General features: G+C 44.5%; 1 protein-coding gene across 1 annotated transcript; it reads right to left on the bottom strand.

The window, feature by feature from the left end:
• Window positions 1-19,466: 19,466 nt before the first annotated feature.
• On the bottom strand, window positions 19,467-51,613 carry LOC110504503 (sodium- and chloride-dependent GABA transporter 1). Its single transcript, XM_036950959.1, has 15 exons — window positions 51,168-51,613; window positions 49,614-50,010; window positions 49,187-49,318; window positions 48,780-48,880; window positions 48,265-48,374; window positions 47,945-48,077; window positions 47,474-47,608; window positions 45,800-45,903; window positions 44,602-44,726; window positions 41,972-42,084; window positions 39,997-40,128; window positions 28,292-28,394; window positions 27,968-28,068; window positions 25,766-25,933; window positions 19,467-22,642 (listed from the first exon to the last, which is right to left on the bottom strand). The coding sequence occupies exons 2-15, from the start codon at window positions 49,837-49,839 to the stop codon at window positions 22,538-22,540; spliced, it is 1,788 nt and encodes a 595-aa protein (XP_036806854.1). The 5' UTR covers window positions 49,840-50,010; window positions 51,168-51,613; the 3' UTR covers window positions 19,467-22,537.
• Between the last annotated feature and the right edge of the window lie 20,476 nt (window positions 51,614-72,089).

The following is a 72,089-nucleotide window of genomic DNA, read 5'->3' as shown; positions in this document are numbered from 1 at the left end:
TATCTGTAGTCAGACCAGGACACGGAGGAGAGCTGTCTGTATCTATAGTCAGACCAGGACATGGAGGAGAGCTGTCTGTATCTGTAGTCAGACCAGGACATGGAGGAGAGCTGTCTGTATCTATAGTCAGACCAGGACATGGAGAGGAGCTGTCTGTATCTGTAGTCAGACCAGGATACTGTCTGTATCTATAGTCAGACCAGGATATGGAGGAGAGCTGTCTGTATCTGTAGTCAGACCAGGATATGGAGGAGAGCTGTCTGTATCTGTAGTCAGACCAGGACACGGAGGAGAGCTGTCTGTATCTATAGTCAGACCAGGACATGGAGGAGAGCTGTCTGTATCTGTAGTCAGACCAGGACATGGAGGAGTGCTGTCTGTAGTCAGACCAGGACACAGAGGAGAGCTGTCTGTATCTATAGTCAGACCAGGACATGGAGGAGAGCTGTCTGTATCTATAGTCAGACCAGGACATGGAGAGGAGCTGTCTGTATCTGTAGTCAGACCAGGACATGGAGGAGAGTGGTCTGTATCTATAGTCAGACCAGGACATGGAGAGGAGCTGTCTGTATCTATAGTCAGACCAGGACATGGAGGAGAGCTGTCTGCATTTGTAGTCAGACCAGGACATGGAGGAGAGCTGTCTGTAGTCAGACCAGGACAAGGAGGAGAGCTGTCTGTATCTATAGTCAGACCAGGACATGGAGAGGAGCTGTCTGTATCTGTAGTCAGACCAAGACATGGAGGAGAGCTGTCTGTATCTATAGTCAGACCAGGACATGGAGGAGAGCTGTCTGTATCTGTAGTCAGACCAGGACATGGAGGAGAGCTGTCTGTATCTATAGTCAGACCAGGACATGAAGGAGAGCTGACTGTATCTATAGTCAGACCAGGACATGGAGGAGAGCTGTCTGTATCTATAGTCAGACCAGGACATGGAGGAGATCTGTCTGTATCTATAGTCAGACCAGGACATGGAGGAGAGCTGTCTGTATCTGTAGTCAGACCAGGTTACTGTCTGTATCTATAGTCAGACCAGGTTACTGTCTGTATCTATAGTCAGACCAGGTTACTGCCTGTATCTATAGTCAGACCAGGTTACTGCCTGTATCTATAGTCAGACCAGGACACTGTCTGTATCTGTATTGAGGACACAACATCCAAGTGGGGGAGGTTAAGAAAAACCCCTGTTAATGACTGACTGTTCTGTGTTTAAGGCCTTTATTACACTGAGTGAGTCACGGCTATTTCTGTTAAGCCTCTGTCACTAAGGTTCATTCTCTAACGTTCATGTCAGACCAAAGAATTGAACAAGTAATATTCTGTCCTCACAATATTTAATTGCCTTGAAATTGAATCATGCCGAAACAGGCAAAAGTAGAGCAACTTGGTAGAGAAATACATTGTTTGACACATTAACCCATTCATGTCACGATCGTCGTATGAAGAGGACCAATGTTCAGCGTGGTATGAACACATTATTTTACTGAACGACGGAAAAACACGACGTAAACTGAACAAGCTAACAACACAAACGACAGTGACTGCTAATGAAACATAGTGCTAACATGCAACTAGACATAGACAATCACCCACAACCCACAATGACAAAACAGGCTACCTAAATATGGTTCCCAATCAGAGACAACGACTAACACCTGCCTCTGATTGAGAACCATATCAGGCCCAAACACAGAAACAGACAAACTAGACATCCAACATAACTAGACATCCACCCAGTCCTGACCAACACTAAAACAAGAAAAACACAAAAGAACTATGGTCAGAACGTGACAATTCAGATATGTAGCCTGCAGTACAAAGCACTGCAGCAATTTCACAGTGTAAGACCTTTGGGGGAACAAATATTTAGACTGAAACAATGTAAGACCTTGGGGGAACAAATATTTAGACTGAAACAGTGTAAGACCTTGGGGGAACAAGTGTTTATATTGAAACAGGTCTTAAAACTGCAGCCAGGCTAGTGAGGGCACTCTGCCTTTTGAAACTAGTTTTTAAAACACCTTCCCTGGCTTCCAAGTCCTTCAAATAGTAAATCAACCACAGCCAGCCAGAGAAAGAGAGAGTGAGAGCCAGAGAGAGAGAAAGAGAGCAAGGTAACGAGAGAGAGGGAGAGAGATAAACCACTTCTACAATATTTTTTTCTCTATAACAAAGAACAAACAGAGTAAACATAAACATGATCAAATACGAATCTTATAATCAACTATTAAAGGCTTCCAGAACCCACTGGATTCTCCAATTTCACTGAGTTAACTACAGGACCAAATACAAACCCTCCAACCCAAAAAGGCCTGTGGCGTTGATGTTATCGTCAATGAAATAATAAAATATACAGACCACAAATTGCAATTGGCTATACATAAACTCTTTAACATCATCCTTAGCTCTGGCATCTTTCCCAATATTTGTAACCAAGTACTGATCACCCCAATCCACAAAAGTGGAGACAAATTTGACCCCAATAACTAACGTGGAATATGCGTCAACAATATCCTTGGGAAAATCCTCTGCATTATCATTAACAGCAGACTCGTACATTTCCTCAATGAAAACAATGTACTGAGCAAATGTCAAATTGGCTTTTTACCAAATTACCGTACAACAGAACATGTATTCACCCTGCACACCCTAATAGACAACCAAACAAACCAAAACAAAGGCAAAGTCTTCTCATGCTTTGTTGATTTCAAAAAAGCCTTCGACTCAATTTGGCATGAGGGTCTGCTATACAAACTGATGGAAAGTGGTGTTGGGGGTAAAACATACAACATTATAAAATCCATGTACACAAACAACAAGTGTGCGGTTAAAATTGGCAAAAAACACACACATTTCTTCACACAGGATCGTGGGGTGAGACAGGGATGCAGCTTAAGCCCTACCCTCTTCAACATATATATCAACGAATTGGCGCGGGCACTAGAAAAGTCTGCAGCACCCGGCCTCACCCTACTAGAATACGAAGTCAAATGTCTGCTGTTTGCTGAAGATCTGGTGCTTCTGTCACCAACCAAGGAGGGCCTACAGCAGCACCTAGATCTTATGCACAGATTCTGTCAGAGTGTTCCAAAAAAGGTCCAGTCACCAGGACCACAAATACAAATTCCATCTAGACACTGTTGCCCTAGAGCACACAAAAAAATGTACATACCTTGGCCTAAACATCAGCGCCACAGGTAACTTCCACAAAGCTGTGAACGATCTGAGAGACAAGGCAAGAAGGGCCTTCTATGCCATCAAAAGGAACATAAATTTCAACATACCAATTAGGATCTGGCTAAAAATACTTGAATCAGTCATAGAGCCCATTGCCCTTTACGGCTGTGAGGTCTGGGGTCCGCTCACCAACCAAGACTTCACAAAATGGGACAAACACCAAATTGAGACTCTGCATGCAGAATTCTGCAAAAATATCCTCCGTGTACAACGTAGAACACCAAATAATGCATGCAGAGCAGAATTAGGCCGATACCCACTAATTATCAAAATCCAGAAAAGAGCCATTAAATTCTATAACCACCTAAAACCTTCCATAACAAAGCCATCACCTACAGAGAGATGGACCTGGAGAAGAGTCCCCTAAGCAAGCTGGTCCTGGGGCTCTGTTCACAAACACAAACACACCCTACAGAGCCCCAGGACAGCAGCAGGACAGCAGCACAATTAGACCCAACCAAATCATGAGAAAACAAAAAGATAATTACTTGACACATTGGAAAGAATTAACAAAAAAACTGAGCAAACTAGAATGCTATTTGGCCCTACAAAGAGAGTACACAGCGGCAGAATACCTGACCACTGTGACTGACCCAAAATTAAGGAAAGCTTTGACTATGTACAGACTCAGTGAGCAGAGCCTTGCTATTGAGAAAGGCCGCCGTAGACAGACCTGGCTCTCAAGAGAAGACAGGCTATGTGCAAACTGCCCACAAAATGAGGTGGAAACTGAGCTGCACTTCCTAACCTCCTGTCCAACGTATGGCCATATTAGAGATACATATTTCCCTCAGATTATACAGATCCACAAAGAATTAGAAAACATATCCGATCTTGATAAACTCCTATATCTACTGGGTGAAATTCCACAGTGTGCCATCACAGCAGCAAGATTTGTGACCTGTTGCCACGAGAAAAGGGCAACAAGTGAAGAACAAACACCATTGTAAATACAACCCATATTTATGCTTATTTATTTTATCTTGTGTCCTTTAACCATTTGTACATTGTTAAAACACTGTATATATATAATATGACATTTGTAATGTCTTTATTGTTTTGAAACTTCTGTATGTGTGATGTTTACTGTTAATTTTGATTATTTATTTCACTTTATATATTCACTTTATGTATTATCTACCTCACTTGCTTTGACAATGTTAACACATGTTTCCCATGCCAATAAAGCCCTTGAATTGAATTGAAATTGAATTGAGAGAGCCAGAGAGAGAGAGAGAGACAGAGAGAGCGAGAGAGAGAGAGAGAGAGAGAGAGAGCCAGAGAGAGAGAGAGCCAGAGAGAGAGCCAGAGAGAGAGAGAGAGAGAGAGAGCCAGGAAGAGAGAGAGAGAGAGCGAGAGAGAGAGAGAGAGAGAGCCAGAGAGAGAGAGAGAGAGACAGAGAGAGAGAGAGCCAGAGAGAGAGAGAGAGGGAGAGCCAGAGAGAGAGAGAGAGATCCAGAGAGAGAGTGTTGTGAGTAGAGCCAGCAAGGAAAGTTTGTCTTTAATTCATCCTGTGTAATTAACATTCTAAGCAGCTGTATCCCAACACTCAGCCATGAGTCACTGTTTTCTCTTATTTTCTGGAAACACTGAGGGTTTACCATGAGAAAGGGGACAGGGGGACGTACAGAGGCATCAGACGGCTGAATACGGCACACTTCTTAAACTCGCAGAAAAAAAGTTATATCTATACCCTAAAATGGTTATTTAGCTGTGGGAGAATTCTTTGAAGAACCCTCTTGGGTTCCAGGTAGATCCATTTTGGTTCCATGTAGAAACCTATTCACAGAGGGGGAGTTCTATCTCTCTCTCTCTTTCTCTCTCTCTCTCTCTCTCTCTCTCTCTCTCTCTCTCTCTCTCTCTCTCTCTCCCCCCCTTCTCTCTCTCTCTCTCTCTCTCTCTCTCTCCTCATTCATTCCTCATCTGTTTCTCTCATCTGTCTCTCTCCCTCGCTCCTCCTCCTCTCTCCACATTCTCCCACAAACCTCCCTCTTGTCTTGGCAGGAATTTATTTTACAGTATCTGTGATTGTGTGGTCTTATGTCATTTCCAATGTAGAGCCACTGTAAGTCTTATGTCATTTCCAATGTAGAGCCACTTTTCTGATGTCATTGTAAAACCAGTAACACTGAAAGTCACGGTACTACTGCCACGGGTTATGGTGAGGCACTGTAGCTGACAGCTCAACCAACCTTTTCATGGCAACATTGGAATGCATATTAATACTGCCTCGAAAAATCTTATTTTTCTTTTTAAAGTCTCCTGATGTTTTATTATGTGTTTCTGATTTTGTTTTTAAATTGGCAATGAATGACACTGGCTGTCTGTCGGAGAGATTCTTCTGGTCTGTGTCTTGGATCTGCTCTGCTTAATGTGACAAGCCATTCTAGATCTGGATCTGCTCTGCTTAACCCTTGTGTGGTGTTTGGGTCTGTGGGACCCATTTTCAATGTTTACTAAAAGAAAAATGATACAGTGAATTATTATGTTTGACCTGAGACTCAATGGCCTCATTTTCTGTGAAGAACATGTAAAATATCACATTTTCATTGAGTGCAAACTGTGAATCCCCCTACACGTTTATACTACATATGTGGTGTCCGGGTCCACTGGACCCGAGGGTAATACAAGTGTGGAAAAGTTTGTGTGTCGGTGAAAACAAGTAAAAATGAAACAAAAATGTTTGCTGCGTTACTTCACTCTGTCTTCCTCCTACCTGGTCCTGCTGTTTCAACACAGCACCAAGAACCTGCCTGTCTCCCTGCCTAGCTGTCTGTCTCCCTGCCTGCCTGTCTGTCTCCATGCCTGTCTGTCTCCCTGCCTGCCTGTCTGTCTCCCTGCCTGTCTCCTTGCATGTCTCCCTGCCTGTCTGCCTGTCTCCCTGCCTGCCTGTCTGTCTCCCTGCCTGTCTTCCTGTCTCCCTGCCTGTCTGCCTCTCCCAGCCTGTCTGCCTGCCTGTCTGTCTCCCTGCCTGTCTGTCTCCCTGCCTGCCTGTCTGTCTCCCTGCCTGTCTGCTTGTCTCCCTGCCTGTCTGCCTGTCTCCCTGTCTGTCTGCATGTCTCCCTGCCTGTCAGCCTGTCTCCCTGCCTGTCTGCATGTCTCCCTGCCTGTCTGCCTGTCTGCATGCCTCCCTGCCTGTCTGCCTGTCTCCCTGCCTGTCTGCCTGTCTGCATGTCTCCCTGCCTGTCTCCCTGTCAGCCTGTCTCCCTGCCTGTCTGCATGTCTCCCTGCCTGTCTGCCTGTCTGCATGTCTCCCTGCCTGTCTGCCTGTCTGTCTGTCTCCCTGCCTGTCTGCCTGTCTGTCTGTCTCCCTGCCTGTCTGCATGTCTCCCTGCCTGTCTGCCTGTATGCCTGTCTGCCTGTCTCCCTGCCTGTCTGCCTGTCTGCATGTCTCCCTGCCTGTCTGCCTGTCAGCCTGTCTCCCTGCCTGTCTGCATGTCTCCCTGCCTGTCTGCCTGTCTGCATGTCTCCCTGCCTGTCTGCCTGTCTGTCTGTCTCCCTGCCTGTCTGCCTGTCTTCCGCTTCATTCGCACTATTTACACTCTGTGATGTGTGAAACTACATAATGTCTTGTGGTTAATCTGCACAATGTTATTACAATACAGTATTTAGATACATTGTAACAAAAATCTGTATTTTCCCACACTCTGCCCCAGCCAGGTGGAAATTGGGGGAGGGACGCAACAAATAAATAGCTTTGCATGTGGGGCTCCTACCACAATCAATCAGTGTGGCAAAAATAATCTCTGCTCAGAGGGCCATATAAAAAGTAAATTGCGGAGAGTCTTTCACTTTGGAAGATGAAACATCTTCAGAATAGAACGATCATGTCTCTGTTCATTTGGAGCTTGACAGTGACTTGGAAGAAGAAGATGGGATTTACTATCAGCAACCAGCCCCAGGACCAGCCCATCAGCAACCAGCCCCAGGACCAGCCCATCAGCAACCAGCCCCAGGACCAGCCAGTCAGCAACCATCCCCAAGACCAGCCCATCAGCAGCAAGCTCAGTCTTGCTGTGATTCCCTGACACCCATAGGTTGATGGGAGTGGTGTTATGGGTAACCTGACCTGTAGAGCACCCATCCAGCGCTCTAACATCCATGAGAATGGAAGGGCTGAGTGGGTATCTTCAGCTCGAAAGCCAGTGTGGCGTCCTAAAAGCTCTCATTAGCCCCAGAGTCAATGAGGACCCGGAGAGGTTTGGACTGGTTTCCCCACAGCAGAATGACATGAAAAGAGGTGCGAGTCAGGGAAGCAGAAAAGTTCTCCATATGGCCCATCAAAGTACTCGCTCCTACCGGTGAGCCTGGTCTTTTACTGGGCAAGAGGACACAAAATGACCAAACTTCCTGCAATACAGACCGCTCCTTGCGTTGATCCTGTGCTGCCGTTCCGCTGGCGACAGCCCAGCTCTGTCTAGTCTGTCTAGAAACGTTCCTCTGTCTAGTTGCTCGGGAACCGTTCCTCTGTCTAGTTGCTCGGGAACCAGTGCCTTGGCCGTCTTCGGTGACTCTTGAGGAATGTAGGGAAACCATGGGTGCTCTCGGCCAGGGGACCGTCCGGGGACTTCCGGGATGACTCGGAGGCAAGATGGAATCCCTGGACGTGCGAGCGAAATCAAATTTCCTCTCCATCCGTTGTTCCCGCAATCTCCCATCAATGCGGATGGTCAAAGCGATGAGGGAGTCAAGATCCGTGGGTAACTCCTGAGCAGCAAGCTCATCCTTAACCTCCTCTGAGACGCCGTGCAGGGACATGTCGAACAGTTCTTCCTGGTTCCACACACTCTACGATGCCAACGTGCGGTATTCCACCGCATAGTCGGCCACTCTGCGGGCGTCCTGCCATAGCTGGATTAGCTTCCGGGCATTATCTCTCCCGGAGAACGGGGCATCAAAAACACTTTCTCACTTTCTCAACTCTACCATGAACCCCTCCCGACTCACGCACATGGCCGGCTGTTGTTCCCATATGGCGGTAGCCCAGGTGAGAGCCATCCTAGTATGATGAGGTATGTTATCTTGGAGCTATCCGAGGGGAAGGAGGAGGGCTGAGGCTCGAAAATGTGGGCACACTGAGCTAAAAAGTCCCGACGGGTGCTCGGCTCTCCATTACGCCGTTCCGGGGGAGGTAAATGGGGCTCCCGGGAAGGTCGAGTGGCCGGTGGGGTGGTGCTGCTAACCTCCGAGTTATTGACGGGAGGTAGGGTTAACACCATGGAAGGCGGCCCGCCAGACGACCCGTGGAATTGCTCCAGCGGCATGTCCAACGCCCGGTCTTGGTGCCCAGAGAGCGTGTTGTGCCAGGCAGCCATGGCCAAGAGGAGAGCAGAGGAAAGATAGCAGTGTGCTCGCTAGCTAGCCCAGTAGCCTGGAGCAGACTACCTCTGTTAGACTGAGAGGATGTCTCTCTGCCCCCTGATAGAACCTGAGAGGATGTCTCTCTGCCTCCTGATGTATCCTGAGAGGATGTCTCTCTGCCTCCTGATGGATCCTGAGAGGATCTCTCTCTGCCTCCTGATGGAACCTGAGAGGATCTCTCTCTGCCTCCTGATGGATCCTGAGAGGATGTCTCTCTGCCTCCTGATGGAACCTGAGAGGATGTCTCTCTGCCTCCTGATGGAACCTGAGTGGATCTCTCTCTGCATCCTGATGGAACCTGGGAGGATCTCTCTCTGCCTCCTGATGGATCCTGAGAGGATGTTTCTCTGCCTCCTGATGGATCCTGAGAGGATGTCTCCCTGCCTCCTGATGGATCCTGAGAGGATGTCTCTCTGCCTCCTGATGGAACCTGAGAGGATGTCTCTCTGCCTCCTGATGGATCCTGAGAGGATCTCTCTCTGCCTCCTGATGGATCCTGAGAGGATGTCTCTCTGCCTCCTGATGGATCCTGAGAGGATGTCTCTCTGCCTCCTGATGGATCCTGAGAGGATCTCTCTCTGCCTCCTGATGGAACCTGAGAGGATCTCTCTCTGCCTCCTGATGGAACCTGAGAGGATCTCTCTCTGCCTCCTGATGGATCCTAAGAGGATGTCTCTCTGCCTCCTGATGGATCCTGAGAGGATCTCTCTCTGCCTCCTGATGGAACCTGAGAGGATCTCTCTCTGCCTCCTGATGGATCCTGAGAGGATCTCTCTCTGCCTCCTGTCATGATGTTAGCATTCATGTCCAAAGGATTAGCATTTAAATTGTTATAATTATCAACTGTGTGTCTTATCTCAGTCGATTCCCACTTCCCTTTTGTTCCACAAGCCGCCATGACGGTTTAGCGTCTAGGGAAACTCCGCTATCATTTACTTGTAACTATCTACTGTTTGTTATGCATTTGTGAATTACTTAGTTAGTAAATAAATGATTTTAAGACAATTGATGTATGCATGACTCATAGTGAAGACTGGGTTCGTGCAGATGACCAAAAATGTACAACGTTTGGAATGAGACTAACGTCAGGTAAAGAATGCGTCCTTAATCAGAAGACTAAGGGATCTGTAACGGCTGTTGGTGGAAGAAGGTGAGGACCAAGGTGCAGCGTGGTATGAGTTCATATTATTTATTCGAAACTGAACAATCAAATGCAAAACAACAAAGAGAACAACCAAAACAGTTCTGTCTGGAGCAGACACAAAAACAGAAAGCAACTACCCACCCCACACAGATGGCTACCTAGGTATGGTTCTCAATCAGAGACAACGATAGACAGCTGCCTCTGATTGAGAACCACACCCGGCCAAACAACAAAGAAATCCAAAACATAGAAAATGAACATAGAATTCCCACCCTAGTCACAACCTGGCCTAACCAAAATAGAGAATAAAAGCCTCTCTATGGCCAGGGCGTGACAGGATCAGATATTAAAATATCTGAAAGTTATATTATGAAAATTCTAATGTTGCAATCTGAATATTTTCCTTGGTGCCCCGAACTTCCTAGTTAATTACAGTTACATGATTAATCAGTTTAATTGCGTAATAATAATTACAGAGTTACTAGATAAAGATTAATCTTCAGTTTAATAATGCCAAAGAAATGACACTCCTGAAGGATCCTGAGAGGATCTCTCTCTGCCTCCTGAAGGATCCTGAGAGGATCTCTCTCTGCCTCCTGAAGGATCCTGAGAGGATCTCTCTCTGCCTCCTGAAGGATTCTGAGAGTCTCTCTCTCTGCCTCCTGAAGGATTCTGAGAGTCTCTCTCTCTGCCTCCTGAAGGATCCTGAGAGGATCTCTCTCTGCCTCCTGAAGGATCCTGAGAGGATCTCTCTCTGCCTCCTGAAGGATTCTGAGAGTCTCTCTCTCTGCCTCCTGAAGGATCCTGAGAGGATCTCTCTCTGCCTCCTGAAGGATCCTGAGAGGATCTCTCTCTGCCTCCTGAAGGATCCTGAGAGGATCTCTCTCTGCCTCCTGAAGGATCCTGAGAGGATGTCTCTCTGCTTGTGTCACCCACCACACCACTGCTCTGCATGGCTTGGACCCAATCACAGCCTCATTTCTATGCTCTATATCCGTTCATAGCACAGAGAGATTGCAGACTGGTAGAGCGTTAATAAGTGCCATGAAGTATTTGGCATTTGAGATGTGTGCGTTCTAGTGACCGAGAGTCATGCAATAGTGCAACCAAGGTTTCCTGTAACGTGACTTTTCCATGTACCAGATCATTTTGTGATTTTTCTTTTTGTTTTGACAAATTGTCATCTGATCTACAGACTTTGATTACACAGTGATATTTATCACACTATTCTAGCTATAGCAAGAGAAGTACCATAGATCACAGCGTGAGGAGAGCTAATACAAGCAGGACGAAGTGAGGACACAACGCTGTGATGACAGAGAACATTCTGGAAGGAGATTGCACCCATCGGCTAACACAACACCACTAGGAAGGAATCACTGATTCTTTCAACATTATAATCACTAAGCAATGGACACAGCGTTCACATACATATTTATCAGCTCCTAACCATTTACATAATTTACATAATTTACCTCCTGCACTAACCTGTTATGTTAAATAATATACCTCCTGCACTAACCTGTTACAGTACATAATCTACCTCCTGCACTAACCTGTTATGTTAAATAATCTACGTCCGGCACTAACCTGTTACAGTACATAACATACCTCCTGTACTAACCTGTTACAGTACCTAACATACCTCCTGTACTAACCTGTTACAGTACATAATATACCTCCTGTACTAACCTGTTACAGTACATAACACACCTCCTGCACTAACCTGATACAGTACATAATATACCTCCTGCACTAACCTGATACAGTACATAATATACCTCCTGCACTAACCTGTTACAGTACATAACATACCTCCTGCACTAAGCTGTTACAGTACCTAACATACCTCCTGCACTAAGCTGTTACAGTACATAACATACCTCTGGCACTAACCTGTTACAGTACATAACATACCTCTGGCACTAACCTGTTACAGTACATAACATACCTCCTGCACTAAGCTGTTACATTACATAACATACCTCCAGCACTAACCTGTTATGTTAAATAATCTACCTCCGGCACTAACCTGTTACAGTACATAACATACCTCCTGCACTAACTTGTTATGTTAAATAATCTACCTCCTGCACTAACCTGTTATGTTAAATAATCTACGTCCGGCACTAACCTGTTACAGTACATAACATACCTCCTGTACTAACCTGTTACAGTACATAACATACCTCCTGCACTAACCTGATACAGTACATAAGATATCTCCTGCACTAACCTGTTACAATACATAACATACCTCCTGCACTAACCTGATACAGTGCATAACAGAGAAATATTCAGGAATATAATTGGAGGATCTGGAAGCAAATTAATGTAAAATTCTAGCATTTAATTACATTTTCATGTCAAAATTACTTGCGTTCTTTTCCAATTTCACCCCTGGTGCACTAGAATGACTGACTAACAAACCTCATCTCTCTAAATACATGGCTCTGGCTTCGACTAGAATGACTGGCTAACTGAAACCTCATCTCTCTAAATACATGGCTCTGGCTTCGACTAGAATGACTGACTAACAAACCTCATCTCTCTAAATACATGGCTCTGGCTTCGACTAGAATGACTGGCTAACTGAAACCTCATCTCTCTAAATACATGGCTCTGGCTTCGACTAGAATGACTGACTAACAAACCTCATCTCTCTAAATACATGGCTCTGGCTTCGACTAGAATGACTGGCTAACTGAAACCTCATCTCTCTAAATACATGGCTCTGGCTTCGACTAGAATGACTGACTAACAAACCTCGTCTCTCTAAATACATGGCTCTGGCTTCGACTAGAATGACTGACGGGTGTAAGGAAGGAAAGTCTTCGTTCACCACTCTCATCACGGTAGTTTCAGTAGATCCTTTGGTAATTTTTCACGGCTGCTCCTGAGGAGTTGGACACAACGTTTAACCTTTGTGTGGTATTCGGGTCTGTGGGACCCATTCTCAATGTTTACTAAAATAAAAATGAGGCAATGAATTATGTTTTCAAGCTGAGACTCATTGGCCTCATTTTCTGTGAAGAATGATGTAAAAGAACACATTTTCATTGAGTGCAAACTGTGAATCCCCCTACATGTTTATACTACATATGTGGTGTCCGGGTCCACTGCACCCCCTTCACATTTATAGGGTTAATAAAAGTGTGGAAAGCTGTGTGTGTCTGTCAGCCTGTCAGCCTGTCTCCTGCCTGTCTGTCTGTCTCCCTGCCTGCCTGTCTGTCTCCCTCCCTGCCAGTCAGCATGTCTCCCTGCCTGTCTGTCTGTCTCCCTGCCTGTCTGTCTCCCTCCCTGCCAGTCAGCATGTCTCCCTGCCTGTCAGCCTGTCTCCCTGCCTGTCTGTCTGCCTCCCTGCCTGCCTGTCTGTCTCCCTCCCTGCCTGTCTGTCTGTCTCCCTGTCTGTCTGCCCGTCTCCCTGTCTGTCTGTCTGTCTGTCTGTCTCCCTGCCTGTCTCCATGTCTGTCTGTCTGTCTGTCTGTCTGTCTGTCTGTCTCCCTGCCTGCCTGTCTGTCTCCCTGTCTGTCTGTCTGTCTCCCTGTCTGTCTGTCTGTCTTTCTAACTGTCTGTCTGTCTCCCTGCCTGTCTGCCTGTCTCCCTGTCTGTCTGTCTGTCTCCCTGTCTGTCTGTCTGTCTGTCTGTCTGTCTCCCTGTCTGTCTGTCTGTCTGTCTCCCTGCCTGTCTGTCTGTCTCCCTGTCTGTCTCCCTGCCTGCCTGTCTGTCTCCCTGTCTGTCTGTCTGTCTCCCTGTCTGTCTGTCTCCCTGCCTGCCTGTCTGTCAGCCTGTCTCCCTGTCTTTCTCCCTGTCTGTCTGTCTCCCTGCCTGTCTGCCTGTCTCCCTGCCTGTCTCCCTGCCTGTCTGTCTGTCTCCCTGCCTGTCTGTCTGTCTCCCTGCCTGTCTGTCTGTCTCCCTGCCTGTCTGTCTGTCTCCCTGCCTGTCTGTCTCCCTGCCTGCCTGTCTGTCTCCCTGCCTGCCTACCTGTCTCCCTGCCTGTCTGTCTTTCTGTCTCCCTGTCTCCCTGCCTGTCTGTCTGTCTCCCTGCCTGTCTGCTTGTCTCCCTGCCTGTCAGCCTGTCTCCCTGCCTGTCTCCCTGCCTGTCTCCCTGCATGTCTGCCTGTCTCCCGGTCTGTCTGTCTGTCTCCCTGTCTGTATGTCTGTCTCCCTGTCTGTCTGTCTCCCTGTCTGTCTGTCTGTCTCCCTACCTGCCTGTCTGTCTCCCTGCCTGTCTGTCTGTCTCCCTACCTGTCTGTCTGTCTCCCTGTCTGTCTGCTTGTCTCCCTGCGTGTCAGCCTGTCTCCCTGCCTGTTTCCCTGCCTGTCTGCCTGTCTCCCTGTCTGTCTGTCTGTCTCCCTGTCTGTCTGTCTGTCTCCCTGCCTGTCTGTCTGTCTGTCTGTCTGTCTGTCTGTCTGTCTGTCTGTCTGTCTGTCTCCCTGTCTGTCTGTCTGTCTCCCTGCCTGTCTGTCAGCCTGTCACCCTGTCTGTCTGTCTCCCTGCCTGTCTGTCTGTCTCCCTGCCTGTCTGTCTCCCTGCCTGCCTGTCTGTCTCCCTGCCTACCTGCCTGTCTCCCTGCCTGTCTGTCTGTCTGTCTCCCTGCCTGTCTGTCTGTCTCCCTGCCTGTCTGCTTGTCTCCCTGCCTGTCTCCCTGCCTGTCTCCCTGCCGGTCTCCCTGCCTGTCTGCCTGTCTCCCTGCCTGTCAGCCTGTCTCCCTGCCTGTCTCCCTGCCTGTCGCCCTGCCTTGCTGCCTGTCTCCCTGTCTTTCTGTCTGTCTCCCTGTCTGTCTGTCTGTCTCCCTGCCTGTCTGTCTGTCTCCCTGTCTGTCTGTCTCCCTGCCTGCCTGTCTGTCTCCCTGCCTGTCTGTCTGTCTCCCTGCCTGTCTGTCTGTCTTCCTGTTTGTCTCCCTGCCTGTCAGCCTGTCTCCCTGCCTGTCTCCCTGCCTGTCTCCCTGCAGGTATGCCTGTCTCCCTGTCTGTCTGTCTGCCTCCCTGTCTGTCTGTCTGTCTCCCTGTCTCCCTGCCTGTCTGTCTGTCTCCCTGTCTGTCTGTCTCCCTGTCTGTCTGTCTGTCTCCCTGCCTGCCTGTCTGTCTCCCTGCCTGTCTGTCTGTCTCCCTGCCTGTTTGCCTGTCTCCCTGCCTGTCTGCCTGTCTGCCTGTCTCCCTGCCTGTCAGCCTGTCTCATGCTTTTCTCACACTATTTGCCCTTCGTAGTGTGTGAAACTACACAATGTCTTGTGGGAACCTGCACAATGTTATTGAAATACTGTATTTACTTTTTTTAAAAATTGTATGTATCGAAATATTGTATCAATATAATGTATTGGACTCTACCCCAGCCTGGTGCAAATTGGAGGAGGGACACAACAAATAAATAGCTTTGCATGTGGGGCTCCTACCACAATCAATCAGTATGGCAAAAATGATCTCTTCTCAGAGGCCCTTAGGAATATAATTTGCAGAGAGAAGCTAGTGTGGAAGGAGAGTCTTCAGAGAGAGAAGCTAGCGTGGAAGGAGAATCTTCCACTTTGGAAGATGAAGAATTTTCTGAATATGAGGATCATGTTTCTGTCAATTTGGAGCCTGACAGTGAGTTGGAAGAAGAGGATGAGATTAACCCTCAGCCAGCCCCATGACCAGCCCATCAGCAGCCAGCCCCAGGACCAGCCCATCAGCAACCAGCCCATCAGCAACCAGCCCCAAGACCAGCCCGTCAGCAGCCAGCCCCAGGACCAGCCCATCAGCAACCAGCCCCAGGACCAGCCCGTCAGCAACAAGCCCCAGGACCAGCCCCAGGACCAGCCCGTCAGCAACCAACTCATCAGCAGCCTTCCAGTAGGAGAAACATGGATGTAAAAAATAATGTGAAAATGAATGGTCTTCTTTCCCAAGGAATGACCCACCCAACATGGCTGCCAATGTGATAAGGATGCAACCAGGGCCGACACGGATGGCGGTTACTCATGTGTAGGACATAAAGTCTTCCTTTGGTGTTGAACCCAGATTGGAACAGAGGGAAGCTCCAGAGCAGACGGCTCTTTCTCGAGGAGCTGCTCAAGGCATTGGTAAGACCTCAAATCCAGAGGAGGCAACATATCCCAAGGACCCCTGCTTCTGCAGCCATTGTGAGGAGGATTCAGGAGGAGGATGCTGGTGCCCCATCCGCCTGACTCACAGAACCTACAACTCAAATACCGGAAGTGTGAGGGATGTTGTTGCGTGTGTGTGTCTGACTCTCCTACCTTGGCCTAATGCAATTATATATGTGAGTGAGGGAGTGAATTGTTAACACAATTCCTGAACTAAGTGTTTCCATCATTCTAGATTGCAGCCTGTAGTAACAAGAAGAAGAGCTGTGATGTGTGTGGACCCAAGAAGGACAGGAAGACACAGTACACAAGCAGCAAGTGCAAGAAATACATTTGCAACACACACACACACAGTAAAACTCTGTCCCTCATGTGGTTTGTAGACCGGCCTTAATTTGTGTTCAATGGGGCTCATTTGTCATTTCCATAAAATACTGTATGTAAAATGTGTCCAATTTGTTCAGTTCAAAGCAATAAACATCAATAGCAATAAACCTTGTTTCATTTATATTTGTTCAAGATTAACATAATTTCTTCCACCCACGTCTTGATTATCATAGATTTTTGTTTACAGAAATCACATTTTTCTATAAAAAGTAAAACAAATAGCACTGTTATTGATGAATGTGATCTAGCAGGTAAATGGAAATTATAAAGAAAGGTCTATATTGCTTGTAATTGATATGAAAGTATTACGTTTTTTTTTTTTTTTACATAAATTGTTATGGTTGTATTGTTTAAAAAAACAATAATGTTGTGGGTCCATCAGACCCGTGAACATTGGGTGAATAACAACAACATTGAACATCACACAGGGATGAAATAATCAGACATGAGAACAAGTCTTCACAGTGTGTGTCCATGTCCCCTTGTTAAATGAAGCGATCCTTTAAAATGATTTAAGAGACGATTTTTTCAAAGGAAAGGTACTACAATGTGAACACCCAATCACACCACTATATATCAGAAGTATAATCTGTATTAAAGGATTCACAGTGTAGAAGAATGCCGTTTGTCCATGCACTGTAAAGCAGTGTATTTATTCTGCAACGGATGTACTATACTGTCCTCGAGTCTCGGAGTAATGTTATAATCATTTTATTGATATATATATATATATATAATCAATCTCTGTAATACAATATATAATACAATTTTAATTAGATACATTTACTAAAATAGTTAATCTAAAAACAAAAAGATAATATCCCCCCCCCCCCCAATATAGACATGATGAAAAGCACACGTTATAATCTATAGTTTCTTTATTTGCTTCTGCAGATAACATATATGGCAATCATGCTTGTTTTTCATATAACACCATCTAAAGACATTTATTATATATTTTATTTTTTACATAGAATATTTTACATTAGGCCCATGAAACTGGTAGAAATATACAAAAAACAAGATTCTTTTGACTAGACAAGTGTATATATTGTTTAATTATTATACTACTATCATTATTGCAATTGTATTATTTTACATATCAGAAATATACTGTATGTGCTTTAGTTTCTGAGAGAATCATATTATTGCAGAAAACAGATTTTTTTTTCTCTTCAACATGTAGAGACGTATCAGATCAGATCGTACGGACAATTCACAGAGGCCACAGTTACACGTGTAACACAGAGTTTTACAACATCATTTTAAGACAGAAAACTGCAGTATGGTAACTTTATACAAAATGAATGGAACCCTTATTCATTGCACATTTTAGTTGTATAATCTTTGCAGAGACCAAAATGCCTCGTTGAAACCAGATCCGTGTCATTTGTAGCTGCCATGGAAATAAACTAGTATGATATCTCATAGAAATACATCTTTGATCATTTTGTGGAATTAATATATAATCAAACTAAATATATTTATACATATATTGTATATATATTAATCTATTTCTATATATATTGCCAAACAACTTGATAATTCATATGTTTCGTCTTTCAATTACAAAAAAAAAACAAGGTATATTTTCAGTAATAATATTGGCCTGTTGTTGGTTTCTGGTCAGGTTAGGTTGTAGTCCATCTATAAGGTTTCTCTCTCAGATCATGACATTGGAAACCTGTACAGTCATAACAACAGACTATGGCTATTACCAGAGCCATATATTTAAACAGTTAGAATTTTCAATAATTGTTCTAATTCTACACATTAATTTAGATGGCATTGTTTAAATATTACCCATGTAATGTCAAAGGAGAGTTAACATGGCTGTTATAGAATGTTGTAGTGTCATGTTAATGGGGTTCTAACATGGCTGTTATAGAATGTTGTAGTGTCATGTTAATGGGGTTCTAACATGGCTGTAATAGAATGTTGTAGTGTCATGTTAATGGGGTTCTAACATGGCTGTTATAGAATGTTGTAGTGTCATGTTAATGGGGTTCTAACATGGCTGTTATAGAATGTTGTAGTGTCATGTTAATGGGGTTCTAACATGGCTGTTATAGAATGTTGTAGTGTCATGTTAATGAGGTTCTAACATGACTGTTATAGAATGTTGTAGTGTCATGTTAATGAGGTTCTAACATGACTGTTATAGAATGTTGTAGTGTCATCTTAATGGGGTTCTAACATGGCTGTTATAGAATGTTGTAGTGTCATGTTAATGAGGTTCTAACATGACTGTTATAGAATGTTGTAGTGTCATGTTAATGGGGTTCTAACATGGCTGCTATAGAATGTTGTAGTGTCATGTTAATGGGGTTCTAACATGGCTGTTATAGAATGTTGTAGTGTCATGTTAATGAGGTTCTAACATGGCTGTTATAGAATGTTGTAGTGTCATGTTAATGAGGTTCTAACATGGCTGTTATAGAATGTTGTAGTGTCATGTTAATGAGGTTCTAACATGGCTGTTATAGAATGTTGTAGTGTCATGTTAATGAGGTTCTAACATGGCTGTTATAGAATGTTGTAGTGTCATGTTAATGGGGTTCTAACATGGCTGTAATAGAATGTTGTAGTGTCATGTTAATGGGGTTCTAACATGACTGTTATAGAATGTTGTAGTGTCATGTTAATGGGGTTCTAACATGGCTGTAATAGAATGTTGTAGTGTCATGTTAATGGGGTTCTAACATGGCTGTTATAGAATGTTGTAGTGTCATGTTAATGAGGTTCTAACATGGCTGTTATAGAATGTTGTAGTGTCATGTTAATGAGGTTCTAACATGGCTGTAATAGAATGTTGTAGTGTCATGTTAATGGGGTTCTAACATGGCTGTTATAGAATGTTGTAGTGTCATGTTAATGGGGTTCTAACATGACTGTTGTAGAATGTTGTAGTGTTATGTTAATGAGGTTCTAACATGGCTGTTATAGAATGTTGTAGTGTCATGTTAATGAGGTTCTAACATGGCTGTTATAGAATGTTGTAGTGTCATGTTAATGAGGTTCTAACATGGCTGTTATAGAATGTTGTAGTGTCATGTTAATGGGGTTCTAACATGGCTGTAATAGAATGTTGTAGTGTCATGTTAATGGGGTTCTAACATGGCTGTAATAGAATGTTGTAGTGTCATGTTAATGGGGTTATAACATGACTGTTGTAGAATGTTGTAGTGTCATGTTAATGAGGTTCTAACATGACTGTTATAGAATGTTGTAGTGTCATCTTAATGGGGTTCTAACATGGCTGCTATAGAATGTTGTAGTGTCATGTTAATGAGGTTCTAACATGGCTGTAATAGAATGTTGTAGTGTCATGTTAATGGGGTTATAACATGACTGTTGTAGAATGTTGTAGTGTTATGTTAATGCATCATATTGCAGAAACCTCATCTCTCTAAATACATGGCTCTGGCTTCGACTAGAATGACTGACTAACTGACTGGTGTAAGGAAGGAAAGTCTTCGTTCACAACTCTCATCACGGTAGTTTCAGTAGATCATTTGGTCGCTTTTCACGGCTGTTCCTGAGGAGTTGGACACTAAATGTGGTAAACATGATTGCAGTAAAACAGTATATCTGGGTTATTAGGAGTTGTTAGACAATCACTGCTCAAATGCTGCTTCTGTAGTATTAATTATTTTTGTACCCTGTTCTCTGCAGCGACGGCACGTGAGGGATGCTTCTCATTTCGGTTTGTAAATCTAGACTGTCACATGTCGTGTAGTGTTTTGCGCTAATCCCTCCTCACCAGCGTATGCTTTTGGTCCGTCTCACTCTCACATACAAAAAAACATCCTACAGAGGATTCTAAAAACAAGTTATAGGACACATACAAAAAGTTATTGTTCTTTAGAAAACAAAGATACAATTACAACAGTCTCGTATGTAACGGTAATCTGCGTTGTATTGTAACAGGTACTTCAGTCATGTCATGCCAGATGGTTTGAGATCCATACCGGCCTTGTGCTTTTCAAAGGTTAATATACATGTATGTGATAATATTATATAAAAGAAATGGACATTTGCCTTTCAGGTTGCACTTTCCCATAATGGTCATCACTTATGATTGGTCAATATTCAATTCCACTATAATTTAACTTTAATTTGTCGACTTTAATACATTGTTTTTTTTTTTCTGTATTTCTTTCATACGGATTTTAATGTGTATCTTTCCTTTTCACAATCAGAGCAACGTATGAGGACACCGAGGTCCGAACCTCAATAATGATTTCAAATTGGATATTTATTTGTTTACATTTTGTTTATTTTTTAAAACTCTTTTTTTGGGGTCTCAAATTACTTTTGAGAATTAGAATAGTTGAATACACGAGGTGAAATGCTGAAACCCGGTTGTGCATCAGCAGTTTCTCTCTTGTTATGTGTCAGTAAACCATGCCTCCATCCAAGGTTGTTATGCAAGTAATGTCTTACCATGTAAAAAAAATATAATAAATCAGGTGTGGTGAAAACAGGAAGTTTCAGTCCAATGCCGATAGATCATCTCTTCGTTCGACATGGTGGGATGTTTTTTTGTGTCTGTAAAATGTGTTTTGTGAGAAATGGTGGGTGGAAATCACTTTGACGCTCAAATATTTATATAATAACCATCCTATTGAAGTAAATTTGGAGTCACGCGATGGATGATATGGTGTGTGGTCCTCCCCACTACGACTCGGGAAAGCATGCCGTTTGTTAGGCTGAATATCAAATAAAGGATGATGAACTTCACTGGGTGGTGAAAGATGATCTTGATGCTCCCTTTCTAATAAATATCTGGGGTCTTATTCTGGTGACGTGATGATCGATGCTCGACTGCTGTTCGACAAAATAAAAATATTCTCGCTATAATCCATAATAAATCTCGTTATGTAGATTAGCCTACCCCACACTGCATCTGTCAGCCGTTGGTATTTGTATTTAACTCAACCATTTTTTTTTTTTTGTTGTGACAAAACTGTTTGGTAGAGTTGAAAATGCAATGGAAACGTTAGTTGTTTGTTTAAAATTCGGTACATGAAAACTGGAACGCAAAAGTGTATTTTTATGTGCACTATTCTATAATCATAATATCCATAACAAGTCTATTAGGTGGAAACAGCGGTGTGTTTGTGCATATTTTATTTGTGTGTGACAGTCACTCAATGAGCCCAATTCAGTTAAACCTTTTTAGATTGGTTAATTAGTCTATTTAGTCATCTAAACGTGTAGTAATCATGGCTGAATTACCGACAGGGCATGCAGGGCACATTCCCAGGGGGCCTTGACCTCCAGGGGCCTTGACCTCCAGGGGGCCTTGACCTCCAGGGGGCCTTGACCTCCGGGGGCCTTGACCTCCAGGGGGCTTTGACCTCCAGGGGGCCTTGACCTCCAGGGGCCTTGACCAGGGGGCCCCAATTGATTTTATTTGCTCACTCGCTCAGATATCATATCAACATGGCTTAAATGTGTAGAATTGCAGGTCATTAATTAGCTATAAAAATGCACAAAAAAACTATATTTGTTGACTTTTGTTAATGAAATAGTTTTTTCTGCTGTCAGATACCTCTGTACGTATTCCATTATATTTTTTAAATCCTGGTGCTGAGTTAATGTGAGTTAATGTGTCGCGGCTAATTGTAAACGGCTAACAGGCTATGTGTTTGTAGATCCACTGAGGTGAATGAAGCTACAATAACCAATGTGATAACGACTGAAGTCATTCCTAATAGCACCCCACCCCCCCCCCACCCCACCCTCCCCTTCCAGACGCACTAAAACCCAGACCCTGGCTACGGCTCGGTTTACAATAACTTCATTTTTTATAGATGAATTAAGTCAATATTAGCACGTTAGTGTTGAATCACATTGGGCCTCCAAATTTAAATTATAATTCAAATTATAGTAACTTTCTAGGTAAACAATCTTAGAAAGACTAACATGTTTGCATATGAAACACAAAACTATCACAATAACAGCTGTTTGACTTTCTTATTTCTGTTGACAAAACAAATGAAAAAAATAAATGAAAAATAAATGAAAAGTAAAATGTAATCAGGTTGGTCACGTTTCCCCTGGAGGTAGGTGATTAGATATCAGACATGGAAGGTCTTAACTGCGTCCCAAATGATGCCCTATTCCCTATATAGTGCACTACTTTTAACCAGGGCCTATATTAGGTAGTAGTCCATATGGGCCCTGGTCAAAAGTAGTGCACTATATATAGAATAGGATTCCATTTGGGAATGCATCCCTTGGTTGTGCTTCACCTTGATTACGTTGTTTTCTGCAAAGAGTTGGCCTCGGAGACAGGCTGAATAGAACAGGGTTTAGATGTAAGCCTCCTCAGTGGCTGCTGCCGGTGTCTGCTCAGGGCCGTTCTCCTGGCGTTCTCCTCTCACCATCATCGGGGGTTGGATCATTATCCGCAGACGCTGCAATGTGCGACAGAACGACACGTTCAAAATACGTCAGACATCTTTAGGCCGTAAGTTACAACATTAACATGCTATATGCAGATGCCGTGAGGAAATGATATGTTACACATCTTCATGCTTTCACATTGCTGGTATTACATTGTATCACGCACTAGATAGCTAGCTGGCATCCGTGTCTGCAAGATCAAGCCTTTCCGCCGGGTGCTTGGCACACACAAACCAAGGAATTGATTGCTACAATTTAAGCAATCGAGATTGCACTGACTGACACAAAGGGCGGACAGCTGCTCCTCTCGTTGCCAGTGACAACCGCAGCGCTCCATCCTTGACAACACCAGAACCAGCAATTACTGTTCCTTTCACTGCAAGCTGCAGCTCAACAGACGTAGCGGCATGGGACCGACCAGCTTCACATTCCTTTCTGTGACCTTCTCAACAGACGAAGCGTCATGTGACCGACCAGCTTCACATTCCTTTCTGTGACCTTCTCAACAGACGTAGCGGCATGGGACCGACCAGCTTCACATTCCTTTCTGTGACCTTCTCAACAGACGTATCGCCATGGGACCGACCAGCCTCACACTCCTTTCTCTGACCTTCTCAACTGAACGTCTATGTGTATACATGTATCTTAATTTGATCACTCTGTTGTCACAGATAATTTTTAAATGAGCTTGGTGATTTACATAAAGTGACTGAAAATCTGCAGTGGTCTTTCCCTCATTTGATCTCATATCTAAATTACAGCCTACTGTAGCCTATTGAAACTCATTCACGTTAGCCATGATCACTTTCAACTTGTCTCTCTCTCTCTCTCTCTCTCTCTCTCTCTCTCTCTCTCTCTCTCTCTCTCTCTCTCTCTCTCTCTCTCTCTCTCTCTCTCTCTCTCTCTCTCTCTCTCTCTCTCTCTCTCTCTCTCTCTCTCTCTCTCTCTCTCTCTCTCTCTCTCTCTCTCTCTGTGTCTGTCTGTCTGTCTGTCTGTCTGTCTGTCTCTCTCTGTCTCTGTCTCTGTCTCTCTCTCTGTCTCTCTCTCTGTCTCTCTCTCTGTCTCTCTCTGTCTCTCTCTCTCTGTCTCTGTCTCTGTCTCTGTCTCTGTCTCTCTCTCTCCCTCTCTCTCTCAAGACTAATGTTTTGCAACAAAATACATTATCACCGACATTTGCTGTCCTCAAACTTTTCTTTTAGAATATCTGTGAGAACCAACGATTATTTATACGGATTAATATAAAAACAGTAATCGCCAAGAGCAATATTCCAAACTAATTTTGGATTAAGTGCCATACCATCTATTTAAAATTGTACAAAACCCCACAGCCTGTGACAAACTCTCTGCTGCAGGCAGATCTCTTTCTGAGACGCACGCTATGGTTCTCGGGAAGAGTTGGGAGTTGTTGGACATAAAATGGTCGCCTTTAAGGTCGACTCTGTGTACACAGTATGCGAGGAGAGCACTTGCAATGCCAGGATAGTTGGTTCGATTCCCTGGACCACCCATAGGAAAATCATTTAGGCACGCATGACTGTAAGTCACTGGATAAAAGTGTCTACTAAATGGGACAGACATATACAGTCCTTCAGGAAGAATTTGACACCCATTTTAACACATTTTGTTGTGTCACAGCCTGAATTTAAAAATGGATTCAATTTAGATTTTGTTTCACTGGCCTACACACAATAGTCCAAAATGTCAAAGCGGAATAATTTTTTTTGACATATTTACAAATTAATAAAATATGAAAAAGCTGAAAATGTCTTGAGTCAATAAGTATTCAGTCACATAATAAGTTACATGGACTCACTCTGTGTGTTTAACATGCTTTTTGAATGTCAACATCATCTCTGTACTCCACACATACAATTATCTGTGAGGTGCCTCAGTCGAGCAGTCAATTTCAAACACAGATTCAACCACAAAGGCCAGTGAGGTTTTCCAATGAGTCACAAAGAAGGTTGGTAGATGGGTCAAATAAAATGCAGACATTGAATTTCCCTTTGAGCATGGTGAAGTTATTAACTACACTTTAGATGGTGTATCAATATAACCAGTCACTACAAAGATACAGGCGTCCTTCCTAACTCAGTTGCCGTAGAGGAAGAAAACCGCTCAGGAATTTCACCATGAGGCCAATGGTGACTTTAAAACAGTTACAGAGTTTAATGGCTGTGATAGGAGAAAACTGAGGATGGATCAACAACATTGTAGTTACTCCACAATACTAACCTAAATGACAGAGTTTAATGGCTGTGATAGGAGAAAACTGAGGATGGATCAACAACATTGTAGTTACTCCACAATACTAACCTAAATGACAGAGTGAAAAGAAGGAAGCCTGTACAGAATAAAAATATACATCCTGTTTGCAACAAGGCACTAAAGAAATTCACTTTATGTCCTGAATACAAAGTGTTATATTTGGAGCAGCACATTCCTGGCTGCATCACGTTATGGGTATGCTTGTCATCGGCGAGGACTAGGGAGATTTGGAAGAATATAAAGAAACGGAGCTAAGCACAGGGCAAAATCCTAGTGGAAAACCTAGTTCAGTCTGCTTTCCTACAGACGCCGGGAGACAAATTCACCTTTCAGCAGGACAATAACCTAAAACACAAGGCCAAATATACACTTTAGTTGCTTAACAAGACAAAATTGAATGTTCCAGAGTGGCCTAGTTACAGTTTTGACTTAAACCGGCTTGAAAATATATGGCGAGACTTGAAAATGGCTGTCTAGCAATGATCAATAATCGACTTGACAGAGCTTGAAGAATCTAAAAGAATAATGTGCAAATACTGTACAATCCAGGTGCGCAAAGCTCTTTAGAGACTTACCCAGAAAGACTCACAGCTGTAATCACTGCCAAAGGTGTTTCTAAAAAAGTGCTGACTCAAGGGTGTGAAAACTTATGTATTCAAAAGTGTTGATTTTTCAGAAATGTTTCTTCCACTTTGACATTCCAGAGTATTTTGTGTAGATCGTTGACCCCCCAAATAATACAACTTAATACATTTTAATCCCAACCTTGAAACACAACAAAATGTGTAAAAAGTCAAGCGGTGTGAGTACTTTCTGAAGGCAATGTGATTGTCAGCAGCTGAGGAAGACAGAAGGTGATGCGTTACCTCTTTGTAATCTCCCTTGAGGTTGAGGAACATATAGACCATGTATCCAGGTATCAGGAGCATGGAGGACAGCGCCATGCACCAGCCTACTCCCTGGCCCCAGGCCGGGAACACGTAGTTGTTCATGGTGAGAGGAACCATCTGGACAGCACTGAACAGGAACACTCCCTGGAACACAGAAGAACAACCTGGTCACAACACAATCAACCACAATGGAGAAAAAAAGCCTTAGGGCTTAATTGTGTTTTCATCCTGGATAATGTTTTTAAATGTACGTAATGTTGTATCTGGCTAGAACGGACTACTACTTTCCATTGTCTAATACAATTAATCAATCAAAGTCACCTTGTTACATCACAAACACAACACCAAGGATGAAGGAATATGGAGGGTTATTAATGCCAAAAATATGTTGTATAATTTGGTTTTACAGCCGTCCATACAAAAACACCATAGAGTTAATTTGACAACTCTATACATTGTGGTAGACAATTGAATGCTTTACATTGATTTGTAAATTAACTTTATGTCCTGAATACAAAGTGTTATGTTTGAGGCAAATCCAACACAACACATTACTGGCTGCATCATGTTATGGGTATGCTTGTCATTAGGAATAGGGAGTGTCTGTACTCCTGTTCATCCATGACTGCGTGGCCATGCACGCTTCTAACTCAGTCATCAAGTTTGCAGACACAACAGTAGTAGGCTTGATTACCAACAATGACGAGACGGCCTACAGGGAGGAGGTCAGGGCCCTGGAAGAGTGGTGCCGGGAAAATAACCTCTCACTCAACATCAACAAACCAAAAAGAGCTGATCATGGACTTCAGGAAACAGCGGAGGGAGCACCCCCATATCCACATTGACAGGACCGCAGTGGAAAAGGTGGAAAGCTTCAAGTTCCTCAGCGTATAAATCACTGACAAACTCAGAAGGCTAAGGAATTTGGTTTGGCACCTAAAACCTTCACAAAACTTAAACAGACGCACAATTGAGAGCATCCTGTCGGGCTATATCACAGCCTGTTACGGCAACTGCATCAACCGCAACCACATGGCTCTCGAACGTGATGCGTTGGGCAAACTACCTGCCTTCCAGGACACCTACAGCACCCACCTTCAAAGGAAGGCGAAAAAGATCATCAAGGACAACAGCCACCCGAGCCACTACCCGTTCACCCCGCTATCAGCCAGAAGGCGAGGTCAGTACTGGTGTATCAAAACTGGGACCGAGAGACTGAAAAAGCTTCTATCTCAAGGCCATCAGACTGTTAAATAGTCATCACTAGCACATTAGAGGCTGCTGCCCTATATACATAGACTTGAAATCACTGGCCACTTTATTAACTAGTCACTTTAATAATGTTTACATACCTTGCATTACCTATCTCATATGTAAATACTGTATTCTATTCTACTGTATCTTAGCCTATGCATTACTCATCTCATATGTAAATACTGTATTCTATTCTACTGTATCTTAGCCTATGCATTACTCATCTCATATGTATATACTGTATTCTATTCTACTGTATCTTAGCCTATGCATTACTCATCTCATATGTATATACTGTATCCTATTCTACTGTATCTTAGCCTATGTATTACCTATCTCATATGTATATACTGTATTCTATTCTACTGTATCTTAGCCTATGCATTACTCATCTCATATGTAAATACTGTATTCTATTCTACTGTATCTTAGCCTATGCATTACTCATCTCATATGTATATACTGTATTCTATTCTACTGTATCTTAGCCTATGTATTACTCACCTCATATGTATATACTGTATTCTATTCTACTGTATCTTAGCCTATGCATTACCTATCTCATATGTACATACTGTATCCTATTCTACTGTATCTTAGCCTATGCCACTCCGACATTGCTTGTCCATATATGTATATATTATTAATTCCATTCATTTACTTAGATTTGTGTGTATTGTTGTGGAATTGTTATATTACTTGTTAGATATTACTGCACTGTTGTCTCTAGAAACACAAGCATTTCACTACACCTCGCAATAACATCTGCTAAACACGTGTTTGTGACCAATAACATTTGATTTGATTTGATGTTTAAATGCTCTAGTTTGAGAATGTTGAAAGACAGAGAAAGGGGAAGAGATATATGTATAGAGAGAGAAGAAGAGAGAGAGAGAAAGAGAGAGAAGAAGAGAGAGCACTTACAGCCACGATGAGAGGAGTGAACACGACCCAACACAGCTTCCACCACAGGCAGGGCCTAAAGCCAATCATCTCCTCAATGTTGGCAAGGAACTTATCAGCACCTGCAACATATGCAAGACATGAAGCAAGTAGGTCAAAGGTGCTGTGTTGGAAGACAAGTACCTGCACTCATTGGAAGCAGATTTTGGAATTTGGATTTTGACAACACCAACACCCAAACCTTTTACATAGACTATTACATTGAGAAGGCCCCAACCTCTTTGTACATCAGTCAGGTTAGCGACGTCACCGTAGCTCTAACAGGAAGTGAGGTAACCGACTCACCGTAGAACCAGGATATGGAGACACACTCGAAGAAGACCAGGAAGAGCAGGCACATTCCGCTGGCTGAATAGTAGTCAAACAGCTTGAACACGTACAGCCCACCCTATTGGACGAGAAGAGAACAAAGAAAGACTGTTGGATACGGGTTCCCAAGTGTAGAGAGAACGAGACCAGCAAGACGGGGAGCCATGGGGGGGGGGGGGATATAGAGGATAGGAGATAGAACGACTGAGATGTGATGTAGCCTATTAAACTGGTGACGTGGAATAATGTGAGGGATGAGAGCACTAGTGGTGGAAGCTGGTGGAGGGTCACTGACCCTAGCTGCCTGCCTGTCTCCCTGGGAATCTTCAGGGCTCTGGAGCCCAGCGCTAGGGAAGGGTGGAGGGAGATGAAACGCTAGACTGGTACTGCAGAGCTGAGGTGAACAACTGATTAGGCCGATTGTTTCAATCCAAGAGGGATGCAGACATTAATCTCCAGTGACAGATGTGATAATGCTGTGAAGAGCGGTGTAGTAGGGTAGAGAGTGGTGGGTAGTGTTTCATACAAGCAGAGGACTGGAGGGGGGGGGGGGGGTGACTGGAAGCATTCAGTGATCCTGTCAGTGGCCACGCTACGTCGGTACAGGTTTCAGGAGGAGAGTTATTGACCTCAGAGTTTGGGATGTGGAGCTTGAGAAGACATCATCGTTTTCCCTGGTTTGATTCTGTGAAAGAGTCCAGGGCAGGTGAGGAGGGGGGAGGAGGGGGAGGGGGGGGGGGGGGGGGAGGGGGGGGGGGGGAGGGGGGAGGAGGGGGGGGGGGGTCGAGGAGATGAAGCCGTTAGGGTGAAATAACATCAACTGATCAGATACAGGGATGTCAACACAGCCTGTAAAGAAATTATATTGGAGAAAAATAACATGGAATGTTAAGGGACTTAAAGGTTTGATATTAACTTCTTTAGGTATAGTGGGCAGCATTATCACTTTTGGATAAATAGTGTGCCCAAATTCAACTTCCTGCTACTCATGCTAAGAATATAAGATATGCATATTATTAGTAGATTTGGATAGAAAACACTCTGAAGTTTCTAAAACTGTTTGCATCATGTCTGTGAGTATAACAGAACTTATGTAGCAGGCAAAACCCTGAGGACTAACCGTTCAGAATTGTTTTGTTTTTTAGGTCTCTGTCTGTTCACTGAGTTCTCATTGGCAAACGATACAGCTTCCACTGGATGTCCCCAGTCTTTGGAATTTGGTTGAGGTTATTCATTTGTGCAATGAAGAATTAGGGCCAACTAGGAACTGCGTAACACTGTTGAGAGTTGCGCAAGATTTGAAAAGTAGCGCTGGTTTGTTGTGTTCCTGTATTGAACACAGATAGACCCGTCTTCAATTTGATCGATTATTAACGTTTAAAAATACCTAAAGTTATAAATACCTATACCTAAATCTATTTTGGCAAAGTTTATAGGCAACTTCAGAAATATTTTGTAGTGACGTTGCGCATTTTGGAAGCTGTTTTTTTCCAGATCAAACGCATCAAATAAATGTACATTTGGATATCTATGGACGGAATTAATCGAACAAAAGGACCAATTGTGATGTTTATGGGACATATTGGAGTGCCAACAAAAGAAGCTCGTCAAAAGTAAGGCATGTTTTCTATTTTATTTATGCGTTTTGTGTAGCGCCTGCAGGGTTGAAATATGCTACCCTCTTTGTTTACTGTTGTGCTATCATCAGATAATAGCTTCTAATATTTTCGCCGAAAAGCCTTTTGAAAATCTGACATGTGGGCTGGATTCACAACGAGTGTAGCTTTAATAGAGTATCTTACATGTGTGATTTAATGAAAGTTAGATTTTTAATTCATTTTATTTGAATTTGCCACGCTGCATTTTCCCTGGTTTTTGGCCAAGTGGGGCAAGTGTCCCCTATACCATAAGAAGTTTTAAGAGACTTAAAAGTTTGATATTAAGGGACTTAAAGATTTGACGTTAAGGGACTTAAAGGTTCAATGTTTTTTATCTAATTGTCACCAGTCATAAAAGTCTACACCTAGTCGTAACAGACAAAAGATGAAGATAGTGTATGTAAGTATGTATCGGTAGACTGTAACAAAGTAGATCTAATTAACTACTACACAACTACACTGTCATTACATCACAATACAAGTGAACCCAGTTACCTCAGGTGAACAAACCTTGACAGAGCACTTTTTTGCTTATTTCCCTATATTTTGGGGATCCCGAGAGGCGCAGCGGTCTAAGGCACTGCATCTCAGTGTAAGAGGCACAATTACAGACCCTGGTTCAATTCCAGGCTGTATCACAACCCTCCATGATTGGGAATCCCGTAGGGCTGTGCGCAATTGCCCTAGAATCGTCCGGGTTAGGGATTGGCCGGGGGTTAGGTCGTCATTGTTTTTAACTAATTTGCCTAGTTAAATACATACAAATACACCACGTAGACCAACGCTAGCTGTCAATATTTGTCATGTGATGTCATTTTCTGGTTTAAATCTAGTTTTCAGCTGAAGTAATGTCAGACAACTAGATAAGACGTATTGTTCATGGCGATGCAAGGATGCAGTGCTGCCAACTCTCACGCACTGGACCCTCTTCACACGCACTGGACCCCCTTCACACGCACTGGACCATCTTCACACGCACTGGACCCTCTTCACACGCACTGGACCCTCTTCACACGCACTGGACCCTCTTCACACGCACTGGACCCTCTTCACACGCACTGGACCCTCTTCACACGCACTGGACCCTCTTCACACGCACTACTTCCGGCGCCGACAGAGATGGCCGCCTCGCTTCGCGTTCCTAGGAAACTATGCAGTTTTTTGTTTTTTTACGTGTTATTTCTAACATTAGTACCCCAGCTCATCTTAGGTTTCATTACATACAGTCGAGAAGAACTACTGAATATAAGATCAGCATCAACTCACCATCAGTACTACCAAGAATATGTTTTTCGCGACGCGGATCCTGTGTTCTGCCTTACAAACAGGACAACTGAGTGGATTCCATGCAGCGACCCAAAAAAAAAACAACTCCGAAAAAGAGGGAAACGAGGCGGTCTTCTGGTCAGACTCCGGAGACGGGCACATCGTGCACCACTCCCTAGCATTCTTCTTGCCAATGTCCAGTCTCTTGACAACAAGGTTGATGAAATCCGAGCAAGGGTAGCATTCCAGAGGGACATCAGAGACTGTAACGTTCTTTGCTTCACGGAAACGTGGCTCACTGGAGAGACTCTATCCGAAGCGGTGCAGCCAACGGGTTTCTCCACACATCGCGCAGACAGAAACAAACAACTTTCTGGTAAGAAGAGGGGCGGCGGCGTATGCCTTATGACTAACGTGACATGGTGTGATGAAAGAAACATACAGGAACTCAAATCCTTCTGTTCACCTGATTTAGAATTCCTCACAATCAAATGTAGACCGCATTATCTACCAAGAGAATTCTCTTCGATTATAATCACAGCCGTATACATCCCCCCCAAGCAGACACATCAATGGCTCTGAACGAACTTTATTTAACTCTTTGCAAACTGGAAAACATTCATCCGGAGGCTGCATTCATTGTAGCTGGGGATTTTAACAAGGCTAATCTGAAAACAAGACTCCCTAAATTTTATCAGCATATCGATTGCGCAACCAGGGGTGGAAAGACCTTGGATCATTGTTACTCTAACTTCCGCGACGCATATAAGGCCCTGCCCCGCCCCCCTTTCGGAAAAGCTGACCACGACTCCATTTTGTTGATCCCTGCCTACAGACAGAAACTAAAACAAGAGGCTCCCACGCTGAGGTCTGTCCAACGCTGGTCCGACCAAGCTGACTCCACACTCCAAGACTGCTTCCACCACGTGGACTGGGACATGTTTCGTATTGCGTCAGACAACAACATTGACGAATACGCTGATTTGGTGTGTGAGTTCATTAGAACGTGCGTTGAAGATGTCGTTCCCATAGCAACGATTAAAACATTCCCTAACCAGAAACCGTGGATTGATGGCAGCATTCGCGTGAAACTGAAAGCGCGAACCACTGCTTTTAATCAGGGGAAGGTGTCTGGTAACATGACCGAATACAAACAGTGCAGCTATTCCCTCCGCAAGGCTATCAAACAAGCTAAGCGTCAGTACAGAGACAAAGTAGAATCTCAATTCCACGGCTCAGACACAAGAGGCATGTGGCAGGGTCTACAGTCAATCACAGACTACAGGAAGAAATCCAGCCCAGTCACGGACCAGGATGTCCTGCTCCCAGGCAGACTAAACAACTTTTTTGCCCGCTTTGAGGACAATACAGTGCCACTGACACGGCCGGCAACGAAAACATGCGGTCTCTCCTTCACTGCAGCCGAGGTGAGTAAGACATTTAAACGTGTTAACCCTCGCAAGGCTGCAGGCCCAGACGGCATCCCCAGCCGCGCCCTCAGAGCATGCGCAGACCAGCTGGCCGGTGTGTTTACGGACATATTCAATCAATCCCTATACCAGTCTGCTGTTCCCACATGCTTCAAGAGGGCCACCATTGTTCCTGTTCCCAAGAAAGCTAAGGTAACTGAGCTAAACGACTACCGCCCCGTAGCACTCACTTCCGTCATCATGAAGTGCTTTGAGAGACTAGTCAAGGACCATATCACCTCCACCCTACCTGACACCCTAGACCCACTCCAATTTGCTTACCGCCCAAATAGGTCCACAGACGATGCAATCTCAACCACACTGCACACTGCCCTAACCCATCTGGACAAGAGGAATACCTATGTGAGAATGCTGTTCATTGACTACAGCTCGGCATTCAACACCATAGTACCCTCCAAGCTCGTCATCAAGCTCGAGACCCTGGGTCTCGACCCCGCCCTGTGCAACTGGGTACTGGACTTCCTGACGGGCCGCCCCCAGGTGGTGAGGGTAGGCAACAACATCTCCTCCCCGCTGATCCTCAACACTGGGGCCCCCAAGGGTGCGTTCTGAGCCCTCTCCTGTACTCCCTGTTCACCCACGACTGCGTGGCCACTCAATCATCAAGTTTGCGGACGACACAACAGTGGTAGGCTTGATTACCAACAACGACGAGACGGCCTACAGGGAGGAGGTGAGGGCCCTCGGAGTGTGGTGTCAGGAAAATAACCTCACACTCAACGTCAACAAAACTAAGGAGATGATTGTGGACTTCAGGAAACAGCAGAGGGAACACCCCCCTATCCACATCGATGGAACAGTAGTGGAGAGGGTAGCAAGTTTTAAGTTCCTCGGCATACACATCACAGACAAACTGAATTGGTCCACTCACACAGACAGCATTGTGAAGAAGGCGCAGCAGCGCCTCTTCAACCTCAGGAGGCTGAAGAAATTTGGCTTGTCACCAAAAGCACTCACAAACTTCTACAGATGCACAATCGAGAGCATCCTGGCGGGCTGTATCACCGCCTGGTACGGCAACTGCTCCGCCCTCAACCGTAAGGCTCTCCAGAGGGTGGTGAGGTCTGCACAACGCATCACCGGGGTCAAACTACCTGCCCTCCAGGACACCTACACCACCCGATGTCACAGGAAGGCCATAAAGATCATCAAGGACATCAACCACCCGAGCCACTGCCTGTTCACCCCGCTATCATCCAGAAGGCGAGGTCAGTACAGGTGCATCAAAGCTGGGACCGAGAGACTGAAAAACAGCTTCTATCTCAAGGCCATCAGACTGTTAAACAGCCACCACTAACATTGAGTGGCTGCTGCCAACACACTGACACTGACTCAACTCCAGCCACTTTAATAATGGGAATTGATGGGAAATGATGTAAATATATCACTAGCCACTTTAAACTATGCCACTTTGTTTACATACTCATCTCATTTGTACATACTGTACTCGATACCATCTACTGTATCTTGCCTATGCTGCTCTGTACCATCACTCATCATATATCCTTATGTACATATTCTTTATCCCCTTACACTGTGTACAAGACAGTAGTTTTGGAATTGTTAGATAGATTACTTGTTGGTTATTACTGCATTGTTGGAACTAGAAGCACAAGCATTTCGCTACACTCGCATTAACATCTGCTAACCATGTGTATGTGACAAATAAAATTTGATTTGATTTGATTTGATTTGGACCCTCTTCACACGCACTGGACCTTCTTCACACGCACTGGACCCTCTTCACACGCACTGGACCCTCTTCATATGCACTGGACCCTCTTGACACGCACTGGACCCTCTTCACACGCACTGGACCCCCTTCACACGCACTGAACCATCTTCACACGCACTGGACCCTCTTAACACGCACTGGACCCTCTTCACACGCACTGGACCCTCTTCACACGCACTGGACCCTCTTCACACGCACTGGACCCTCTTCACACGCACTGGACCCCCTTCACACGCACTGGACCCTCTTCACACGCACTGGACCCTCTTCACACGCACTGGACCTACTTCACACGCACTGGACCCTCTTCACACGCACTGGACCCTCTTCACACGCACTGGACCCTCTTCACACGCACTGGACCCTCTTCACACGCAATGGACCCTCTTCACACGGACTGGACCCTCTTAACGCGACACACCTCTTATTTATCATTGAAAAAACTTCTGCTTTTATTTCCTAATTAATCTGGAGAATAGTCAGAGTTTACTTTTCAACTCAAATTTGCTGTTCTACATCACGAGTATTGTAACAGGTCCAGCCACACCTGGGAGATCCATCACCTCACTGACACCTCACCGCCACCTCACTACCACCTCACTACCACCTCACTGTCACCTCACCGCCACCTCATTACCACCTCACTGACACCTCACCGCCACCTCACCGCCACCCCACCACCACCTCACCGCCACCTCACTGCCCTTCTCACTGCCACCTCACTGACACCTCACTGCCACCTCACCGCCACCTCACCTCACCGCCAAATCACTGACACCTCACCGCCACCTCACCTCACCGCCACCTCACCGCCACCTCACCGACACCTCACTGCCACCTCACCGCCACCTCACCGCCACCTCACCGCCACCTCACCAACACCTCACCGCCACATACCGCCACCTCGCCTCACCGCCACCTCAGCTCACCGCCACCTCACCTCACCGCCACCCTACCACCACCTCACCGCCACCTCACCTCACCGCCACCTCACCGCCACCTTACCTCACCTCCACCTCACCGCCACCTCACCTCACTGCCACCTAACCACCACCTCACCGCCACCTCACTGCCATCTCACTACCACCTCACTACCACCTCACTGCCACCTCACTACCACCTCACTGCCACCTCACTGCCACCTCACTGCCACCTCACTACCACCTCACTACCACCTCACTGCCATCTCACTACCATCTCACTGCCACCTCACTGCCACCTCACTACCACCTCACTGCCACCTCACTACCACCTCACTGCCACCTCACTACCACCTCACTACCACCTCACTGCCACCTCACTGCCACCTCCCCGCCACCTCACTACCACCTCACTGTCACCTCACCGCCACCTCACTACCACCTCACTGACACCTCACCGCCACCTCACCGCCACCCCACCGCCACCTCACCGCCACCTCACTGACATCTCACTGACACTTCACCGCCACCTCACCTCACCGCCACCTCACCGCCAACTCACTGACACCTCACCGCTACCTCACCTCACCGCCATCTCACCGCCACCGCACCGACACCTCCTTGCCACCGCACCGACACCTCACTGTCACCTCACCGACACCTCATCACCACCTACCGCCACCTCACCTCACCGCCACCTCACCTCACCGCCACCTCAGCTCACCGCCACCTCAGCTCACCGCCACCTCACCACCCCCTCACCGCCATCTCACTGCCACCCTACCGCCACCTCACCGCCACCTCACCGCCATCTCACTGCCACCCTACCGCCACCTCACCGCCACCTCACCGCCACCTCACCTCACCGCCATCTCACCTCACCTCACCGCCAACTCACCTCACCGCCACCTCCCCTCACCGCCACCTCACCGCCACCTCCCCGCCATCTCATTACCACCACACCGCCGTCTCACTGCCACCTCACCGCCACCTCACTGACACCTCACCGCCACCTCACTACCACCTCACTACCACCTCACTGCCACCTCACCGCCACTTCACTACCACCTCACTGTCACCTCACCGCCACCTCACTACCACCTCACTGACACCTCACCGCCACCTCACCGCCACCTCACCACCACCTCACCGCCACCTCACTGACATCTCACTGACACTTCACCGCCACCTCACCGCCACCTCACTGACACCTCACCGCCACCTCACCGCCACCTCACCACCACCTCACCGCCACCTCACTGACATCTCACTGACACTTCACCGCCACCTCACCGCCACCTCACTGACACCTCACTACCATCTCACTGACACCTCACTGACACCTCACTGCCACCTCACTGCCACCTCACCGCCACCTCACTGACACCTCACCGCCACCTCACCGCCACATACCGCCACCTCACCTCACCGCCACCTCAGCTCACCGCCACCTCACCTCACCGCCACCTCACCTCACCGCCACCTCACCACCACCTCACCTCACCGCCACCTCACCTCACCGCCACCTCACCGCCACCTCACCGACACCTCACCGCCACATACCGCCACCTCACCTCACCGCCACCTCAGCTCACCGCCACCTCACCTCACCGCCACCTCACCACCACCTCACCTCACCGCCACCTCACCTCACCGCCACCTCACCACCACCTCACCTCACCGCCACCTCACCTCACCGCCACCTCACCGCCACCTCACTGACACCTCACCGCTACCTCACCTCACCGCCATCTCACCGCCACCTCACTGCCACCGCACCGCCACCTCACTGCCACCTCACCGCCACCTTATCGCCACCTAACCTCACCGCCACCTCACCTCACCGCCACCTCAGCTCACCGCCACCTCAGCTCACCGCCACCTCACCACCCCCTCACCGCCATCTCACTGCCACCCTACCGCCACCTCACCGCCATCTCACTGCCACCCTACCGACACCTCACCGCCACCTCACCGCCACCTCACCTCACCGCCATCTCACCTCACCTCACCGCCACCTCACCTCACCGCCACCTCACCTCACCGCCACCTCACCGCCACCTCAACGCCATCTCATTACCACCACACCGCCACCTCACTGCCACCTCACCGCCACCTCACTGCCACCTCACCACCATCTCACTGCCACCCACTGCCACCTCACCGCCACCTTACCTCACCTCCACCTCTCCGCCACCTCACCTCACTGCCACCTAACCGCCACCTCACCACCACCTCACTACCACCTCACTGCCATCTCACTACCATCTCACTGCCACCTCACTACCACCTCACTGCCACCTCACTACCACCTCACTGCCACCTCACTACCACCTCACTGCCACCTCACTACCACCTCACTGCCATCTCACTACCACCTCACTACCACCTCACTGCCACCTCACTACCACCTCACTGCCACCTCACTGCCTCCTCACTACCACCTCACTGCCATCTCACTGCCACCTCACTGCCACCTCACCGCCCCATCACCTCCCCTCCACCTCACCGTCACCTCACCTCACTGCCACCTAACCGCCACCTCACCGCCACCTCACTGCCACCTCACTGTCGCTGAATGCTTCCTTATGGCAGCATAAGATAATAGGCTATACTATTGATTTAACTAGTAGCATTAACCCTGTAGCATTAACCCTGTAGCATTAACCCAGATCCACAGGACATTATTCACCTACTTTGGTCACTAACTCAACAGGGATTCTGGTGACCCGATTTAACTCACTGAAATAATGAACATTATTTTGCCCAAACAGATTGTGAACCCAAATGTGTAACTGATTCAGGTGGAGGGGGTGTGACAACACAGTGAAATATAGTTTGTGCTGGATGTGAGGCGGAGCAGATGTAGGCTACGTCATCTTGTCTTCAGGATATTTGATCTGTTTAATTCATTTGGTCTTACACAATAGCTGATAGTCATTAGAACAATTCCCACCCCCTACAGTGGGCTAAAACAGAGACTATGTGTTAGTCTCAGCAAGACCCCTACTGTCATTCACCATACTTTGATTATTTCACTTCTTACACGTTTGTTCTGGTGTAATTAAGCTATTTGAATTCTGATATGCCAACTTGTCTTTGAAAATACTGGACTAGACATGGACGTGACCGGAATGGACTGGACTAGATGTGACTGGACTGGACTAGATGTGACTGAACTGGACTAGATGTGACTGGACTGGATGTGACTGAACTGGACTAGATGTGACTGAACTGGACTAGATGTGACTGGACTGGACTAGATGTGACTGGACTGGATTAGATGTGACTGGACTAGATGTGACTGAACTGGACTAGATGTGACTGGACTGGAATAGATGTGACTGGACTGGATTAGATGTGACTGGACTAGATGTGACTGAACTGGACTAGATGTGACTGGACTGGACTAGATGTAACTGGACTAGATGTGACTGTACTGGACTAGATGTGACTGGACTGGACTAGATGTTACTGGACTAGATGTTACTGGACTAGATGTGACCGGACTAGACTAGATGTGACCGGACTGGACTAGATGTGACTGGACTGGACTAGATGTGACCGGACTGGACTAGACATGGACGTGACCAGAATGGACTGGACTAGATGTGACCGGACTGGACTAGATGTGACCGGACAAGATGTGACCGGAATGGACTGGACTAGATGTGACCGGACTGGACTAGATGTGACCGGACTAGATGTGACCGGAATGGACTGGACTAGATGTGACCGGACTGGACTAGATGTGACTGGACTAGATGTGACTGGACTGGATTAGATGTGACTGGACTGGACTAGATGTTACTGGACTAGATGTTACTGGACTAGATGTGACCGGACTAGACTAGATGTGACCGGACTGGACTAGATGTGACTGGACTGGACTAGATGTGACCGGACTGGACTAGACATGGACGTGACCAGAATGGACTGGACTAGATGTGACCGGACTGGACTAGATGTGACCGGACAAGATGTGACCGGAATGGACTGGACTAGATGTGACCGGACTGGACTAGATGTGACCGGACTAGATGTGACCGGAATGGACTGGACTAGATGTGACCGGACTGGACTAGATGTGACTGGACTAGATGTGACCGGACTAGATGTGACCGGACTAGATGTGACTGGACTGGATGTGACCGGACTAGATGTGACCAGACCGGACTAGATGTGACCGGACTAGATGTGACCGGAATGGACTGGACTAGATGTGACCAGACTGGACTAGATGTGACCGGACTAGATGTGACTGGACCGGACTAGATGTGACCGGACTAGATGTGACCGGACTAGATGTGACTGGAGTAGATGTGACTGGACTAGATGTGACCAGACTAGATGTGACTACTGGACTAGATGTGACTGGATTAGATGTGACTGGAGTAGATGTGACTGGACTAGATGTGACCAGACTAGATGTGACTGGACTAGATGTGACTGGACTAGATGTGACCGGACTAGATGTGACCAGACTAGATGTGACTGGACTAGATGTGACCGGAGTAGATGTGACCAGACTAGATGTTACCAGACTAGATGTGACTGGACTAGATGTGACCGGACTAGATGTGACCGGACTAGAAGTGAGTGTTTACTGTACCTGTGTGATGTTGGACAGGCCGATGATATAAGAGACCAGGCAGACGGCAGCGATGAAGAGTTCTCTTCTTCCTCTCAGAGCCCTGGGGAACTCATCCACCAACGCAGTGATGAAGCCCTCCACTGTACAGAACTACACAGAGAGGTAAAACATATTAGATCAGGCTCACCCCTTTCAAAGGCTCTCGGATCAATTTCCCGCAGGAACTCAGTTGGGGTCTAAACCTCCTGTTGCTAGGTAGAATAGTAGAATAAACCTGGTTGTTCATCAGTAGGTTTTTCTCTTGTTGTGTCCGTCACTGACAGTCCCTCAATTAAACCACGTCAGCCACATTTTTGGGGGGGGATTGGTAAATTAGTCTAGCGGCCAGCTATCTAAACTTAGTATTCATGGTGGAATTACCTCCCGGTTATTGAAAACTCATATTCCTCTCCGCCTCAAACCAAAATGAGTAGAATTGCAGAATTCTTGTTTTAATTTTCTCTACACTCAACTGCAAAATGTGAAGAATTACACAAAATTCAACCTAAAACTTTTAAAAAATGTCTCTCTGCTGTCTAGATGGCGTCCGCTAAGATATTTTCCTACCCGTGTGTGGTGGTACAACACATGATATAGTACTATACAACACATGATATATATATAGTACTATACAACACATGGTATAGTACTATACAACACATGGTATAGTACTATACAACACATGATATAGTACTATACAACACATGGTATAGTACTATACAACACATGATATAGTACTAAACAACACATGATATAGTACTATACAACACATGATATAGTACTAAACAACACATGATATAGTACTATACAACACATGATATAGTACTATACAACACATGATATAGTACTATACAACACATGGTATAGTACTATACAACACATGGCATAGTACTATACAACACATGGTATAGTACTATACAACACATGGTATAGTACTATACAACACATGATATAGTACTAAACAACACATGATATAGTACTATACAACACATGATATAGTACTATACAACACATGATATAGTACTATACAACACATGGTATAGTACTATACAACACATGGCATAGTACTATACAACACATGGTATAGTACTATACAACACATGGTATAGTACTATACAACACATGATATAGTACTAAACAACACATGATATAGTACTATACAACACATGATATAGTACTATACAACACATGATATAGTACTATACAACACATGGTATAGTACTATACAACACATGGCATAGTACTATACAACACATGATATAGTACTAAACAACACATGATATAGTACTATACAACACATGATATAATACTATACGACATATTAACACTACTAGGTTAGATAGATTAGATGTTGGATGGAACTGACTTCCTGCATCTCTTATAGAATATTAAACACTATTCCAGTCACGCGACTCATCAAGCACTGCATTAGATGGATAATACTACATTCATTGTCCAACAAACAAACAAAACACACAACACAACAATGCAATAACACAACATAACAACAACAACACAACAATGCAATAACACAACATAACAACAACAACACAACAAGATAAAATACACACAACATAACAACAACAACACAACAAGACAAAATACACACAACACAATAACGCAACAAAAACAAGACAACATACACAACACACAACACAACACCACAACACAACACAAACACAACACCACAACACAACAACACAAACACAACCACACAACACCCATGCAACAACACGCAAAAACCCAAAACAACAACAACACAAAATAACAACAAAACAACAACACAAACACAACAACACAACATAACACAAAACACCACAACATCACAACAACACAACATAACACAAACCACAACATAACAACACATCACACAACAACACAAACACATAACACCCATACAATAACACAAAACAACAACAGAAACATGAAATGCAAATAGCTGTTGTTTCCTCACCTGACTGTCTATTCCCAGCATGAGCAACATAGAGAAGAAAAGGATCGCCCAGAGAGGAGAGATAGGCAGCTGGGTTACTGCCTCAGGGTAGGCCAAGAACGCCAAGCCAGGACCTGCAACACAACACAGACAGTTAGAGACGGGATCTGACAACACAACACAGACAGTTAGAGACGGGATCTGACAACACAACACAGAAAGATACTGGATCTGACAACACAACACAGACAGAAACGGGATCTGACAACACAGACAGAAACGGGATCTGACAACACAACACAGACAGATACGGGATCTGACAACACAACACAGACAGAAACGGGATCTGACAACACAGACAGAAACGGGATCTGACAACACAACACAGACAGTTAGAGTCGGGATCTGACAACACAACTCAGACAGTTAGAGACGGGATCTGACAACACAACACATACAGTTAGAGACGGGATCTGACAACACAACAGACAGTTAGAGACGGGATCTGACAACACAACACAGACAGACAGTTAAAGACGGGATCTGACAACACAGACAGTTAGAGACGGGATCTGAAAACAAAACACAGACAGTTAGAGACGTGATCTGACAACACAACACAGACAGTTAGAGTCGGGATCTGACAACACAACACAGACAGTTAGAGTCGGGATCTGACAACACAACTCAGACAGTTAGGGACGGGATCTGACAACATAACACATACACTTAGAGTCGGGATCTGACAACACAACTCAGACAGTTAGAGACGGGATCTGACAACACAACACATACAGTTAGAGACGGGATCTGACAACACAACAGACAGTTAGAGACGGGATCTGACAACACAACACAGACAGACAGTTAAAGACGGGATCTGACAACACAGACAGTTAGAGACGGGATCTGAAAACAAAACACAGACAGTTAGAGACGTGATCTGACAACACAACAAAGACAGTTAGAGTCGGGATCTGACAACACAACACAGACAGTTAGAGTCGGGATCTGACAACACAACTCAGACAGTTAGGGACGGGATCTGACAACACAACACATACAGTTAGAGACGGGATCTGACAACACAACAGACAGTTAGAGACGGGATCTGACAACACAACACAGACAGACAGTTAGAGACAGGATCTGACAACACAACACAGACAGACAGACAGAGACAGGATCTGACAACACATACAGACAGTTAGAGACAGGATCTAACAACACAACACAGACAGACAGATAGAGACAGGATCTGACAACACAACACAGACAGACAGTTAAAGACGGGATCTGACAACACAGACAGTTAGAGACGGGATCTGACAACACAACACAGACAGTTAGAGACGTGATCTGACAACACAACACAGACAGTTAGAGACGGGATCTGACAACACAACACAGACAGTTAGAGACGGGATCTGACAACACAACACAGACCGTTAGAGACGGGATCTGACAACACAACACAGACAGTTAAAGACGGGATCTGACAACACAACACAGACAGACAGTTAGAGACAGGATCTGACAACACAACACAGACAGACAGACAGAGACAGGATCTGACAACACATACAGACAGTTAGAGACGGGATCTGACAACACAGCACAGACAGTTAGAGACGGGATCTGACAACACAACACAGATAGTTAAAGACAGGATCTGACAACACAACACAGACAGACAGTTAGAGACGGGATCTGACAACACAACACAGACAGTTAAAGACTGGATCTGACAACACAACACAGACAGACAGTTAGAGACAGGATCTGACAACACAACACAGACAGACAGACAGAGACAGGATCTGACAACACATACAGACAGTTAGAGACGGGATCTGACAACACAGCACGGACAGTTAGAGACGGGATCTGACAACACAACACAGATAGTTAAAGACAGGATCTGACAACACAACACAGACAGACAGTTAGAGACGGGATCTGACAACAACACAGACAGACAGTTATAGACGTGATCTGACAACACAACACAGACAGAAACGGGATGTGACAACACAACACAGACAGACAGAGACGGGATCTGACAACACAACACAGACAGACAGAGACGGGATCTGACAACACAGACAGTTAAAGACGTGATCTGACAACACAACACATCCCATTCCTGTTCAAATACCCATATAGAGAAGTGTTTCAATGTCCGTGGTTTTACAGTGAGTCCTACTGTTATTCCAAGATTTGCTCATATTTTTTTTTACTCAAATCAAATGTTACTTGTCACATGCTCCCGAATACCAGTGTAGACCGTGAAATGCTGACTTACCCAACAATGCAGTTCAAGAAATATGAGTTAAGAAAATATTTACTAAAATAAACTACAGTAAAAATCGTCCAATTAAAATGAAAAAGTTCAGATAACAACGAGGATATATGCAGAGGGTACCGGTACAGAGATAATGTGCGAGGGTACAGGTTAGTCGAGTTATTCTTCATACATGTAGGTAGGGGTAAAGTGACAATGCATAGATGATACACAGCAAGCAGCAGCAGTGTAAAAAGAAAAAGGGGGAGGGATGTCAATGTAAATAGTCCGGGTGGCCATTTGATTAAATAGGCTAAGTCATGTATTGTTCCAATTGAGATCTATATCAATAGTGAACGGTAATTACCTGAGGCTGCTACTTCTATTATAGGCCTCTTAGTCACGTTGGCCATGAAGCCCACAATGGAGAAGATGACTAAGCCAGCGAACATGCTGGTGAACGAGTTGATGCAGCACACAATGACAGAATCTCTGCAGGGAGATGGAGAGAAAGACAAAAAGCATGGGGTTTGGAACGTCTGTTGTCACACTGATATGGAAGCCTCATCAAAACCACAGCACATTTAAAATTGGGGAGGGAGGGAGGGAGGGAGGGAGGGAGGGAGGGAGGGAGGGAGGGAGGGAGGGAGGGAGGGTTTTGCATTCTATAGCCGAGTGTTACTGCAATGTCAATGGACTGACCTATTCATTTCAGAGATGGGGTGATTGTTCATTCGGTGCCAGGGTTGAACATAGGAGAGAGACAGAGATGATGTGACAGCTGAGAGATGTGTTTTCTCTTTGTCTCTCTCTCTCTCTCTCACCCCCCCTCTTCAAATCCCCTCTCTCTCTCCTACCCCCTCTCTCTCTCCTACCCCCTCTCTCTCTCTCTCTCTCTCTCTCTCCTACCCCCTCTCTCTCTCTCTCTCTCTCTCTCTCTCTCTCCTACCCCCTCTCTCTCTCTCTCTCTCTCTCTCTCTCTCACCCTCTCAATTCAATTCAAAAGGACTTTATTGGCATGGGAAACATATGTTTACATTGCCAAAGCAAATGGAATAGACAATAAACAAAAGGGAAATAAACAGTGTAAACATTACACTCACAAAAGTCTCTCTCTCTCTCTCTCTCTCTCCCTCCCCCCTTCTCTCTCTTTCCCTCTCTCTGTCTCTCTCTCTCTCGGTCTCTCTCTCTCTCTCCCCCCTTCTCTCTCTTTCTCTCTCTCTGTCTCTCTCTCTCTCGGTCTCTCTCTCTCTCTCTCTCTCTCTCTCTCTCTCTCTCTCTCTCTCTCTCCCTCCCCTTTCTCTCTCTTTCTCTCTCTCTGTCTCTCTCACTCTCGGTCTCTCTCTCTCTCTCTGCCCCCTTCTCTCTCTCTGTCTCACTCGCTCGCTCTCACTCGCTCGCTCTCCCTCTCTCTGTTACTCACTCGCTCTCTCTTTGTCTCACTCGCTCTCTCAATGGCAGAGGCAGAATATAAAGCGATAGTAGGGAGCTGAATAGAATGGTTTTGTAGATTTTAACCTACCTGCCAACATGACTATTGAACAGTGTTGTAGATTTTAACCTACCTGTAAACATTATTATTGAATGGGTTGTAGCTTCCCAGAGCAATCAGTGATCCCAGCCCTAGCCCATAGGAGAAAAAGATCTGAGTGGCAGCATCCAACCACACCTGACGAGAACAGAGAGACAGAGAGTCAAAACACACCACAAGTCAAGACATACTGCAAGTCAAGACACACTGCAAGTCAAGACACACCACAAGTCAAGACACACTGCAAGTCAAAACACACTGCAAGTCAAGACACACTGCAAGTCAAGACACACCACAAGTCAAGACACACCACAAGTCAAGACACACCACAAGTCAAAACACACTGCAAGTCAAGACACACTGCAAGTCAAAACACACTGCAAGTCAAGACACACTGCAAGTCAAGACACACCACAAGTCAAGACACACCACAAGTCAAGACACACCACAAGTCAAAACACACTGCAAGTCAAAACACACTGCAAGTCAAGACACACCACAAGTCAAGACACACTGCAAGTCAAGACACACCACAAGTCAAGACACACCACAAGTCAAAACACACCACAAGTCAAGACACAGCACAATTCAAGACACAGCACAATTCAAGACACACCACAAGTCAAAACACACCGCAAGTCAAGACACACTGCAAGTCAAGACAGACCACAAGTCAAGACACACCACAAGTCAAAACACACTGCAAGTCAAGACACACCACAAGTCAAGACACACTGCACGTCAAGACACACCACAAGTCAAGACACACCACAAGTCAAAACATACTGCAAGTCAAGACACACTGCAAGTCAAGACACACCACAAGTCAAGACACACCACAAGTCAAGACACACCACAAGTCAAAACACACTGCAAGTCAAGACACACCACAAGTCAAGACACACTGCACGTCAAGACACACCACAAGTCAAGACACACCACAAGTCAAAACATACTGCAAGTCAAGACACACTGCAAGTCAAGACACACCACAAGTCAAGACACACCACAAGTCAAGACACACCACAAGTCAAAACATACTGCAAGTCAAGACACACTGCAAGTCAAGACACACCACAAGTCAAGACACACCACAAGTCAAGACACACCACAAGTCAAAACATACTGCAAGTCAAGACACATTGCAAGTCAAGACACACTGCAAGTCAAGACACACCACAAGTCAAAACACACCACAAGTCAAAACACACCACAAGTCAAAACACACCAAAAGTCAAGACACACCACAAGTCAAAACACACTGCAAGTCAAGACACACTGCAAGTCAAAACACACCACAAGTCAAAACACACCACAAGTCAAAACACACTGCAAGTCAGACACACCACAAGTCAAGACACACCACAAGTCAAGACACACCACAAGTCAAGACACACCACAAGTCAAGACACACTGCAAGTCAGACACACCACAAGTCAAGACACACCACAAGTCAAGACACACCACAAGTCAAGACACACCACAAGTCAAGACACACCACAAGTCAAAACACACCACAAGTCAAAACACACTGGTACTCACAGCATCACATACAGCAAATCAGCATCCATTCTCCCTCTGTATCTGCTCACTGATAAAGGCTAGCTCCCTCTGTATCTGCTCACTGATAAAGGCTAGCTACCTCTGAATCTGCTCACTGATAAAGGCTAGCTACCTCTGAATCTGATCACTGATAAAGGCTAGCTACCTCTGATTCCTTGAGCTTCTCGAAGTTGGGCGTGATATAGAAGAGGATTCCATCGATGGCTCCGGGCAGAGTGATGCCGCGGCAGAAGAGGATGAAGAGCATAAAGTAGGGGTACGTCGCTGAGAAGTACACCACCTGAAACAGGGAGGGAGGGAGGGAGAGACTTGTTAAAATACAATGGAGCTATGCCACCCTCCTTACGTCATTATTACAGCTAGAACCCATGCATGGATTAACTGCCATTTTTCCAGTCAAATGTTTCTTAATGGATTTTTAATCTATAGTAATGCCTCTTACTTTTGCAAATAAGCCAGGGGACATGCTGGACCCCCCGCCCTCCCAACATCCAATACGGCTGCCAAAATCTAATATGGCTGCCAAAATCCAATATGGCTGCCAAAATCCAATGTCAAGATTCCTCTGTGCGGTTTAGCCCCTACTCTATGAATTTAGTCAGTGGCAGCCTCTTACCTTGCCGGTCCATGCGACACCTTTCCAGATGCAGAAATAAACCAGGACCCAAGCGATGGCCAGCGTGATGGCTAGAGGCGCTCTGATCTCCCCAGGTTTCTCCAGACCATCCGTCAATTGGTGCATGTTACGTCTATAGGACAAATCAACCAACGAAACCAACCAATTAATCAACCAACCAATCAAATCTATTTATAAATCATTTTTTTCATCAACTACAACCCCACTCATTATTTTCTACACTGCGTGGTCTAACCACAGACCAAAAAAAAAAAAAAAAAAAAAAATTAACAAAATATAATAAAATATATGTTCTTTACTCCCAGAATTCCTGAACGGCGCTGGTGAGGTTGACAGCGTTCGGGATGCTGTAGTTGGTGTAACAGCGATCTGTATTCCAAGAATTTCCACATGATTGCCATGGCAACTCCTGTAATAACAAAGACAGTTTTTTTTTTTTCTTTCTCTCACTTGTTGTCATTTTGCCCATCTCTTTTCACCCAGGCGACATGCACCACATTTTTTTTTTTTTTAAAGGGTACTGATGGCCAAATTCGATATATTTGAATAAACTATACATAAAAGAAACAGTATTTCTTTCTTTTCAGCATTCAAATGGATAACACCGAAGAGGCCTATGCCCCCCTGCTCTTTCAACCCTCAGTCATGCTACTTAAAGACATTCATCAAGGAAATGTGCTTTTCCTTTTTAAACCTCCCAGTGAAAGAAATGCAGTAACCTCACATGAATTCGATTTTTTTTTTTTTTTGTTGGTTTGTTTGTTGTGTACTTACAACTTTTTAATAGAAAAGCAATAATATCCATCCTACTCACAGAAGTAAAGGAGGACCAGAGATAGTATATGGCCCAGGAAATGATGACAATGTAATAAATATTTAGCCAGAAAGAAAGCACTGCAGCCGCCAGACCAACACCTAGAACAGCAGGGAAACGCGGGATTAGGAATGTATATACAGGCAGTTAATATAAGATGAAATAATGTGACAACTTGAGTAATTTGAGAAAAAAAATACATAAAATAGGTTTAGCTAGTTATATTAAATATGTGGTCTGATCTGTAATTACAACGGGGAGAGGAGGCGTGCACTGAAATTGCAGATATTTGTGTGTGTTTATTGACAACCAGCAAAAATTAGTATTGGATGAGGAGAGCTAATTGTCTTACGGTATATATTGAGATGTATTTCAGTTGAACCTCTAAACGTAGTGTTTTGATTTACCTTTAAACATGGGAGCCAGTTTCCACACCCCAAGCCCTCCAATCGATGTGTACTGACCGAGGGACGTTTCGAGCAGAAACAGGGGCATGCCAGCAAATATGAGCGTCAAAAAGTATGGAATCAAGAAGGCCCCTGAATGGAAGGTGAAAGGTAAGTAAACAACACATATATAGAATGGTGAATAAAAGCGACCATTTGCATTGATATACCGGGAACATTTCAAATCATCCAAAGAAATAAAGAGATGAAGACAATATTTTTTTTGTATCACAATCCTAATATTAATGATAATTACGCTCAGTCTGGAGAGAAAAAGACCATTGTGATAATTAAATGAGGGACCCAGAACACATTTCCTGTTTGAAGGGTTAAGTTTTTAAGCCTCCTGTTTTTGAAAACACGGGAAAAGCGCCGAAATCTTGATTACCTCCTCCGTTCTTCCCACATAGATAAGGAAATCTCCAGACATTTCCGAGTCCAATTGCGTACCCGACGCAAGACAGGAGAAAGTCAAATTTTCCAGTCCAGTTTTCTCTTTCGGGAAGTTCCTTTTTCTGGACTTTTACGACCAAGGTTTTGGGTTTGTCATTAGGCTCCGCATTCACCTCCGTTAAAACGTGTCCATCCGAGGCTTTAGTTCCATTAGTCGCCATGTCTCTCTGATTAGGTGTAGATTTCCTGGCAAGGCTGACAGGCGGTTGGAAGATTTTAACCCCACTGATCCACGTAGAGAGCAGCTTCGCGGTTCGTTACCCAGCCGATGGACCGTTGGATGTGAAGGAGCGGGAGAAGGAGAGGGAACACCGATGAAGTTAAAAGCCAACCTGGAAAAAAAGAGCAAGAGAATGTTACCAAATAGGAAATTAAAATAATGATAGGACCCTAAATATTTACATAATATTGAATTAACACGGGAATTATCCAAATTAAAGTATAGCGCTGAAAATGGGCCGTTTTGAAGAGTTTTCATTGAGTCACTTTGTTGGCGCAGGGGACAAGAGATCACACGAAGACCCTGTGGTGCTTTTTAAACAGCCAGGGCCCGTTGATTCAAAGCGTCGTTACTCTCAATGTCCCCCTTATACAACTTTAAAACAGCACACATTCCGCAGACAGCTCATTTAATACTGTTAAGAGGAGGAGGCGATCCCCGCTGTCCAATTATTCAGCATTTGGATGGTTAATTGCAGCGGAACTCAACCATCAATTTGACACACAAAAAAAGATAAATTACGTTCATTCACACGCTATGGCTTAGCATGTATGCATCCAAATAAGTGTAACGTTATAAATAAAAACTGAATTGCAAAGCATTCATATTAACATAAATCAGCTTGACTGTTAATTATCCGAGGTTAAATACTTTGAATATAATGTATCTTTAATTATTCATAATAAATGTGAGACAAAGGTAAATTGGTCGATTTAAAAAAAAAAATCGTTCCTGTTACAAGTCCAAACGCAATGTGCGTATTGTGGAAACATTGGCTTGGCAACGTCATGCTTTTGGTATTTTTAGGCTTTTATTTGGTTGAATAATTCCGTGCCTCTATATCTGTAGCATAATGGTCGAATATCCCCCGTTTTTCCCATCAGCTAGTTGACATTTATGGAAAGAGATGGAGATGGATATGTGCCCGCCAACAAAAGCGACAAGATTTACGCGTCAGTCACTCTCCTACGCGTCCTTTCACATTTGCTGATTATATTCCATGAATTATGGAACTTCAAAAAACGAATCAAATGTACAATGATGTGATTTATCACTCTCTTTGAAGTTGCATTGATTTAAAAATATATATATATAATTGATTTATCCAATTTAGGCTAATCATCTCGGCTACTCAGTGCGCAACATCTGAAACACCGTTTTTCCCCACCGAGACGCAACTCCGCATCCCCAAATGGGTTCACACTGTCCAATGTTCTGACCATCGCAATGAAGTTTTCCCACACTGTTTAACGTAAATGCTGTACTTACAATTAAACTGCTGTGCCAGCCAGAATTGTGGGACATGGTATAGTATCCGTGCGTTGTGTTCTTTGAAGCTTCTAACCGGGCAGAACAAATCAAATATTTTTAGAGATAGATAAGCAAAACTAAACTATGATCCTGATGGGAAAGGTGAGTTTGCAGGAAAGCAGGAACTAGGTGTGAGTGGTGCTGTCCGTTAGCTTGGTGATGCCTGAAGGAGAGAGAGACAAGCAGAGAAGAGCAGAGCGGGGGGGAACAACACCACGAAAAGGCAGCAGCTTCACCTCGTAACACCGTCTATCTTCAGCAGGCCAGGGTTGTTACGCGGACCACAAATCCCCGTTCTCATCTACATAGCGTCAATGTCATCTGTAAGTCGACCCTCCCCGTGTGTCCAACATTTCCACCACTGAGATCGCTGTGGTTCTGATAAAGTAGCATCTTATAGTCTCATGGTTTTATAGGCATAGTGCTTTTCATCAATTTGTGGATTTTTTTTCTACACGAATTGATTGGGTGACTCACAGACAGTTCGTTAAATGACTTAACATTTTGTTAGCTTTACGCGATTTCTCACATATAGGACAGTTATCATACGCTTAACCGTGTTGATATTCCCAGAAACAAATTAGCTCAAGTCGGGGTCTCAATTTACTGTTGTGAGTTAGAATAGTAGAATTCAGCAAGGTGCAATTTAGAAACCTGGTTGTGCATCCGCAGTTTTTCCTCTGTTTATGTCAGAGAAACCAACCATTCCCAGAGAGTGGCTGATGTGAAGGCAGATGCCAATCATGCTGTGGTTGCTGGCAAACTGTGATAAGAGGAACCAGTCAATACAAGCTAGTCTGAGGGTGGGAGATAAATTGAAAACTGCGCCTATAATCTTTTTAATCCGCTGTCTCATGAAATATAAGACCCCGGTGACAGAGGAAAAAACAGACTTTAAAAGCAGAATTGAACCCCAAAATGTGGAGACAAATGAATATATTGATTAGTAGACGCTATAGTGTCTCACAGGGAGATTGGGCCTCAGTGAGTGTGAGACTTGGGAAAGTGCAGAGACAAAGGAATAAACAACGAAAACAGAAAGATGGCCTCTTGTTGTGTTCCATTCTGATTGGCTCACTCAGCTAGAATGGGGATTGGGTGTTTTATCCACTCTCTATTCTTCAAAGCATGAAGTCCATGCATACCAAATGGTGATTAGATTATTTCATTATAACCCGATCGCCCAAAATCACCTGGTGCCAACGATGTTTCTAATTTCCTAGCCACAGTCACCCAGTCATTTGGATTGTGAGGCCGTATTCAGGTATGTACCACTCTCTCTGACGTATCACAGCTTCTGGTCCGTCATCTTCTGATGGGAACTCATTTCATTGGACTACAGAGCACAGATTTAAAACCAATGTGGAAAGATCTATAATAACAGTGTTATAAACACGACAGCTGTTATAACGTACCACGACAGCTGTTATAACCTACCACGACAGCTGTTATAACATACAAGGAAAGTTGTTATAACCTACCACGACAGCTGTTATAACCTACCACGACAGCTGTTATAAGACACCACGACAGCTGTTATACCATACCACGACAGCTGTTATAACATACAAGGAAAGTTGTTATAACCTACCACGACAGCTGTTATAACCTACCACGACAGCTGTTATAAGACACCACGACAGCTGTTATAAGACACCACGACAGCTGTTATAACATACCACAACAGCTGTTATAACATACAAGGAAAGCTGTTATAACATTCAAAGAAAGCTGTTATAACCTACCACGACAGCTGTTATAACCTACCACAACAGCTGTTATAACCTACCACAACAGCTGTTATAACATACCACGACAGCTGTTATAACCTACTACAACAGCTGTTATAACATACAAGGAAAGCTGTTATAACCTACCATGACAGGTGTTATAACATACCACAACATCTGTTATAACCTACCACGACAGCTGTTATAACCTACCACAACAGCTGTTTTAACCTACCACAACATCTGTTATAACCTACTTCGACAGCTGTTATAACCTACCACGACAGCTGTTATAACCTACCACGACAGCTGTTATTACATACAAGGAACGCTGTTATAACCTACCACGACAGCTGTTATAAGACACTACGACAGCTGTTATAAGACACCACGACAGCTGTTATAACCTACCACAACAGCTATTATAACATACAAGGAACGCTGTTATAACCTACCACGACAGCTGTTATAACATACCACGACAGCTGTTATAACCTACCACGACAGCTGTTATAACATCTGTTTCTCTCTCCCTGCTTCTCTCTCTCTCTACTTCTTTCTCTCTCTCTGCTTCTCTCTCCTTGCTTCTATCTCTCTCTGCTTCTCTCTCTCGCTGCTTCTCTCTCCCTGCTTCTCTCTCTCTGTTTCTCTCTCTCTTTGCGGCTCTCTCTATGCTTCTCTCTCTCTAAGCTTCTCTCTCTCCTTCTCTCTCTCTAAGCTTCTCTCTCTCCTTCTCTCTCTCTCTAAGCTTCTCTATCTCTCTGCTTCTCTTTCTGCTACTCTCTCTCTAAGCTTCTCCCTCTCTGCCTCTCTCTCTGCTTTTCTCTCTCTCTGCTTCTCTCTCTGCTTCTCTCTCTGCTACTCTCTCTCTCTAAGCTTCTCTCTCTCTGCTTCTCTCTCTGCTTCTCTCTCTCTCTGCTTCTCTCTCTAAGCTTCTCTCTCTGCTTCTCTCTCTCTTTGCGGCTCTCTCTCTGCTTCTCTCTCTGCTTCTCTCTCTCTGCTCCTCTCTCTCTCTATAAGCTTCTCTCTCTCTGCTTCTCACTCTCTGCTTCTCTATCTGCTTCTCTCTCTCTCTCTCGCTCTGCTTCTCTCTCTTTCTCTAAGCTTCTCTCGCTTTGCTTCTCTCTCTTTGCTTCTCTCTCTGCTTCTCGCTCTCTGCTTCTCTCTCTGCCTCTCTCTCTCTCTCTCTCTCTGCTTTTCTCTCTATCTCTAAGCATCTCTCTCTTTGCTTCTCTCTCTCTGCTTCTCACTCTGCTTCTCTCTCTGCTTCTCTCTCTCTCTGCTTCTCTCTCTTTCTCTAAGCTTCTCTCTCTTTGCTTCTCTCTCTCTTTGCTTCTCACTCTCTGCTTCTCGCTCTCTGCTTCTCTCTCTGCTTCTCTCTCTCTCTCTCTCTCTCTCTGCTTCTCTCTCTTTCTCTAAGCTTCTCTCTCTTTGCTTCTTTCTCTCTTTGCTTCTCTCTCTCTGCTTCTCTCTCTCTCTCTCTGCTTCTCTCTCTCTGCTTCTCTCCCTGCTTCTCTCTCTCTCTGCTTCTCTCTCTCTCTCTGCTTCTCTCTGTTTATGTCACTGTCTGTCTGTCTGTCTGTCTGTCTGTCTGTCTGTCTGTCTGTCTGTCTGTCTGTCTGTCTGTCTGTCTGTCTGTCTGTCTGTCTGTCTGTCTGTCTGTCTGTCTGTCTGTCTGTCTGTCTGTCCCTCGATCTCTGATGAGAAAGGGGTCTAGGTTGGAGATAATGCTGTCAGTACCTGTGGTGTCGGTTGTTGTAGTGTAGGAAGCCAATAGCTGTGGTTTCTAATCTGCTGCACTATGAAGGCATAAAGGTATAGGCTAAATCCCAAATTACACCCTATTCCCTATATAGTGCACTACTTTACACCAGGGTTGGCACCCTAATCCCTATATAGTGCACTACTTTACACCAGGGCTGGCACCCTATTCCCTATATAGTGCACTACTTTCGACCAGAGCCCTATGCAAGAAATAGGGTGCCATTTGGGACGGCAACAGATGGGAAGCCAATGAGGGGTGAGCTAACCTACTAATGATACAAAATTAAATGTAGCATTTCTAAAACCCCACCTGGTTGTTTATCCCTCTGGGGATGGAGGTTAGCAGAGCAAAGAGAGAGAGACACCACCGCCACATGCCGGCCCACCTGGCCCCCACCTGGCCCCCACCTGGCCCCCACCTGCAGCCAGCCATCGGACGTGTCCCAAACGGCAACCTATTCACATAGGCAGTGCACTGCTTTTGACCCGTAGGGAACTATGTCTGGAATAGCCTGTCATTTGGGATGCGTGTTGTCACAGACTCAAAGTGTTTAGGCGTTGGTGCTGATAGTGCCACTGTGCATTGAACCGTATAATTGCAGTAGGTTGTGATAATCCCATCTCTCTGAGGTCTTTTTTTGGTATTCAGCTATGAGCACCGTTTGTGCAAAAAAAGATCCCACGTCGACACCAGTAGAATCACCAACGAGGTTGTCTGTCATGATAACACAAGCAGATGGAAAATGGCAGAGAGAGAATTTTATTCTAATGATAATTAACATTTAAAATATCTAAAAAGGTAGCAGTTTGCAACAAAAGCAGCTGTGTTTAAAAAACAGATATGATGTATGGAAATGTAACTCAGAAGGAGGGCCTATGAGCTAGCCACACTAATTTGGAGAGCGGTTTGGGACTAATATCCACATTTACCCCATTGATACTCCATAATGTGATATTTATATTTTAAAATGACGGTCTGGATGCAAACGGATTTCAGCAAAGTATTGTGTCATTCATCGTGCAAGACATGATGAGAAATGATGACAGCACTGACATACCAGGCTGTGATTCAGACCAGGCTAGGGCTGTTGTTGACCTGACATAACAGGCTGTGATTCAGACCAGGCTGTGATTCAGACCAGGTTAGGGCTGTGTTGACATGACATAGCAGGCTGTGAATCAGACCAGGCTAGGGCTGTGCTGATGTGACATAACAGGCTGTGATTCAGACAAGGCTAGGGCTGTGTTGATGTGACATAACAGGCTGTGATTCAGACCAGGCTGTGATTCAGACCAGGCTGTGATTAAGACCAGGCTGTGATTCAGACCAGGCTAGGGCTGTGTTGATGTGACATAACAGGCTGTGAATCAGACCAGGCTGTGATTCAGACCAGGCTAGGGCTGTGTTGATGTGACATAACAGGCTGTGATTCAGACCAGGCTGTGATTCAGACCAGGCTGTGATTAAGACCAGGCTGTGATTCAGACCAGGCTAGGGCTGTGTTGATGTGACATAACAGGCTGTGATTCAGACCAGGCTGTGATTCAGACCAGGCTGTGATTAAGACCAGGCTGTGATTCAGACCAGGCTAGGGCTGTGTTGATGTGACATAACAGGCTGTGATTCAGACCAGGCTAGGGCTGAGTTGATGTGACATAACAGGCTGTGATTCAGACCAGGCTGTGATTCAGACCAGGCTGTGATTCAGACCAGGCTGTGATTCAGACCAGGCTGTGATTCAGACCAGGCTGTGATTCAGACCAGGCTAGGGCTGTGTTGACCTGACATAACAGGCTGTGATTCAGACCAGGCTGTGATTCAGTCCAGGCTAGGGCTGTGTTGACCTGACATTACAGGCTGTGATTCAGACCAGGCTAGGGCTGTGTTGATGTGACATAACAGGCTGTGATTCAGACCAGGCTAGGGCTGTGTTGATGTGACATTACAGGCTGTGATTCAGACCAGGCTAGGGCTGTGTTGATGTGACATAACAGGCTGTGATTCAGACCAGGCTAGGGCTGTGTTGACCTGACATAACAGGCTGTGATTCAGACCAGGCTGTGATTCAGACCAGGCTGTGATTCAGACCAGGCTGTGATTCAGACCAGGCTGTGATTCAGACCAGGCTAGGGCTGTGTTGACATGACATAACAGGCTGTCCTAAACGTCATCCTGTAGTTGCGGTTCAACGTCTAGCTTTGACTTACCTTTTGTTGAGTTGTCAACTAACGTGAATTCAACGTGAAATCAACAAAAGATTTCACAAAGTAATTGGATTTAGGTTAATAAAAGCTGGGCGAAAAGAAGACAAAATGCTTTTTGTAAATCCAATTAGTTTTCCAGGTTGATTCAACATCATCACGTCGAAACAACGTTGATTCGACAGGTTTTAGCCCAGTGGGATCCATTAGGGACACATGCACTAGGTCTGGAGCAGCAGAGTGCAGGAAGTGCTCTCATTACTTCACTGCAGTAGGACCATGGCTTTAACAAAGAGTTAGTCATTACTTCACTGCAGTAGGACCATGGCTTTAACAAAGGGTTAGTCCTTACTTCACTGCAGTAGGACCATGGCTTTAACAAAGAGTTAGTCATTACTTCACTGCAGTAGGACCATGGCTTTAACAAAGAGTTAGTCATTACTTCACCGCAGTAGGACCATGGCTTTAACAAAGAGTTAGTCATTACTTCACTGCAGTAGGACCATGGCTTTAACAAAGAATTAGTCATTACTTCACCACAGTAGGACCATGGCTTTAACAAAGAGTTAGTCATTACTTCACTGCAGTAGGACCATGGCTTTAACAAAGAGTTAGTCATTACTTCACTGCAGTAGGACCATGGCTTTAACAAAGAGTTAGTCATTACTTCACTGCAGTAGGACCATGGCTTTAACAAAGAGTTAGTCATTACTTCACTGCAGTAGGACCATGGCTTTAACAAAGAGTTAGTCATTACTTCACTGCAGTAGGACCATGGCTTTAACAAAGAGTTAGTCATTACTTCACTGCAGTAGGACCATGGCTTTAACAAAGAGTTAGTCATTACTTCACTGAAGTAGGACCATGGCTTTAACAAAGGGTTAGTCATTACTTCACTGCAGTAGGACCATGGCTTTAACAAAGAGTTAGTCATTACTTCACTGCAGTAGGACCATGGCTTTAACAAAGAGTTAGTCATTACTTCACTGCAGTAGAACCATGGCTTTAACAAAGAGTTAGTCCTTACTTCACTGCAGTAGGACCATGGCTTTAACAAAGAGTTAGTCATTACTTCACTGCAGTAGGACCATGGCTTTAACAAAGGGTTAGTCACTACTTCACTGCAGTAGGACCATGGCTTTAACAAAGAGTTAGTCATTACTTCACTGCAGTAGGACCATGGCTTTAACAAAGAGTTAGTCATTACTTCACTGCAGTAGGACCATGGCTTTAACAAAGGGTTAGTCATTACTTCACTGCAGTAGGACCATGGCTTTAACAAAGAGTTAGTCATTACTTCACTGCATTAGGACCATGGCTTTAACAAAGAATTAGTCATCACTTCACTGCAGTAGGACCATGGCTTTAACAAAGAGTTAGTCATTACTTCACTGCAGTAGGACCATGGCTTTAACAAAGAGTTAGTCATCACTTCACTGCAGTAGGACCATGGCTTTAACAAAGAGTTAGTCATTACTTCACTGCAGTAGGACCATGGCTTTAACAAAGGGTTAGTCATTACTTCACTGCAGTAGGACCATGGCTTTAACAAAGAGTTAGTCATTACTTCACTGCAGTAGGACCATGGCTTTAAGAAAGGGTTAGTCCTTACTTCACTGCAGTAGGACCATGGCTTTAACAAAGAGTTAGTCCTTACTTCACTGCAGTAGGACCATGGCTTTAACAAAGGGTTAGTCATTACTTCACTGCAGTAGGACCATGGCTTTAACAAAGAGTTAGTCATTACTTCACTGCAGTAGGACCATGGCTTTAACAAAGGGTTAGTCATTACTTCACTGCAGTAGGACCATGGCTTTAACAAAGAGTTAGTCATTACTTCACTGCATTAGGACCATGGCTTTAACAAAGAGTTAGTCATTACTTCACTGCAGTAGGACCATGGCTTTAACAAAGGGTTAGTCATTACTTCACTGCAGTAGGACCATGGCTTTAACAAAGGGTTAGTCCTTACTTCACTGCAGTAGGACCATGGCTTTAACAAAGAGTTAGTCATTACTTGACTGCAGTAGGACCATGGCTTTAACAAAGGGTTAGTCATTACTTCACTGCAGTAGGACCATGGCTTTAACAAAGAGTTAGTCATTACTTCACTGCAGTAGGACCATGGCTTTAACAAAGAGTTAGTCCTTACTTCACTGCATTAGGACCATGGCTTTAACAAAGGGTTAGTCATTACTTCACTGCAGTAGAACCATGGCTTTAACAAAGAGTTAGTCATTACTTCACTGCAGTAGGACCATGGCTTTAACAAAGGGTTAGTCATTACTTCACTGCAGTAGGACCATGGCTTTAACAAAGGGTTAGTCATTACTTCACTGCAGTAGGACCATGGCTTTAACAAAGAGTTAGTCATTACTTCACTGCAGTAGGACCATGGCTTTAACAAAGAGTTAGTCATTACTTCACTGCAGTAGGACCATGGCTTTAACAAAGAGTTAGTCATTACTTCACTGCAGTAGAACCATGGCTTTAACAAAGAGTTAGTCCTTACTTCACTGCAGTAGGACCATGGCTTTAACAAAGAGTTAGTCATTACTTCACTGCAGTAGGACCATGGCTTTAACAAAGGGTTAGTCACTACTTCACTGCAGTAGGACCATGGCTTTAACAAAGAGTTAGTCATTACTTCACTGCAGTAGGACCATGGCTTTAACAAAGAGTTAGTCATTACTTCACTGCAGTAGGACCATGGCTTTAACAAAGGGTTAGTCATTACTTCACTGCAGTAGGACCATGGCTTTAACAAAGAGTTAGTCATTACTTCACTGCATTAGGACCATGGCTTTAACAAAGAATTAGTCATCACTTCACTGCAGTAGGACCATGGCTTTAACAAAGAGTTAGTCATTACTTCACTGCAGTAGGACCATGGCTTTAACAAAGAGTTAGTCATCACTTCACTGCAGTAGGACCATGGCTTTAACAAAGAGTTAGTCATTACTTCACTGCAGTAGGACCATGGCTTTAACAAAGGGTTAGTCATTACTTCACTGCAGTAGGACCATGGCTTTAACAAAGAGTTAGTCATTACTTCACTGCAGTAGGACCATGGCTTTAAGAAAGGGTTAGTCCTTACTTCACTGCAGTAGGACCATGGCTTTAACAAAGAGTTAGTCCTTACTTCACTGCAGTAGGACCATGGCTTTAACAAAGGGTTAGTCATTACTTCACTGCAGTAGGACCATGGCTTTAACAAAGAGTTAGTCATTACTTCACTGCAGTAGGACCATGGCTTTAACAAAGGGTTAGTCATTACTTCACTGCAGTAGGACCATGGCTTTAACAAAGAGTTAGTCATTACTTCACTGCATTAGGACCATGGCTTTAACAAAGAGTTAGTCATTACTTCACTGCAGTAGGACCATGGCTTTAACAAAGGGTTAGTCATTACTTCACTGCAGTAGGACCATGGCTTTAACAAAGGGTTAGTCCTTACTTCACTGCAGTAGGACCATGGCTTTAACAAAGAGTTAGTCATTACTTGACTGCAGTAGGACCATGGCTTTAACAAAGGGTTAGTCATTACTTCACTGCAGTAGGACCATGGCTTTAACAAAGAGTTAGTCATTACTTCACTGCAGTAGGACCATGGCTTTAACAAAGAGTTAGTCCTTACTTCACTGCATTAGGACCATGGCTTTAACAAAGGGTTAGTCCTTACTTCACTGCAGTAGAACCATGGCTTTAACAAAGAGTTAGTCATTACTTCACTGCAGTAGGACCATGGCTTTAACAAAGGGTTAGTCATTACTTCACTGCAGTAGGACCATGGCTTTAACAAAGGGTTAGTCATTACTTCACTGCAGTAGGACCATGGCTTTAACAAAGAGTTAGTCATTACTTCACTGCAGTAGGACCATGGCTTTAACAAAGAGTTAGTCATTACTTCACTGCAGTAGGACCATGGCTTTAACAAAGAGTTAGTCATTACTTCACTGCAGTAGGACCATGGCTTTAACAAAGAGTTAGTCATTACTTCACTGCAGTAGGACCATGGCTTTAACAAAGAGTTAGTCATTACTTCACTGCAGTAGGACCATGGCTTTAACAAAGAGTTAGTCATTACTTCACTGCAGTAGGACCATGGCTTTAACAAAGAGTTAGTCATTACTTCACTGCAGTAGGACCATGGCTTTAACAAAGAGTTAGTCCTTACTTCACTGCAGTAGGACCATGGCTTTAACAAAGAGTTAGTCATTACTTCACCGCAGTAGGACCATGGCTTTAACAAAGAGTTAGTCATTACTTCACTGCAGTAGGACCATGGCTTTAACAAAGGGTTAGTCATTACTTCACTGCAGTAGGACCATGGCTTTAACAAAGGGTTAGTCCTTACTTCACTGCAGTAGGACCATGGCTTTAACAAAGAGTTAGTCATTACTTGACTGCAGTAGGACCATGGCTTTAACAAAGGGTTAGTCATTACTTCACTGCAGTAGGACCATGGCTTTAACAAAGAGTTAGTCATTACTTCACTGCAGTAGGACCATGGCTTTAACAAAGAGTTAGTCATTACTTCACTGCAGTAGGACCATGGCTTTAACAAAGGGTTAGTCCTTACTTCACTGCAGTAGAACCATGGCTTTAACAAAGAGTTAGTCATTACTTCACTGCAGTAGGACCATGGCTTTAACAAAGGGTTAGTCCTTACTTCACTGCAGTAGGACCATGGCTTTAACAAAGAGTTAGTCATTACTTGACTGCAGTAGGACCATGGCTTTAACAAAGGGTTAGTCATTACTTCACTGCAGTAGGACCATGGCTTTAACAAAGAGTTAGTCATTACTTCACTGCAGTAGGACCATGGCTTTAACAAAGAGTTAGTCATTACTTCACTGCAGTAGGACCATGGCTTTAACAAAGAGTTAGTCATTACTTCACTGCAGTAGGACCATGGCTTTAACAAAGAGTTAGTCATTACTTCACTGCAGTAGGACCATGGCTTTAACAAAGAGTTAGTCATTACTTCACTGCAGTAGAACCATGGCTTTAACAAAGAGTTAGTCCTTACTTCACTGCAGTAGGACCATGGCTTTAACAAAGAGTTAGTCATTACTTCACCGCAGTAGGACCATGGCTTTAACAAAGAGTTAGTCATTACTTCACTGCAGTAGGACCATGGCTTTAACAAAGGGTTAGTCATTACTTCACTGCAGTAGGACCATGGCTTTAACAAAGGGTTAGTCCTTACTTCACTGCAGTAGGACCATGGCTTTAACAAAGAGTTAGTCATTACTTGACTGCAGTAGGACCATGGCTTTAACAAAGGGTTAGTCATTACTTCACTGCAGTAGGACCATGGCTTTAACAAAGAGTTAGTCATTACTTCACTGCAGTAGGACCATGGCTTTAACAAAGAGTTAGTCATTACTTCACTGCAGTAGGACCATGGCTTTAACAAAGGGTTAGTCCTTACTTCACTGCAGTAGAACCATGGCTTTAACAAAGAGTTAGTCATTACTTCACTGCAGTAGGACCATGGCTTTAACAAAGGGTTAGTCATTACTTCACTGCAGTAGGACCATGGCTTTAACAAAGGGTTAGTCATTACTTCACTGCAGTAGGACCATCAATCAATCAAATGTATTTTATATAGCCCTTCGTACATCAGCTGATATCTCAAAGTGCTGTACAGAAACCCAGCCTAAAACCCCAAACAGCAAGCAATGCAGGTGAAGAAGCACGGTGGCTAGGAAAAACTCCCTAGAAAGGCCAAAACCTAGGAAGAAACCTAGAGAGGAACCAGGCTATGTGGGGTGGCCAGTCCTCTTCTGGCTGTGCCGGGTGGAGATTATAACAAAACATGGTCAAGATGTTCAAATGTTCATAAATGACCAGCATGGTCGAATAATAATAAGGCAGAATAGTTGAAACTGGAGCAGCAGCACAGTCAGGTGGACTGGGGACAGCAAAGAGTCATCATGTCAGGTATTCCTGGGTCATGGTCCTAGGGCTCAGGTCCTCCGAGAGAGAGAAAGAAAGAGAGAATTAGAGAGAGCATATGTGGGATGGCCAGTCCTCTTCTGGCTGTGCCGGGTGGAGATTATAACAGAACATGGCCAAGATGTTCAAATGTTCATAAATGATCAGCATGGTTGAATAATAATAAGGCAGAACAGTTGAAACTGGAGCAGCAGCACAGCCAGGTGGACTGGGGACAGCAAGGAGTCATCATGTCAGGTAGTCCTGGGGCATGGTCCTAGGGCTCAGGTCCTCCGAGAGAGAGAAAGAGAGAAGGAGAGAATTAGAGAACGCACACTTAGATTCACACAGGACACCGAATAGGACAGGAGAAGTACTCCAGATATAACAAACTGACCCTAGCCCCCCGACACATAAACTACTGCAGCATAAATACTGGAGGCTGAGACAGGAGGGGTCAGGAGACACTGTGGCCCACTCCGAGGACCATGGCTTTAACAAAGAGTTAGTCATTACTTCACTGCAGTAGGACCATGGCTTTAACAAAGAGTTAGTCATTACTTCACTGCAGTAGGACCATGGCTTTAACAAAGAGTTAGTCATTACTTCACTGCAGTAGGACCATGGCTTTAACAAAGAGTTAGTCATTACTTCACTGCAGTAGGACCATGGCTTTAACAAAGAGTTAGTCATTACTTCACTGCAGTAGGACCATGGCTTTAACAAAGAGTTAGTCATTACTTCACTGCAGTAGGACCATGGCTTTAACAAAGAGTTAGTCATTACTTCACTGCAGTAGGACCATGGCTTTAACAAAGAGTTAGTCCTTACTTCACTGCAGTAGGACCATGGCTTTAACAAATAGTTAGTCATTACTTCACCGCAGTAGGACCATGGCTTTAACAAAGAGTTAGTCATTACTTCACTGCAGTAGGACCATGGCTTTAACAAAGGGTTAGTCATTACTTCACTGCAGTAGGACCATGGCTTTAACAAAGGGTTAGTCATTACTTCACTGCAGTAGGACCATCAATCAATCAAATGTATTTTATATAGCCCTTCGTACATCAGCTGATATCTCAAAGTGCTGTACAGAAACCCAGCCTAAAACCCCAAACAGCAAGCAATGCAGGTGAAGAAGCACGGTGGCTAGGAAAAACTCCCTAGAAAGGCCAAAACCTAGGAAGAAACCTAGAGAGGAACCAGGCTATGTGGGGTGGCCAGTCCTCTTCTGGCTGTGCCGGGTGGAGATTATAACAAAACATGGTCAAGATGTTCAAATGTTCATAAATGACCAGCATGGTCGAATAATAATAAGGCAGAATAGTTGAAACTGGAGCAGCAGCACAGTCAGGTGGACTGGGGACAGCAAAGAGTCATCATGTCAGGTATTCCTGGGTCATGGTCCTAGGGCTCAGGTCCTCCGAGAGAGAGAAAGAAAGAGAGAATTAGAGAGAGCATATGTGGGATGGCCAGTCCTCTTCTGGCTGTGCCGGGTGGAGATTATAACAGAACATGGCCAAGATGTTCAAATGTTCATAAATGATCAGCATGGTTGAATAATAATAAGGCAGAACAGTTGAAACTGGAGCAGCAGCACAGCCAGGTGGACTGGGGACAGCAAGGAGTCATCATGTCAGGTAGTCCTGGGGCATGGTCCTAGGGCTCAGGTCCTCCGAGAGAGAGAAAGAGAGAAGGAGAGAATTAGAGAACGCACACTTAGATTCACACAGGACACCGAATAGGACAGGAGAAGTACTCCAGATATAACAAACTGACCCTAGCCCCCCGACACATAAACTACTGCAGCATAAATACTGGAGGCTGAGACAGGAGGGGTCAGGAGACACTGTGGCCCACTCCGAGGACCATGGCTTTAACAAAGAGTTAGTCATTACTTCACTGCAGTAGGACCATGGCTTTAACAAAGAGTTAGTCATTACTTCACTGCAGTAGGACCATGGCTTTAACAAAGAGTTAGTCATTACTTCACTGCAGTAGGACCATGGCTTTAACAAAGAGTTAGTCATTACTTCACTGCAGTAGGACCATGGCTTTAACAAAGAGTTAGTCATTACTTCACTGCAGTAGGACCATGGCTTTAACAAAGAGTTAGTCATTACTTCACTGCAGTAGGACCATGGCTTTAAAAAAGAGTTAGTCATTACTTCACTGCAGTAGGACCATGGCTTTAACAAAGAGTTAGTCCTTACTTCACTGCAGTAGGACCATGGCTTTAACAAAGAGTTAGTCATTACTTCACCGCAGTAGGACCATGGCTTTAACAAAGAGTTAGTCATTACTTCACCGCAGTAGGACCATGGCTTTAACAAAGAGTTAGTCATTACTTCACTGCAGTAGGACCATGGCTTTAACAAAGAGTTAGTCATTACTTCACCGCAGTAGGACCATGGCTTTAACAAAGGGTTAGTCCTTTTATCCACTCGTTTTATACAGACATTTCACAGAGATGTCTATGGCGTGCAACTTTCTCTGTCGCCGCCCCGCTCGGACAGAGAAAATAACTCATTATTCATCACATTCCCAAATCAAAGTGTGTTTTGTGTATTCTCTCATTCACTTTATTCTTACTCTGATAAAGTGTATTTCCCCTTTAATAATCCCATTGGTTCGGGTTAAGATGACATGCTGTGGGAGAATGGGAGAGGTAACCAGTCCTTCACCCAGCCTTTGCACAGTTCAACTCCCTCCACAACACCATGGAGCAATTCTTCATTCTTGCAGTTGGTCATGTAGGAAACAGTTGGCCAGGCAGGCAGGAGTTGGTCATGTAGGAAACAGTTGGTCAGGCAGGCAGGAGTTGGTCATGTAGGAAACAGTTGGCCAGGCAGGCAGGAGTTGGTCATGTAGGAAACAGTTGGTCAGGCAGGCAGGAGTTGGTCATGTAGGAAACAGTTGGTCAGGCAGGCAGGAGTTGGTCATGTAGGAAACAGTTGGTCAGGCAGGCAGCAGTTATTAAGGTAGGCAGCAGTTGGTCAGGTAGTCATACGGTAGCTGTTGGCCAGGTAGGCAGAAGTTGGTCAGGTAGTCATACGGTAGCTGTTGGCCAGGTAGGCAGAAGTTGGTCAGGTAGGTAGCAGTTGGTAATGTAGGTAACAGTTGGTCAAGTAGTCACCAGGTAGCTGTTGGTCAGGTAGGAGGAGGTTGTTCAAGTAGAAGGCAGTTGGTCAAGTAGGAGGCAGTTGGTCAGGTAGGAAGCAGTCGGTCAGCTAGGAGGCAGTGTACAGGAAGTACCAGATCAATGTGGAGCTATATACACGAAGAACCAGTACCAGATCAATGTGGAGCTATATACAGGGAGATCCAGTACCAGATCAATGTGGAGCTATATACAGGGAGTTCCAGTACCAGATCAGGAATGAGGTATTTGAGGTAAATACATTGCATTCGAAAAGTATTCAGTCCCTTTCACGCTTTCCACATTTTGTTATTTTACAGCCTTATTCTAAAATGGATACAAAAATATATTTTCCCTCATTAATCTACACACAATGCCCCATAATGATAAAGTGAAAAAAGATTTGTAGAATTTAAAAAACAATTTACAAAAAAAAAGTATAATCTGAAATGCTTTATTTACTGTACATCAATCAGTATTCAGACCCTTTGTTATGAGACTCGAAATTGAACTCTGGTGTGGGAAATTTAATGAATTGGACATGATTTTGAAAGGCACACACCTGTCTATATAAGGTCACACAGTTGACAGTGCAGGTAAAATACCAAGTCATTTAAGTCGAAGAAATTATCTGTAGAGCTCCGAGACAGGATTGTGTCGAGGCACAGATCTGGGGATGGGTACCAAAAAATGTCTGCAGCATTGATGGTCCCCAAAATCACAGTGGCCTCCATCATTCTTAAATGTAAGAAGTCTGGAACCACCGAGACTCTACCTAGAGTTGGCCGCCCCGGCCAAACTGAGCAATCGGGGGGGGGGGGGGGGGGGGGGGGGGCCTTGGTCAGGGTGGTGAGCAGCAACCTAATGGTCACTCTGACAGAGCTCCAGAGTTTCTCTGTGGAGATGGGAGAACCTTCCAGAAGGACAACCATCTCTGCAGCACTCCACCAATCAGGTCTTTATGGTAGAGTGACCAGACGGAAGCCACTCCTCAGTAAAAGGCACATGACAGCCCACTTGGAGTTTGCCAAAAGGCACCTAAAGACTCTCAGACCATGAGAAACAAGATTCTCTGCTCTGATGAAACCAAGATTAAACTCTTTGGCCTGAGTGACAAGTTTCACGTCTGGAGGAAACCTGGCACCATCCCTATGGTGAAACATGGTGGTGGCAGCATCATGCTGTGGAAGAGGATCTGCAGAAAACAATGGGAGAAACTCCCCAAATACAGGTGTGCCAAGCTTGTAGCGTCATACCCAAAAAGACTCAAGGCTGTACTCGCTGCCAAATGTGCTTCAACAAAGTACTGAGTAAAGGGCCTGAATACTTATGTAAATGTAAAATTGCTGTCTTTTATTTGTAATAAATGTGCAAAAATATCTAAAAAACTGTTTTCGCCTTGTCGTTATGGGGTATTGTGATGTCGTTATGGGGTATTGTGATGTCGTTATGGGGTATTGTGATGTCATTATGGGGTATTGTGATGTCATTATGGGGTTATTGTGTGTAGATTGATGAGCGAAAGGAACTATTTAATCCAATTTTAGAATAAGGCTGTAACGTAACAAAATGTGGAAAAAATCAAGGGGTCTGAATACTTTCCGAATGCACTGTATATACATGAAGGCAGGGTAAAGTGGCTAGACATGAGTACAGATAATGATGAGAGCAAAATAAAGTGGCAGCAAATGATGAGTGCAAAAGTGTGTGTGTAATGTGCAAGTATATTTTTGTGGGGGTTTTGTGTGTGAGTGTCAACGTAATGTGTGTGAGTGTGTATATAGTGTGTATATAGTGTGTATATAAAGTGTAGTGAGTGTGTATATAGTGTGCATATATAGTGTAGTGAGTGTGTATATAGTGTGTATATACAGTCTGGTGAATGTGTATATATAGTCTAGTGAGTGTGTATATAGTGTGTATACAGTGTGTATATATAGTGTAGTGAGTGTGTATATAGTGTGTATATATAGTGTAGTGAGTGTGTAAATAGTGTGTATAAATAGTCTAGTGAGTGTGTATATAGTGTGTATATATAGTCTAGTGAGTGTGAAAATAGTGTGTATATTTAGTCTAGTGAGTGTGTATATATAGTCTAATGAGTGTGTATATAGTGTGTATATATAGTCTAGTGAGTGTGTATATAGTGTGTATATATAGTCTAGTGAGTGTGTATATAGTGTGTATATATAGTCTAGTGAGTGTGTATATAGTGTGTATACATAGTCAAGTGAATGTGTATATATAGTCTAGTGAGTGTGTATATAGTGTGTATATAGTGTGTATGTATAGTCTAGTGTGTGTATATAGTGTGTATATATAGTGTAGTGAGTGTGTAAATAGTGTGTATAAATAGTCTAGTGAGTGTGTATATAGTGTGTATATATAGTCTAATGAGTGTGTATATAGTGTGTATATATAGTCTAGTGAGTGTGTATATAGTGTGTATATATAGTCTAATGAGTGTGTATATAGTGTGTATATATAGTCTAGTGAGTGTGTATATAGTGTGTATATATAGTCTAGTGAGTGTGTAAATAGTGTGTATATATAGTCTAGTGAGTGTGTATATAGTGTGTATATATAGTCTAGTGAGTGTGTATATAGTGTGTATATATAGTCTAGTGAGTGTGTATATAGTGTGTATATATAGTCTAGTGAGTGTGTATATAGTGTGTATATATAGTCTAGTGAGTGTGTATATAGTGTGTATATATAGTCTAGTGAGTGTGTAAATAGTGTATATATATAGTCTAGTGAGTGTGTAAATAGTGTATATATAGTCTAGTGAGTGTGTATATAGTGTGTATATATAGTCTAGTGAGTGTGTAAATAGTGTGTATATATAGTCTAGTGAGTGTGTAAATAGTGTGTATATATAGTCTAGTGAGTGTGTATATAGTGTGTATATATAGTCTAGTGAGTGTGTAAATAGTGTATATAGTCTAGTGAGTGTGTATATAGTGTGTATATAGTGTGTATATATAGTCTAGTGAGTGTGTATATAGTGTGTATATAGTGTGTATATATAGTCTAGTGAGTGTGTATATAGTGTGTATATATAGTCTAGTGAGTGTGTATATAGTGTGTATATAGTCTAGTCAGTGTGTATATATAGTCTAGTGAGTGTGTATATAGTGTGTATATATAGTCTAGTGAGTGTGTATATAGTGTGTATATATAGTCTAGTGAGTGTGTAAATAGTGTGTATATATAGTCTAGTGAGTGTGTAAATAGTGTGTATATATAGTCTAGTGGGGGTGTATAGGGTCAGTGCAGATAGTTTGGGTACCATTAACGGACTATTTAGCAGTCTCATGACTTGGGGGTAAAAGGTGCCTCTGAGCCTGTTGGTCCGAGAGACGATGCTCCGGTACCGTTTGCCAGAAGGTAGCAGAGTGAATGGTCTGTTTTCAGGAGTGGCTGGAGTCAATGGCAATTTTTCAGGGCCTTCATCTGTCACCACCTGATATAGAGGTCCTGGGTGGCAGGGTACTCGGACACAGTGATGCACCGGCCTGTCCGCACCACCCTCTGTAGAGCTTTGCAGTCGAGGGCGATCCATTTGCCATACCAAGAGGTGATGCATTCCAGTCACTTTTTTCAGTGTCCGTGGGTCCCGTGACAAATCTTTTCAGCCTCCTGAAGGGGAAGAGGTGCTGTCGTGCCCTCTTCACCACTGTGTTGGTGTGTTTGGACCATGATAGTTCCTTAGTGATGTGGACACAGGAACTTGAAGCTCTTCACCCGCTCCACTACAGCCCTGTTGATGTGGATGGGAACGGGCTTTCCCCTCTTTCTTCTGTAGTTCACCATCAGCTTCTAGCTTTCTCTGCCCCTGTATCCTCCCTCAGCCTCCCTTAGTCATCCTCAGCCATCATCAGCCATCCTCAGCCTTCCTCAGTCATCCTCAGCCATCCTCAGGTTCCCCCAGCCATCCTCGGCTTCCCTCAGCCTCCCAAAGCCATCCTCAGCCTCCCTCAGCCATCCTCAGCCTCCCTCAGCAATCCTCAGCCTCCCTCAGCCATTGTCAGCCACCCTCAGCCTCCCTCAGCCATCCTTTGCCTCCCTTAGCCATCCTTTGCCTCCCTCATTCACCCTCAGCCATTCTCAGCCACCCTCAGTCTCCCTTAGCCATCCTTTGCCTCCCTTAGCCATCCTTTGCCTCCCTCAGCCACCCTCAGTCTCCCTTAGCCATCCTTTGCCTCCCTCAGCCACCCTGAGCCATTCTCAGCCCTCCCTCAGCCACCCTCAGCCATTCTCAGCACTCCCTCAGCCACCCTCAGCCATTCTCAGCCCTCCCTCAGCCACCCTCAGCCATTCTCAGCACTCCCTCAGCCACCCTCAGCCATTCTCAGCCCTCCCTCAGCCACCCTCAGCCATTCTCAGCACTCCCTCAGCCACCCTCAGCCATTCTCAGCCCTCCCTCAGCCATCCTCAGCCATTCTCAGCCTCCCTCAGCCACCCTCAGCCATTCTCAGCCCTCCCTCAGCCACCCTCAGCCATTCTCAGCCTCCCTCAGCCATCCTCAGACCACTTGCCTGCCTGGCCCTCAATACACCAATGACGGAATCATAGAGAGACAGAAAATGAGATTACATTTTTCACTGCATAATCTTTTTACCCATGCAATTTATTCATAGAAGACAGTTGCTGTTGTTGATGTTGTTATCTGTGATCGTATAATTGATAAGTATTCAATGGATGTTTTTCACAACAACAATCCATTCTGACAAATTACATCATCTATAAGAGAGTTCATGACTCACCTTAGTCAACAAGAAAGAGGGATAGCTACTTAATCAACTGAGGGGAAAATCAAAGCAGGAACTAAGTACTGTAGTGGTATTATTTGCAGATGTGTTGCTAGGCAACAGCAAAGAAGGTAGGTAGGTAGGTGGCAGAGGTGGTCGGAGCCGTTTAAGATGAGGGTTGATGATAAAAAAATGTATGGCCTTATTACAGCATATTGCTGCCTATATACACTCACTTGAAATCATTTGACCACTTTAATAAATGGAACACTAGTCACTTTAATAATGTAACTTTAAAAATGTTTACGTATCTTTCATATATTGCACTCGTCTCATCTGTATATACTGTATTCTATACTATTCTACTGTATCTTAGTCTATGCCGCTCTGACATCGCTCGTCCATATTTTTACACTACCGTTCAAAAGTTTGGAGTCATTTAGAAATGTCCCTTGTTTTTGAAAGAAAATCAAATTTTTTTGTCCATTAAAATAACATAAAATGTATCAGAAGTACATTGTAGACATTGTTAATGTTGTAAATGACTGTTGTAGCTGGAAACGGCTGATTTTTAATGGAATATCTACATAGGCATACAGAGGCCCATTATCAGCAACCATCACTCCTGTGTTCCAATGGCACGTTGTGTTAGCTAATCCAAGTTTATCATATGAAAAGGCTAATTGATCATTATGTTAGTACAGCTGAAAACTGTTGTGCTGATTAAAGAAGCCATAAAACTGGCCTTCTTTAGACTAGTTGAGTATCTGGAGCATCAGCATTTGTGGGTTCGATTACAGGCTCAAAATGGCCAGAAACAAATAACTTTCTTCTGAAACTCATCCATCTATTCTTGTTCTGAGAAATGAAGGCTATTCCATGCGAGAAATTGCCAAGAAATCTCATACAGTGGCTTGCAAAAGTTTTCATCCCCTTTGCATTTCTCCTATTTTGTTGCCTTACAACCTGGAATTAAAATATATTTTGGGGGGGGGGGTTGTATTATTTGATTTACATAACATGCCTACCACTTTGAAGATGCAAGATATTTTTAGTTGTGAAACAAACAAGAAATAAGACAAAAAAAACAGAACTCGTGCTCCTAGGTTTTGTATTGAAGTCATTGTACCCGGAGGAGGACGGAAGTTAGCTGTCCTCCATCTACACCATGGTGCTGCCCTACAGATTGCTGTTGAGGCTACTGTAGACCTTCGATGCAAAACAGTGTTTTAATCCATTATTTGGTGAAGTTGAATATATTTAGTATTGTTTTGTCCATGAAGGATAACTTTTTTAACGTTTCACTAATTTTATATTTGAGGATTCACTGAGGAGGATGGTCCTACCC

This window comes from Oncorhynchus mykiss, chromosome 17 (assembly GCF_013265735.2).
Source record: "Oncorhynchus mykiss isolate Arlee chromosome 17, USDA_OmykA_1.1, whole genome shotgun sequence".
Classification (NCBI taxonomy): Eukaryota; Metazoa; Chordata; class Actinopteri; order Salmoniformes; family Salmonidae; genus Oncorhynchus; species Oncorhynchus mykiss.
Note: the sequence above shows the minus strand (reverse complement) of the source record. Positions and strands in the feature narration are given on the sequence as shown.

Excerpts from the sequence above, each read along its gene's own strand:
- LOC110504503 (XM_036950959.1), bottom strand. The coding sequence starts at position 49,839 with ATGGCGACTAATGGAACTAAAGCCTCGGATGGACACGTTTTAACGGAG. Across the intron at positions 48,375-48,779 it reads TCTGGTCCTCCTTTACTTCT|GAGTTGCCATGGCAATCATG; the intron begins GTGAGTAGGATG and ends TTGTTATTACAG. Across the intron at positions 28,069-28,291 it reads CTCCATATCCTGGTTCTACG|GTGCTGATAAGTTCCTTGCC; the intron begins GTGAGTCGGTTA and ends CATATGTTGCAG.